The 72,089-nt window shown below is 42.8% G+C and overlaps 1 protein-coding gene across 1 annotated transcript; it reads left to right on the top strand.

The window, feature by feature from the left end:
• The first annotated feature begins 40,623 nt into the window (after nt 1-40,623).
• RGS18 (regulator of G protein signaling 18) lies at nt 40,624-57,175 on the top strand. The gene is made up of 5 exons (XM_037142893.2): nt 40,624-40,972; nt 41,436-41,537; nt 42,539-42,600; nt 52,692-52,858; nt 54,254-57,175. The coding sequence occupies exons 1-5, from the start codon at nt 40,854-40,856 to the stop codon at nt 54,509-54,511; spliced, it is 708 nt and encodes a 235-aa protein (XP_036998788.2). The 5' UTR covers nt 40,624-40,853; the 3' UTR covers nt 54,512-57,175.
• Nucleotides 57,176-72,089: the final 14,914 nt, after the last annotated feature.

The following is a 72,089-nucleotide window of genomic DNA, read 5'->3' as shown; positions in this document are numbered from 1 at the left end:
GAGAATAATGTTTTAACATAAGTATCAATGGAATGTCTCGTGGGTGTCCCAATGTCTTGGTTTAGGGGAGTCCCTTTCTCTGGGAAGTCCAGCATTTACTATACAATATCATTTCATAAAAACATCAACATGACTTGGTAGAATAAGGATTTTTATGAGATATTAGTAGGGCATATTGACACGGCAGAATAATATACGTCCCAATTTTCAGTAGCTTGTAACTTTGGCAGAACGTGTCACTTCAAATGGGACTTGGCGTGAGTTCACTCTCTGTCAGACTTCAGTCTCTGCCAAGTCTGACAGACATCCAGTTCAGCTGTTCTGGCTAATGTGAATGCCAAAGCAAAGGCTTTTTCCCCCACACTCAATTCAACAACATTTTTCATAATAAAGAGCAAAAATGAGAAAATGAGTGTTTATTGTCAGGCTCCTTAATTAACGTAAAACAATCCTCAGACAGAGCAGAAATGCAGAGTGATGCTGGAAGCGGATGACAGACTGGGACTCCGGAGAGGTAATTCCTGTTTGCGATCAATTCACTATAGAAACTTGGAAAAGGAACCGGTCCCTAGCAAAGTACATTAATACAAACCAGCATAATCATAATAAGGAAAATGACAGTAAAGCAGTTTCCAAATTTAACCATATAATGATTTTTCTCTTTTCAATATTCTTGCATCACAGAGGGTTTTTTTTTTTTTTGGTAAAGAAATATACATTTTGGCATGCAATAACACCTATCTAAAGTTGTATTAAAAGCCAGTCCACTAATGCATAAACTACCCTGGGGATTAGTGAAAATCTATGGGAAGCTATGTTTATTCTTTTGAATTATTGGGTATCATTTAGCAAATTAATGACTTGACTCACCATTTTGCAAATTACTGCTTCATTACATAAAACAACACCTTACTGCAGTCTACTCAAAACATGCCTAATGTTTTCATTAAAAGACAGTTTATGCACTGAACAACAGCAAAATCCCTCCTAGCTTAGCAGGTCAGTGAGAAGAATGTAGGCTCTCAATGTGCCACAAGTGAAATGGTCATCTTCTCAGTCACACCAAGGAGCAATTCACTCTTTAAAATGGCACAGCCTATGGAATGACGGTTTGAGTTTGCTCTGAGGACATCCCAAAATGCCAGAGTAACCTAATAATGTTAACTGCATCAACTTTAGCAATAGATAATACCCACCACATTCTGTGTTCACTATTTAGGGCCACCCACTGAAGGAGAAAAGAAAACATTAAATGACATTTAATTATCTAATGATCTACAAATGCCCAGGTACTCCTAAAGAGGGGTTTTTTCCCAGATGGTGGAGTAGGAGACCCCAGGTTCCACGCCCCATCCCCAAAGATCAATGACTGGGCAGCTACTCCTGAGCAGAAACAGCTGGGGGATAGCTCTGGAGTCCACTTAAGAAAGCTCCGCAGTTCAGTGGAACACGACACTTGAGAATAACTGTGCAGAAAGGGAAGGACCGAAAGCTTCATCTGAAGAAATGACTTGATATTTTAAAAGGCCACTTGAATTTAAATAACCAATACACAATGTCACTTGGTTATTTAGCAATGCCACTTAAAGTGCTCTATGTTTAATTATATTATGTAGTATCATGGTCACCCCCGACATTTAGGCACTAATGTCATATCTATTTGGTAGGCATTGATGGCCACCGATTTTTGTTAAAAACCTCTCTCCAAGTTAACTTGAGATGCCAGGTAATGCCTCTCCGTTGAGGGAAATAGTGTCCCACTGACACGATGCTTCAGCCAGTGGCTATACTCAGCTTCAGCCCTGGTGTTTTCAAAACCAAGTCCTTTTCACGTCGGCCAGCCAGCGCGGATGCACCAGAGGCCAGCACACTGCAGCTCCAACCCTGCACGTCTGCAGAGCGGCTCCAACACGCCCACGGATCGTTACTCCTTGAACTCACACCCCTTCCTCGTTCTCAACACCATCAGCAGCCCAGCCCGGCCCATCTAGCGCGTGCTGTGCACATCTGTGCTCTCGCGGCATCTTTTCTTTTTGGTTACAGTCACACTCAATACCATTTTGCATTGGTTTCAGGTGTTTTTGTTGCCACCCTGTCATTACATTGTTTAAGCATCCACTTAGATATAATTACTATTAGTATCCTGGGAGCGGTAACCCAGAACGAATCCAGAGTTCAGTACCCATGCGGCTGCAGGTATCTGGACAGATTATACTGTATGTATCGTTTCCTCGGAAGTTCATATTAAACCCCGCAATCTAAAAGTGTTTTGTTACGTCTGGCTTTCGGTTTCGTTTTTGTTTTGCAATGATGGAAACAGAAGAGTGCTGTGTTTTGCATAGAAGATAAAGCCAGCCCTAAATTTTTAACTAAGCCACCTGACTTTATAATGTGTAAGGAAATATACCACGAAAAGCATTAAAAATGTCTGACTATTAGGATAGTATTTCACCTACCTTTTCAAGGGAAATTCATTTGGGAATCAGGACAGGAACTAGTGTTTCTGGTTGTGTCCCTGGGACAGCAGACACCAGAAGAATAATCTGTAAACCAGTTGTGAAATATAGTCCCATAAAGGATCAGCTTTGCAGTCTTTGGCTTCTCCAGGGAAGCTGCCATTTTTCATTTTTCATAGTTTAACCTGTTGGCCTTTTTGGGGGGAAGGGTTCAAAAATGTATTCCGTGCTGAAGGAAAAGTTTTATCATAACCTACTTAAAAGAAATTTAATTCCTCTCTTAGAAAAAAATGACACTCTTCTAAATACTTCCATGCCAATCACTCCCTTCTCTAACCACAAGTTTAAGTTCTGCTGGCCCCCAGCCTGAGTACCTTGTCAAATACCTTCAGGGTGGAAATCAGATACACGCTTTACATTTTCTCCTCCCTGTTGTTGGAATAACTTGATCCGGGGAGTCCCGAGATCACTGACGCACAGCTTAGTGCGTCATGTGCTAAGGAAAGGTGACGTAAGGAAAGGTGACCTAACTCAGTAGGTTTCCATCACCGACCTCTCTCAGCAAATCTTGTCTCCCATTCCACTGTGTTTTCCTTCACATTTTCCTCATTCTCTTTGTGGCTCTTTTCCCTCTTGTACGAAAGTACTAGGAGATGTTTCATTGTTTTCCTCCCTATTGGCCAATTTCTTGATATCACCCTTCCGCAAACACACGTTAAGTATTTGTGAGTGGAAGACCAGGGGGTGACTCCGGAGCTACTCATACTCATCTAGGACTGAAAACAGTGTTTTTTACTTCACTTGTAGCCTCCAGCATTGAAAACAGTAAAGGACCCCTCAATTCTATCCAGAGATCTACGTAGCTTTCTATCAATTCTATCCATGATCTATGTAGCCTAACCAAACTTGCAATGAAAAAATTCATAAATAATGCAATGAGAGACCTTGCTAGTAAAGGAAGGAAGGAAGGAAGGAAGGAAGGCCTGTCAGAAATACTGAGCATGCCTCTCTTGTTTAGTATTTACAAAATTAAGAGATAGAATGAAATCAAAATGTATCATTGGCCACAAAATCAGAATAAATGGAGTTGGTGATGTGCAGTTCAAGTAGAAAGGACTATTATACCTTGTTGAGAGCCAGCAGCTATCTCGGCACAGAGAGTAGTGGTAAATTAAGGGTTTTTCACTCTAAAATGCCTCATTCTGCTTAACCTAAACATACTATCTCAGGAAGTTTGCCTCTGATAGTTTCTTGGAGTAATGGGATAATAACAGCACGGTAATAAGACAGAGATGTTCTAAGATCACCTGTGAAATCCAAATACATGTCTGAAACATGCATTTTTCTTTTCTTTTTCCTTTTTTTTTTTTTTTTTACCTAAAATGGCTTTCCTGAAAATGGAAACTAGTGTCTAGGCAAACAAATTAGTAACTTTGGAAACATACATTTAAAAGAAACAAAGCTAATGAAATTTACTTTATCGTTTCAACCTTAAATATTAGCCAGAGAGAAAGCATTGGTCTTGAGGATAAATGCAGAGATACAATTAAGCAGAGATACAATTTCTTTTCAAGCATGATAGTGGCTGCAAATGGTCCCGTAGAAAACATACCCACTTTAGGAATATTTCCATTATTAAAGTAATGGAGGAAACCTACTGAGCACAGCATAGACTGAAACTGAAAATGTAGCCCCATCAGTCAAAAACAAGCGAAACTTCCAGAGCTGCTAATCAAACAACAAAGCATGTTTGCATATCGTTATACTTCTTTGTATTCCAAGAACAGAGTCAGTACCCTAAAACCATTCAAAAATCTCTCAAACAAATCTTTTGGATTCTCAGCATTTAAACTTTGGACTCAGTGTCTTGCTACCAGGCTGTGCTGTTTATCCCTTAATCCTTTATTGTTCAATAATCTTTCTTCACAGATGGTGACATGCAAATTATATTTCCCAGAAGTCAATAGGGCTGAGGGTGTGCATTTGAACCTGAGTAAATCAGATCTGTCTGAGGTGGCCACGGAGTGAAGAGAGGGCCTCACAGAGATGCCAAGCCAACTTCATGGTTCACTCCACTCCTTACGGCCTTTCCATTTTTAAGCAGGTGGGATGTTGTCCAAACAGATTGCAACTCAGTATTAACTCAATCTGACCAACGGTTCACATTGAATTAGAAGGGAGGACTTGTCAATTCAAATGATTACTTTAAGGTGTCAATGAAGCACTACCATGTGTGGAAAGAAAGCTCTGAACTCAAAAGGCTGCATTCACCAAATTCCCTCTTTATGAACCATTGGCTCCTTTCCACTTCTAGGTAACACGGATGACCAACCCCCTCCCCACTGTGACCCGGAAGGCCTCCTCCTAACTGGTGGGACCGCCAAAGGAAGCCACTCTCATTTAATTGGGTGTCGTATCCAAATTATGCACATAGTGAAAGGCTAGAATGCTAAGAATCTATTTTAAAGACAAGAGCTAAGTGGAAGGTTTGGCAAACTTTTAGAACCAAATGCGGCCATTAAAACAAATAGAGCTCCTCAAAGCAGTTACTGTGTAAATATCCTAAACCGTGTCGAAGAAAAATACACTTGGCACTTCAACCCACATTTCCACTCAACGCACTCTTCCAAATATGGTTTTGGTTTAATGAATATTGGCAGGTGATTTTAAAGCTGATTTGGGTGGATGTTATGAGTGAGAAGCCAAAAACCACTTCTCTCCTTAATTTCCCAGACATATTTTCAGCATAATGACTGTGGTACTTTTTCTTCCCCTTATTTTTGGTGTTCAAGGAGCAGAGGGTAAATAGAGTCAGACAGAAGTCCAGATAAAATCTCTGACAGTGGTCTTCCAGACAGCATTACACTCAAAGGGCTTGCTTTTCATAGAATTGCCAGGTGTCAAACTAGAAAAACACAAGCAAATAGGGCCCCAGTGATTCCAGTTACCTGGGTGGAGGCAGGATAAAACCAGCAGGTGTGGGGACTCAAGAGCTAGCGATGGAGAAATGGGTTAGCATTGCTCAGCTTTGCAGGATCTACAGCCTAAACTGAGAATTATCACCAAACAGGCACAATGGCAGAAGAAAGAGAAACAAATTCATACACAGAGAACAGAGAGAAAAAAATAGGGGTTGGGGATTTGACGTTAGACCATCATTCAAAGCCAGGATGCTAAAATCTGTTTTCAGTTTTAATACATTTGGCAGAAGAGGGTGGTCGTTGGAAAGATAGTGATCCGAGGCCTCTCCACTGTACCACAGGTTTTGATGATTTGTTCTAGGGGAGTCTTGGATTTTGATCTTTTCAAGATCTCTGGGTAATTTTAAGCTGCAGCTGGAGTTAAGAAGCACTTGTCTAAAAGAAGATACATTATAAGCAAACCTGAATTGGAAAAGTAGCCAAAATTGTTTGCAGATTCGTTATGGCTTTTTGCATAAAAGGATGCTGACAGATCCTTACTGAGAAATTTAAGAACTTCCTTGGCAATCCAACTTGTTGGAGTCTCTGATACTATGATTTATAATAAGAAATATGTACAGGTGTATCTACACAATAAGTAATTACATATATATTTTTGATGTGATATACCAGCAGCTTATTCCTATTTAACACGAGAAAACTAAGGATCTGAGGAGTGAATCATTTTCAGATGGTAGCAAAGCCACAGTTTGATCCCTCTACCATAGTGAACCATGCATTTTCAGACAGCAGTGGCCAGCATGTCTGGAAACCATGTCCTCCCATCACCAAGCACACTCACCCATTGGACCAGGCACATAACCTTCAAGGCTCATTGCTAAATGGAATGAGGGGGCCCCATGTTCAAGAGTGAACAATTTCAACACAGAAATGGCAGAGCACTAGATGAAGTGCAGGGACCTCCCGAAAGGGGCCCCTCTGGACCTGCAGCTGGCCCTGTTCTCACATCGACCACCTGCAAAGCCATGCTGTTTCTACAATAGGTCAGCCATGCCCTGTGCACTTGTTGAACAACCTCTTCAGAAACTGCCCCTGCTTTCACATCAGTTCCTCCTGCTTTCCATACTAGGTTCAACACTGGGCTCCCGGGAATTGAACCATCAAACTCACGACCCCTTGCTCTGTGGGATGACACCTAACCAACGGAGCCACGCTGGTCAGGGCTCTCCCTTTCTTATAAAATAACCATATAGCTGGAGGCCCCCATCCCAGTACTTCAAGAGAACGAACGAATCAGCTTTGTTATGTTTCACATGAACAGGTAAAGTAGGTCTGTCCACCTCTGGAGCACAAATCTGGCTCCAGGTCCATGGATCCACATTAAACTGTGCATCAAAACGCAGATAGTGCTTTATCCCCAATGCCTGCTAATTCTGTAGAACGTAGCTCTCAATTACTTCACCATAAAGTCAATAGTAGCTTTATTGAAGGAAAAACACTTTATTTTTGGTCATCGATGATTGTATATTTTTATCATATGATTATATACCACGTTTTCCTTTTACCATCATGATGAAAATTTAAGCCTAAGACATTTGAACCTTTTCAAACCTAAGCACTCAGCTTGGTCGCTGTGGGCTCAGTGGTTTCACATGTGGAATTTAAAAAGCATCTTCTCATCAAGCACATGCATGGGATGGAATAGTTGTAGCTGCTTCAGGATGGACAATACAATTTGGGGGCATTAAAAATAAGAATAGGCTCCGGCTGGTGTGGCTCAGTGGATTAAGTGCCAGCCTGCAAACCAAAAGGTTGCCCGTTTGATTCCCAGTCAGGGCACATGCCTTGGTTATAAGCCAGGTCTCCAGTAGGGGGCGCCTGACAGGCAACCACACATTGATGTCTCTCTCCCTCTCTTTCTCCCTCCAACCTCTCTGAAAATAAAGAAAAATCTTTAAATAAAAAAATAAGAATAGGGTTTTACTTGTACTTCCTACTTGCTGAAATTTATAGTTGCATAGTTTTTGTTCATTAAATTACATTGTTTAAAACTTTAAAGAATCCCCAATAAATAGCATCCTTTTCCCTGCCTGCGTTTTGACACAATTGAGAATGAGAGAAAATATTTTTTAAATGAGACACAATAACCCTTTATAATGAAAAGGCCTAAGCTAGAACATACGACCTACAATTCTAAGCAAGCAGCAAAACTCCATGACATTCAGTTTACTTCTCACCCCACATTTAGATATTCCGTGTGGTCCAGTATAAGCCAGCGCACGTGCTGTGGTCGGATCACTGGCAAGACTGAGACACCTGGAGCGAGACGGTCTAAATGCGCATGTCCGTAAGCCTGAGCCCATCACCAGTCTAAATGCGCATGTCCGTAAGCCTGTTCCCATCATCAGAGTCCATGCTAATACTCAGCCCGTCCCAGGCCCAGCTGGAGACTGTCTCAGACTCCAGCTTGTCTCTGGCCTGGAGACTGAGAAAAGAAAATCCACACCTCAGACCTCTTTATAAGTCAGGGTCTAAAGTAGTTAGGACAATTAAAATGTCTTCCCCCCACAAATTAAATATCTAAACAAATTAAAGCCAAAAACACCCCCGTCTTGTTCATGCTTCGTTCAGTCTCAGCCAGAAGGTTCTTGTGGCTTGTGTAGACTCATGAAGCGCTCTCCCTGGAAGAAGATATGAAACTTTTATGGCCTCACAACTTGATTTAATTTCATGCCAAGCTTCTGACGTACCTCACTTTTAAAAAACCTTAAAGATGATAGCATATGAAAAATTAATACAGAATCAGTGCCACGCTCTCCAAATAAAAAAACATGACAACTCTTCCCAAAAGCAGCTCCTCAGGCAGAATTATGTTCCTATAATCTGGTACCTTGTGTTGCCAAAGACCGTGGCAGAAACTCAGTCATTTCTGAGAGAAAGAAGCTTGGGAGGATGAAATAGCAGCTCAGTCCTCTCCGGGATGTTTTCAGACCACAAGACTGCTGAACACAAATTCCACGGGGAGAAATCTCCTAGCAGAATTTTAATTCCTCCCGTGTGCAATAAATGTCTCTGGGATGAAAATCTAAGGTTGCCCTCTCTCTTCTAAGTGACCAAACACTGCTGACTACTTGCAAAGTTTTTAAAATACAGAGTAGCAGCAGTCCATACCATAAGGCCTTGGGTCAGATTCCTTAGGAGCAGAACCTGAGAAGTGGAGTCTTGCTTCAGAGATTTAGGGGCTGTGTTCTCTGGTGAGGGAGTGGGGGAAGCAGAACAAATCAAAGAGGGATCAAGGCACCACTGTGGGTTTAGGTGACGTCTAGACTTGGCCTGACCCAGTGGGGTGCATGGAATTTGCGGGCACAAAGGCTACCACAGGGAGCCCGAGCAGCAGATGAGCTCAGTAGCGAGAGAAATCTGCGGATGCAGCACCAGAGCATCAATGGCAAAAAGTAAATGCAGGTCAGGACCTGAGAGGACAGAGTTGCTGCCGTCAGTCACACCATGTTCCAGGAACGATTATCTGTCAAGTAAGTGATCATTTTGATTGTGCTAATCTGTGAAAAACTGTCACTGGACATATTAACAATTCGATACCCATTTTGAATTTTATTTTCTATCAAATGAAGACACATGAATAGAAAAATGAATGGATCCAGAATCCATTTCTTCTCACCTGAAGATAATTTAAATGTTACTATAACTTTAAGGGGCCTGTTACTGAGCTGTCGCCTGGTAACAGATTGGAGATCAATTTTTAAAGTATAGCATCGCTTACGCTTTTTGAATAAAATTTAGAATCAAGGTCCAAGCTGCTGGAATTGCTTTAAAACCTTTTCTTCCATTCCTATGAACGTACTTAATGCGAGACTGGTTTCCACACTATGTGGTTAAAGGCAAGACGGAGAAGGAAAATCAAAAAACAATCCGGAATCAGTGTAGACACCATTATCCCTTCTAGGTTGCGTTCATTCTGTCTGCGTTAGGGAACCGAGCGAACAAAACGGAGTTAATTTGTAACTATGAAACTCTGAAACATTGATAGACGTGGATTTGGTCCAAGAGTGATTTCAGGTGCTCATCACAAGAAATCCCTATTTCACCTATAAGTTTCATTAATTCATAATTCAGGAGCAACAAACTAAGAACTATAAAAGTGATTCTACATATTAATCATGTATACAAATATTTTCAATCAGCATTGCCTTCGAATTTGCAATTCCTTTTTGCTGTTTTATGTTTTTTATTAGATTAATTGGAACATTTTTATGTGGTGACTACAATGATTGAAAAAGTTGAGGCTTTTGCATGAATTTGTATTTAATTTTTAAAATAAATGTTTAAAATCATTAATTTGTATTGTCTGCAAAAGTTTTTAGTCCAAGATGACTTTGCAGTTAAAAAAATAACAAAAGCAAAAAGAAAGAAAAACACTCCCCCCAACACACACCACACTCTGTCACCAAAGGTAATTAATTAGGCGATTTCAGAAGCTCCACTTTCTGCATGGTGACAATTAGTGGCCTGGAAGTTGAAAAGCAGCCCTTTGCTTCAGCTTTGCCTGTGAAATTCGAAATTAAATCTCAGCAGTTTGTACTCTAAAACCTGCCCAAACTGGACAAAAAGACTGTGGTTTTGCCTAGGCCAGAGCTGGAGGCTAAGCACTTCCCCGCTGTGGTGAGGAGCCCACTGGGGGCCACCAACCATCACCGCTGACACCCCACTGCCCCCCATTCTCCTGCAACGTCTACAGACTGCAGGGCAGTGCGCAGAACAGGGGCACCGCCTCTGATTCCCTCTCATCTCGAACGCCCACGCTTCACCCTACATTCCTTTTTCTTAGGGGGGGAAAAAAGGAAGGAATTAGGAAAGAACGTCTTTATCTTCCCACCACAAATCCACTAACCCACCTTCTTTCTCTTCAGAAAGGATGGGCTCTGTCTAAAGCCAAGTCTCCTGGGATGGCGCAAAATTCCATCCCCTCTCTCCTGGGTCACGCTTTGTTCCAGAATCGCTCCTTCTTTCTCTCATCTGTTCAATTTCCTTCACTTTCACAGGATCCTTTACAAATAAGCTGTCATTCTTCCCTCCGAAATTTAGCTCATCTCTTCCCCTTCCCAGTTAATGCCCAAGGGCCCTGTTCCATGTTCTCCAAAGCCGAACTGGATCCAGCGCTAGGCCGCCACCCTCGTTCCAAAGTCGTTGCCCCCCACTGGGGTGACCAATGGCTTTCATCTTAAAAATTCAATGGTTCAGAAATATTGGGGGGGACACTATGGAAAGTCCATGATTGTCTAACCACCGCACTGTACACCTGAAACCAATACAAAATAATATTAGATGTGAGCTGGATTTGAAAAATAAAAATTAAAAATTAAAAATGCAAAATGAAAGAAAATGCTTCAATGATTTACTCTTGGCCTTCATCTTATCTGACCCAGAAGAGCGGGGGTTTTTCTTTTTCTTTCTTGAAACATTTTCTTTCCCCAGAATTCAGGACTCGCCTGCCAACCTCCCACTTTGCTTCCCGGTCACTGAAACTCCTTCTTAGGCTCCTTCACCAGAGTCTCCAGACCTCCTTCTCTCGTTGGGATGTCCAGAGTTCCACCTCGGGCCCCTCTCTCTCCCCTAGCCACAGAGGATGCCCGAGTGAGCTCATCCGGTCCTGAAACTTGAAGAACTCTCTCCTTCTTAGATCTCCTACTGAGTGCACATGACCAACCCTGGCACTCACGTACAATGATCTAACAAATGTCCTTGAGTGTCTTTTATGGATCTCATGCTTACCATGTGCGAACTGAGCATACGGGTCCTTATGCTCCGATCATACCTCATCTCCGCCAGTGCTCCCATTTCATTCGGTGGTGGCTCCGTGTGCCCTATGGCACAGGATAAAAACTTAGCAGTACACGTGACTACTGCCTTTCTCTCGTAACCCAGTGAAGTATGGGTAGAAGCCATGAGCATCAACCATGAGTTCTGGGTCATTAAAGACACTAGCAGAATTGTTTCCTCTCTCCTCTCTTTCCTTAGGGCAAAGCGTGAGGCAGCACATGCTGAAGCCTTTGAACATGGCAGAGATGACATCTGAAACTAAGCTCCAAGCTCCCTTCCTCATCTACAAGTGAACCTTCCCTGTGGGTCCCCCAATAACACAAACATCGGGCTCTTGTGGGAATGAGAAATAAACATTTGCTGCCTTAAACTACTGACATGTTGGAACTGTTCATTGTAGCAGAAGTCTGTTCTCTCTAATACAAAAGCTCCTACTTAGAAGGATGGCATCACTTTTTGACAAGAACTAAATTGATTATGGGCTATTGGTTTAGTGATTAGGCAACAAAAGACAAAGCCACTGACGGGGGAGGGGGGCTTGAAGGCTGTGAGCTGTATTATTTTGTTGCAAAACATTTAGTAAACATTTTCCCACAATAACTTGCAGTGAAGACGACATACTTCCTGAGCCTATCACTTTCAGGAGCCTTCTGTGACAGATGCCCAGTGGGTTCTAACACTTTCTAAGATGCAGTGGCTACTATGGATCTTCCATGCTGCCCTTTCTGGGCAAATTTGATTACACTTACCATGTGCTCACTTCATCATGATACACTGGACATGGAGATGCATGTGATTTTTGATCACATGTATTTTCAGTTCATACAACATACAGCAGATCAGACAGAAATAGTCCATGTGCCCCAGCGGATCCCGTGGGGCACATGAACTAGCAGTTGAAGGGAGTTCTTGGGTGGGTTCTAGGGTCCCCTCACTTTAGAAAGGAGGCAAAGTGTCCCATGAATGGAGGAGGCATGAAATGGGCATTTGGTGACTGAAGTGTCACATGGCGGCAGAGACTTGCTCAAGTTGAAATGTCTTACCTTTCTTCCCTGGGCACCTGCCCTGACTGTATCTCACGGTTTTGCTGGCCGATGCCATGAGATTGAGTTCTGGCCAACGGGATACAAGTAAAAGCTGGACACCCTCACAAAAACCCATGATATCCTGCAGTCCTTTCTTCCCAGGTCAGCAGCCATACGCGTGGGGTTCCCAGGTTCTCCGACAAGACCAAAGGCGGGAAGAACCTCAGACACTGTCTGCCAGACAGAAACTGGACTGAAAAGACGGTGCCTGGCCGGAGGCCTGTCCAGCCAGAACCTCACCTCTGGGGGGAGTAATGAGTCTGGTGTTACTACGTTTGCCGTTAACATGCCATATGGATCTGTCAGAGCAGTTATCTTCATCTGCCGATAGGATAGGTGTCACTTCTCTTATTATTATTATTTTATACTCTTTTTACTAGAGTTCCAACTGACACTCGAGTAGGAGTTACTCCAAGGCAAGACAGAGACTTAGTTCTTACTCTGGTCACTCACTGAACTGTTTTCCAAAACACGCTCCTTGGGACATAATCTACTAAAGTGATCACATTACTTTATAAAGTTATACATAACTTCATACCCCACTAAATGGGGGTGGTAAGTTCGGAGTCACTAAAAGATGAAAATCCGATACGAGAGAACACACATGGCTCTGCATAGCAGATTTCAGAATGGCGCTAAACGACTCCTCCCTGTACGATATTTGAGCAAAACTTACGAGCGTTGGGCGGTGAGGAGGGCTGGAAAGAAAACTCAAGATCGAAACAGTATCAGGTCAAGTGAAACAGAGAGAAAGCTGCCCTGGACTTCATTTAAGTGAAGTCATTCGCATAATTCTGATTTCACTGAGGAACAAAAACATGACATCCTGCTGATACATCCTGAAATTGGCTGCTAAGACAAAAAAAAAAAAATGACATTAAATCTCCAAATGATGTATTAGCTGCAGCAATCTTTAGTCCTTTTTAAAAATTTTATTTATTTATCTTTAGAGAGGAAGGGAAGGAGAGAGAGAGAGAAATATCAGTGTGTGGTTGCCTCTTGTGCATCCCCTGCCAGGAACTGGCCTGCAACCCAGGCATGTGCCCTGAATGGGAATCGAACCTCGATTCTCTGGTTCGCAGGCCCGTGCTCAATCCACTGAGCTACACCAGCCAAGCCCCTTCAGTCCTTTTAATGCCACCACACACCTGGCACATTCCTAGGCATCATGCCCATGAATATATGTCTGTTTAAATTATCTGAGTCCCATACAATAAGCCAAAGTATTACTTACCACTATTTAAACAGCTATTCTACTTTTTTCCAAAACAGCACACCCATTAAAATTTTGAATCGTTTTTAAAAATATCTTGTCATCTACAGAATTGGAGTTTTTTTTCTGTAAAAAATCTACAGGTTTGGTGACTCCTTTAACCACGTTACATGAAAGTGCAAATCTATTTCAAATGATTGACTGTTAATGACATATACCCACATGACTGAGAAATCTGCATGAAATATAATATCTTATTATAATGAAAATAGAAGCTTGAAAACAAATGGCAACTGAGTCAACTATTCTAAACGACCTCCTTTCTTCTCAGTGTGCTGTAATTCTCCACTGGAACCAGAAGCATAACATGAGATAATGTTCAAACTCTTTTGTATCACTGACGGCTTCCATGGGGACGAGTTTTGGGATATGGAGTATAGCCAATCTGTGGCTCTGAGTTCGGTGTGGAAAAGAAGTATCTGGAAATGCCATGGGCAGACACTGAAGTCATGGGTGGGGGCAGTCACTGTGGTCATGACACGGCTGACCAGTAAGAAGAAATGTCCACACGGGTCACTTGAGCTCATGGAACTTAGCTCCCTGTTACTGTATAAACCTCGCCAGACAGTGGGACCCCATCAGCTTCATTCCAAACACACTCTCTCTAGCATCTCCGAAACTCTCTGAAAATTACCTCAGAAGCCAATTGAACCCTTACGCTGAAAAGTAGGAATGTCAGTGACAAGAAAGTCACGTGGGAAGGTGGGTACAAACTTGCTGTCTGTTGACACAACCGAAAGAGTCAATGCATCACATCCATATCTACTCTTGAGGCTCTGAGTCACCATGAGGACTTCATTCTCCACTATTGGCAGAGAGACTCAACGCGAGCCTGGTTTTCATCACTGAGAAGTAAGAGTTCCATCTGTGGTTTGCTCTGGCCAGGCAGCGTGAAAAAGCGGTGCCCCGATTTCCCATCCGGACCGGACCCACACTCAGATTCGGTGGGTGGAGAAGGTGCCAAGCCTCCAACATGAGAGGAGAGCACTAGGCTGGGGTGTGGACTGGTGGCCAGGTCCAGCCCAGCTTCGTCTTCGTGTCCCCAGTGCTTTATACATTGAAAATACACCTGCAGGTGAATTAAGAAGCCAAAGTTGGGGTCCCTGGGGGATGAGGCACAGATGGGGCATTTGGGGGCAGGTTTCTTTGGAGATCTCGCTCTGGTGAGAAGTGCGCTTTGACCTCCCACAGAATCTCTCGTGAGAGCAGAATTTGGGTTTCAATGGAATAAAGTCTGTATTTCATTCTCAGAAACCCAGTATGTGTGTAGCATGGAAAAATAAATGTTCCAAGAATCAGAGAGGACCTGTATTCATCATTCATCAAAAAGATATGCCGCAGCATTCTTGAAACACAGATGAGACAAGGCCTGCCAGGTATTTACACAAGGGCGTCACAGGAAGAACACAGGGGGTGACCTTGGGTTTCCGCCTGTCCCACTCCTCCTGAGCTGTGTCTGTGCATAAATGACACCCCCTCCACCAGGGTGGGCTGAGCCAGCAAAGCAAACTGCATTCAATCAAGTACAAAACCACAATATGCCTATTCAGGAGAACATGTTTGGATTATTACCTGAAAGTTAATTTTCTTAAGAGAATCTACAAATAAATTATATTAATATTGAAGTTCATTAAAAGCATGTTTTTTGCTAGAATCCTTGAAAGATGTATCAGATAAAGAACAAGTAAGGGAGATGAATGTATTAAAATCTTATAAAAGTCACAAACAGGGGCTTATATTACAATAGTAGCAGAGAAAGATGCACAGACATTTCTAAATTCAGAGCTAACAAAATTAAATTTCAAGGATTAACTTGATATGGTCTAATCCTTGCATGTTTACCTAGAGAAAGAGAGTCCTCATCTTTTCTTTGGAAATGTACCTTTATGGTTTGTATAAATGTAGACAAAACATTTGGAAGAACAGCAAAATACAGTATGGCCAGTTATCCATTTATTCTGGTTACTCGTATAAATCATAACATAAACTGAAGTTCAGGTATATATATATATAAACCTTTAATATACACAGAGTTGGGCAAAAGTAGGTTTACAGTTGTCTGTATGGGCAATAATACAATAATTAATAAATACTATAAGAATATTCTGTTTCATGTATCCACAACTGCAAACCTACTTTTGCCCATTCCTGTATATATCTTTCAAAAGACTAAGGCAGATATGACATTCTAAGCAGCAAACATTTAACTTTAGATACCCAGAACTGCAAATTTCCAGATGGAATTCTCAGTTTCATCAAATATTTAGACATTAGTCAAACAGTATTAGTCCTGAAAACAGACAACAAGGTAACCCATAAAGTCTGAAAATTTTCTCCTGCTTGTTAGTGAAAAGTGCTTTACTAGAAAAGACACCTATAATTCTCTCCTGCTCTCTTTCCAAAACCATTCTGATTTGTCCCTGTGTTGGCTGTGTCGGGAACAGACTCCCTGGCCTCCTGGATGTCACTCACTCTTTTCCGTCTGCGGGCATCACTGTTTGTTTGTTCTCAGGCACACCTGTTGCCCGTCTTTCTCTGCTCACCTTGTCTAGCAGCTTGTGGAGGGTAAGGACCAGAGAGGCTACAGGCTAAGGGGCAGTCTTGGGCACAGGAAGCGACTCAGAGCTGGGACAACTCGGAAACCTTTCCCCAGGTATTCACGGCAGTCGACATGCTTCAACATTCGAAGAGCAGCATCCAATTCCAGTTGGTGCAAAATGCAACTGATGCTTAACCAAGGGCATGGCCGTAATTTTTGTTTGAAACTTTACCAACCCCTGGGGAGTAGCTTCTTTTATACCGTAAATGTCTGAAGCTGCCTTTGCTCTCTGCTTTTGCCCTGACCATCCCCCCCAACTAGGGACAGGCTTCTCGAGAGGCATTTACCACGTTCTCCCTTGATTAACCAGAGTGTCTCAATAAACACAGTTACCTAGTACTCCATGTCCAGGTCCATTCCCCATTATTGAAAATTAGGGTAAAATATGAAGGCCTGGAGGCAGGTGGACTGGTAACCCAGGACAGTTGAAAGCATATCATGGAAAAGCCTGGTCTGGTTCGAGCTCTTTCTGGGGTAAAACTCAGTTTCTTGAAAGGGAACTGGGATGTCTGTCTTAACCCTCTCGGGTAAACGCTCAGATTCTTACACCCGCGATCAGAGTGTTAAAAGACACACCAGAGTCAGGAATGGAAGAGAACGGCAGTTTTTACTACAAGAACATAGCCGTCTAGTTCACGGGCAACACAGGGAGACCATTAAGCTCAGTGGGATCAGGCCTAGAGTATGAAGCCATTTTCTTTGTTACTATAGAAACAGAAAAATGTCAACTATTTTTAGAGCTTCATTCCAAGATTCAAGCAACCACGCTAGTTATCGGTATGTTTAAGGATGAGAGAAATGTATGCTGAGTAACATAAAGCTGGAAGTTTACCTGTATATAAGGTCATTTATTTTTCCTCAGATGTTTTAATGATACGCATGTGCCCCCACCTTTAGTCATATCTGTGCAAATAGAAATCCACACATTATAAGAAATCATGTAAACGGTATTACTGTATATACACATTGTTAATAAAATCAGTTACTCCACATACGGTTTTTCAGGGGTGAGTATAACACATCGTTCACTCTAATGAACCCGGTGCTTAGATCCGATTGGTTGGCCTCTGTTATCCCTTAGCTAATTTCTCTCACCTTCAATAAACATTGACTGAAAGCCAGACGCCCCACTAGGTTCTGGAAATACAAGCATGACCAAGCGCGCTACTCTTGCCCAAGTGCATAGTTCTAAACAAGACTTTGACCTTAGGATGCATTACACTGTAAAGCCTGAAAAAAATTTTTTTAGGACAAACAAATGTTGACTAAGGAGCTTTTCTCCGAAAATAAAATGTCAGTTCTTAATTTTTGCAATGAAGCAAAAATGAAGAATGAATGCATTTTCATGCTGTTTTCTTTGTGTGTGATGCTTAATGACGCTCTTCTGGCAAACACAAATCTGAGACCCATCTGTGCAGAATACGTCACTTATTTGCGTATCATGGAAAATTAGTGACTTTTATGTTTTTATGGGCAAGATACAAGCCTTGCAATTAGGAAAAATGATTCGGCTGTGACAATTCTGAATTACCAAATGCACTGTTCACTCAGTACTACGTATGTCTGAGATGTTTGTCATGTATGACCTCCACCTTCCATTTTTATATTTTAACTTAAAATGTACGTTTTGGGGGCTCCCAGACTGATGTAATTATTAATAACTGTTTAGGAAACGATCTGGCAAATTATTCCCACACCGAGATTCCCTTTTGTGCATCACCACTGCCACCCCTGAATGCTACAGAAGACGTGGCTATTGACAAGGAACAGGCAGAAGAGCTTTGGAAGGAAAAGTATGTTCCTATTTGCAGTGACTTACACCACACTGTTGCATGATCCTGACTCACAAGTTACAGAGCAAGTCATTAAGCAAATGAAGCCAATTTAAATGGGTTAAAAATTAAAATCAGGATGGTAAATCACTGTATCGATTACTCTATTGGAACTGCTGTCCGTTGGTTAAGAGGTAATAGGCGTAGAATAGGAAAGATGGGGTAGGAGAGGCAGTGTGATTGAGTCAGGGCGAAAGAAAATATCCGTTATTTTGCAAGTTACGGTAATGACTTTGGGCTTTATGACACTGTCATGAAAAACAGAGATTTGAAAGTGACATGACAAGATTTTTTTTTTTAGAAAGCGCGCCCGGCATGTGCAGCGTGGGAAATATTGGAGCGGATGGATATTCAGTGTGCGGAGGCCTGCGCAGTGGAGAGGAAAGGCTGCGCCCGCTGCAGAGGCTAAACCGCAGAGAGACTGGAAACGCTGCCTGACCACACCGAACACCGAGAGGAGCCTGACATATTTGCATTGTCCCCAGGGGTCACACTAGAGGAGCAGGGCCAGGATTCGGGTCTCCAAAGCACTGGTGATTTGGGGATCCTCTTTAATAAAAGATGCATTACGAAAGTAAAGAATAAGTGCAGGTATTTGTGTAGACCATAACAGAGATACCAGTGAACTTGAGTGTACGCACAGATCAAGGCCCCTTAGCCAAGTCCCCCACTCCAGTGTCACCAGGGGAAGGGGCGGACGGGGAAATACACAGAGGTTCTGTGTGCTGTAGAAACATCTTATTTTGTGCACATGACCCTGTGAACACCTGGCTCGGGTTCTTCTAAAGGCAATGGGGAGAAGGGTGTTGGAGCTTGATCTCCAGTGAGATGCGCTACAAATCTGTTTCCAGTTACTAAGTGGGCCAGAAAAAAATCTCCCAGAAAAAGCTGAAAAATCCAATGTGGCCACAAACCTCTATATGTGAATCGATCTAGTATATCAAGAAGAGAATATAGTTATTCCATAGGAGCTTAGACACAGCCTTAGAATTCATGTAAGGATCTACTGAATGATTTACTCTGTGTACGTAATAGAATAATATTTTAAATGCCTGTATATGTCCATGGCCAATGCCATGGAATTGAAAAACATATTTTGTCCCAAGACTATCTGCCTTCTGAAAGAAATGAAAGTTCAGGTTCACTTAGCATAATCGATGTAACTCTGAGGTACTTTTAATTTTTAACGTTTAATAGCCTATGTCCACTTTGGGAAGTATTCTCCTTCACTGGCTGTGGAATACTCAACACGAGTGAGGGAGTCACCATCCAGTGGTCTAGTCACGCTTTCCCAAAGAAGAAGCATTCAGATTTATAAATAGTTACCCTAATGTGATAGCTGCTCTTTGAAAAAGGACTTTCTAAATAGACATATCAGGAATTATTGTTTTATAAGAATACTCAAAATAGACAACTTTTAAAAATAACTTCAAAGTGCATTTTCAATGAGTGGATGAGAAGTTCTTTGGGGGTCAAAAAAAAAAAAAGAGCCAAATTCCTCAAACTTTAAAATATGAGGCTCTAGTAAAATTTATAAAGGATTTCCTAAACTTGAAAAATAGATAGCTTCTGTATCACCTATGACATTTTACCCATCTAGTTACCAGAAAGTTTCTTTGCTATTTAATGCTAAGCAATATAATATCATCACTTGGCATCTATAGAATACCCTCATGTAGGGCATATCTTTTTATTTTTTGTGATTTGGGAGTGTTTGATGCTTATGAAAATGGTCAGGTTGAGGTCCCTAGATGCCCACATCTTCCATTCGTGCCTCACTGAAGCTGCCAGGAAGCAGAGCCTCACCATGCTCTGAGCCAACTTGGTTACAAGGGAGAAGCTGAAGTCACACCAGGGAGCTCCGGACTCAGCCCCTCGGCAGTACCTGTCATCCGATGCACCAATGAACTCCACTGAGGTTTTCATGATGTGTACCAATTCCCCTGGAAAGTGGACCCACAGCTGTGGGTTTTACAGGTACCTCAAGAAGCAAAGAGCAGAAACTAATCACAAAAGCTGTCACCACTGTCAGGGAGCCACAGAGTTGGAAATTTCAATGAGCAATCTCTCTCGCAGTTGGCTTTGTATCTAAAAATCACGATTTTTACCTAAATTATACGATGTGCCTTTGAGCCAAAGACGAAACAAGGAAAAATGGGTTAATAATTACATGGATGCAGACCTCCAGTGTTTTATTTATACGGTCATAAATTTCATTGTACAATCTCAACTATCTCCTCCTTCTCAGCTGTGATGCCTGTTACGTCCATTGCTAACACCGCTCGCCAATCCCCATTTGGCCTTCACAAAAAGGTGTTTTTCGAAGTGTGGTAACATACTCTGGGCAGGATCTGCTTCTATGACTTGCTGGTAATTCTTGAAAAGAATGGCTGTATGTACAGTCTAATATTTCATCAAATTTAATATGCTGGTCTGAAGTTCCCAGAAGTTTTAAGATTGGATTCTTTCCTTTTGTGAATATTTGTTTGAAATATCATAAGATTCATTAAAAAAAAAAAAGGAACAAATATATGGGCACTTGCCCTCACTTTGTTATGGAGACTGGCTCTCCCTGCGGATGCGTGAGACTGGTGTGAAAACTAGAGACCTCTCAGCAAACAGGAGAGATGTTACCGGAGGTGAACGTTGGGTGGACGGAAGGAGGCTTGGTGGACAGTTAGGAGCACAGCAGACTTCGTGCCGAGGGGACCTTGAGTGCCGTGTTCTCGCTTCCATAACGCCCAGGGTGGGACATGGTCAATGAAATGTACCTTGCATCTCAAAAAATGTGTTTTCATGTCCAGCATATTTGGTAAACAAAATTATAGGCATTGACTTGAGACCTAATTAACCATAGTTTCAACCTCTCCCAGGGGCGGTGGTCGTGGGGAAGGAGCAGCTTCAACAAGTTTGCCTGGAATCACCTGGGCAGCATGAGTAACATCATCTGTGTGACAGACGCCTGTCATTCCCTAAGGAAAGGCGACCCAGACACAGGCAATCCGGTCTTTGCCAGCTCTTTCCTCACCCGGCAGCCCCCTTTCTGTCTGCCTTCCATACTGGCCAGCTTTCCGGGGCTCCTTTTCATCTGCCAGATGGTATGCCGTTCCATTCATGAATTGCTGGACCAAATCGATACGATCTTTAAAACTTACTCAGTTGAATTTTGTTTCTTGACAATGGAATACCCAAAAGAAAAATCTCTAAAAATTCAACAAAGTTGCCCTGGCTGGTGTAGCTCAGTGGATTGAGCTTGGGCCTGCGAACCAAAGGATCACAGTTCGATTCCCAGTCAGGGCACATGCCTGGGCTGCAGGCCAATTCCCAGCAGGGGATGCACAGAGGCAACCACACATTGATGTTTCTCTCCCTCTCTCCTTCCCTTCCTCTCTAAAGATAAATAAATAAAATCTTTAAATAAATAAATACAAATTCAACAAGGTCAATAACTTAGAATTTACATTTGCTGTTGACAATATGATAAAAATGTAAATCATTAAATATGACTGGATAATTAAATTATAAATAAATTATGTAAAGTTAAAAATGTTTCTATGCATATAGGTATAGATTGCTATTAAGTACGCATTGTTTGTTATATAAATAAAATTGTAAACATTAAGAATACTTAGAACAAAATGAAAATGAGACCACTGCATTTCAAAAGTATAGTGAGATGATAAAAAAGAAATTAAAAGTTTATATATAGTTGACAAAAACAAATTATTTTAAAATATCAACATATCTAGTTTTAAAAGATTAAAATTGGTGAAAGATTAACAGAGCAAGCCCAAGGGAGAGAGAAGGAAGAAAATAATAACTATAAGAGTAGATAGAGCCCTGGCTGGTGTAGCTCAGTGGATTGAGCACGGGCCTGCGAACCAAAAGATTGCTGTTTCATTCCCAGTCAGGGCACATGCCCGGGTTGCAGGCCAGTTCCCAGCAGGGGATGCACCAGAAGCAACCATACATGGATATTTCTCTCCTTCTCTCCTTCCCTTCCCTTCTAAAGATAAATAAATAAAATTTTAAAAAAAGAGTAGATAGAGGTCAGTAATATAAATAATAATAAACAGAAAAAAATCAATAGATTAACAGAATTGGATAAGTAACAACTGTTTTAGGAAAGAACAATAATTTAGCCAAACCTCTGCCAGAAGGATAAAATAAGTGAGAATATGCAAATAAATTCTGAATGTAAAAGAGAAATAATTCCAAACACAACAAAAGATTAATGGCTTAATAAAAGAACGTAGTGAGCAAATATACACTAATAAATTTGAAAACTTATGGAACTTAAGAGTAAATAAATAGCCTTTTATAGTCTTGTATAGTTTATCCTTTCATTTGCTGCAAATGACTTTTCATTTATCTCGCGGCGCATAATTATAAGATCTGCTTTAAGTCTTATCTTTATCTGCTAATTTCAATGTCTGAAAGAGCTTGCAGCTGAAATCTTTTTATTGCCTTTTCTTGAGCATAAATCCCATTTTCCTGGTTCTTTCAATACTGAGTAATTTTGATTTTCCCCTTGTGCAGGCGTGAGGTGTGCTCTGGGTTCCGTCATAAATTGCTGTGAAACACTGGGTTTTGTTTTGGGGGACGGTCCATTGCGATCGTCTCATACCCCAAGTCCTATGTCACCTGCTGGGGCTGGCGCCCTTCTCAGCATCCTTCTCTGAGCCTCTGCTACACAGGGCTGGGTCTCCAGACGCACGAGCAGTCTGGAACTGTTGAAGGTTCATACACAGAATCAGGGGACCTCCTTAGCTGGTTCTCTCCCTCTACCCGGCCCCTATTTTCCAGCCACAGGGGCTCCCTTTCCTGCCATTTAGCTCATAGGATGACATGCTTCTGTCATAGTTTTATCTCCAAATGCTGTGGCAGCCTGACTGGGAGTGACCTGTGGAACAGGAGCTTGAAAGAAAGAAGGAAAAAAAAAAAGTTTAGCTTTCCTACACAAGATGCCTGCTTGTGTCCATGGTCCCCTCTGGAAGCTGCTTCTGCGTTTCATTGAGTTGAGAGTTGTAATCAGTGGGAGGGATGGGCTGAAGCCCCGCCCCCCACAGTTCACGCCCCCTCAGGTTTTGTGTTCGGATTTCTGGATCCTAAATAACTCAGTGGCACACTGCTCTCATCACTGTCTACTTGAAGATCTTGGAGATACTTCTGGTGTGTTACCGTTAAAATGGTGTGTTTTTACTGACAAATTAGCATACACTAATAAGACGGGGATGAAGACAAAGACCTTGGTCCCAAGAACTTGGAAAGTCAAGAATGATGACGGTTCAGTAAATAAAGAAGCGCAGTGTGATGAGGACAGCAGCGGAGACATTACAGGACTCCGTGAGCATTCAGACGGAGAGCCGGTGGTGGAGTCTGCCTCTTCCCGGACAGGCTCCTTCTAGCTGAACCCTGGAGGCTGCGTAGGAGCCACCCGGTGAAGGTGGGAGGGGTGGGGAAAGCCTTCCCGTAGAACAAACAAAAACCATGCTAAGTGATGTGGAGACCCAGTGAAAAAATTATTGAAAACACATAAATCAGTATCATGGGCCATAGGAGGTTTGCGGGATATTGATTAAGAGATCAATAAAGATTGTATAAAGGCGGAGAGAGAGACTGGCTCTTGGTGACATTGTGGGGACGGGGAAGGGACGTGGCATAGGGACAACGAGACGAACTAGGGGACTCCGATGCTAACCCCGAGGGGGGTGAGGGCGGGAAAGAGTGCCTGAACTCCAGCTGAGAAAGTGAGAATGGAAGGGAGTCACTGGGGTAGGTTTGAGAGACACTTGGTAACTGATGTGAGAGGGCTTGGTGATGGTATTGATGCTCCCAGCAAGAGACATAAAGTCCCAGATTTTCCTATTCTCGCTTATTTTACAAGGCAAGGGGTTCTATCAGGGATCCATTTAGGGGCTTTTGCTTGGGTTGGGAAAGAAAGAGGCTCTGTTTGGCTTAGACCTTGTTGCAAGTTGAGATGCCTGTACGTTTCTCAAGGAAAGATGTCAACTGGACATGCGGATAAGTGCAACTGACTGGGGAAGACACATTAAGGCTAATGCACAGCGTTAATAGGTCACAGCCCTGGAAATGCCAGAGGTGGAAGGGACACTGGACATCATTTACTTCATCCCTATCATTTCTTCAGAGTAACCTCGCCAAATGCAGAGCTCAAGTGACTTGTTCGGTGGATGATCCCGGGCAAGCCAATGTAGACACATCAGGTCTTATATGCTGAGGCATCTATACGGTGCTGCCCTGCACGCTGGCTCCAACGACTCAGAGTGATGCTGCTCCAAAGACTAAAAATCTTGTGCTCGGAGGCCAGAGAGGTGCATGGCTGGGTTGACTTCATCTTGTGAAATTTCAGAAGAGAAGCTTTCATTCTTGCTCACGATTTATGTTTAAATTTCTGGTGATAAAAGCAATGGACAGAACCGAAGAATGGGGGAGCCAGTAGAAAGGATGGAGGAGTGGATTTGCATTAGACTAAGCCTGACGGATTTGAAAAATAAGCACCTGAGCTAGCTAGCCATCTTTCAAGGAGGCGATATATATGTATAGAAAGTGCCTAGCAAAAAAGCTGGCATAATAACAAGCTCTCACTCAAGCAGTTGGAGCTTTATTAGCTTAAAAACACAGCCACCGAGGTTATTCCTACAGTGCTCGTTAGAACGTGGAAGACTATTCCGAGTCTCCTGCTCCTGACGAGCTAGCTAGCTGAGCACAGAGCTCTCCCAGCGAGACAAGAGTTACCCAGGTGCGCGGTCATCACCTGAGGATAACTTTCTTGTTCAACACAGTTCTTCTCACAAATGAAACAAAACATTACCATCGACGAAGTTACCATTCCATCCAGCGGCATGCGCGTCGGTCGTGCTTTGAGCTGGTGAGTGTCCCCCAGAACTGCCGGAAAGCCAGCATGCGGCTCCGAACCGGAGGTGTTTTCACTGGGATAGTCCAGCAGAGCATTTGAAGATGAAGAGAAGAGATTTATTCTCATTCAGTGATGCAATTAAATCTGTCTCTGTCCCCCAGACTGTGACGGCAATAAATGCCGGGGCTATTCCAGAGACTGAATCCGGCTTGTGTTGAGGGAGAGGAGTGGTCAAGTGGAACTCCCTTTGCTTGGTATTTCTGTACACGTCCCAAACCGCAGATGTGGGGAAAGTGGTGATGACTCGTGAGAGCACAATTAAGCCCCCAGAGTTGCTGCTCCACACTCAGGGGCCTGTTCAGTGGGACACTGTCCCCGACCGAGCTCGCACACCTGACAGCGCAGGCTCGGGTCTTTCTCCAGGTGTCTGTGCTGATTAAACCACAACAAACTGTGAGGTCCCTGTGAAGACACTGTCAGGTCCCAGGCCTGGCAATGACCAGTCTACCTCCATTCGGGGATGACGATGTGTCCTTAAGTTCCATGGATCAAGTAGGAGTTCTGATTCCACAGAAGGGTCGCTTCCACCCAAAGAACTGAGGATGCTACAACGTGTCTGACAACATGAGCAGGCTCCTCTTGGACCCTGCAGAAAACCCTCACCTCCCCCAGGGCTATTGTTAAAGTCTTTTCACCTGGTTCAGCAGAAGTACCTTCTCTCCAGACCTGGTAAGTGTGTACTCACCAAAGCAGAGTATTTTAACTTCTGACTGAGGACGCAGGAGTTCTGCCTGATGAACACTCCCCATGGGAACCTGTGGGTGTCACTGACACTTCAGGATCCCGGCTCTTGTCCTTTTCCAGTTCTGTAGCAGCAAACACAGTGCCACGTGTTATCAACTTTGTCACACATCATCACGTATCATCACGTATTAATCACAGTATAGTACTGAATCACAATCTACAAACACAAGCTCTGGCTGATTTAAGCAAGAACAAAAAGTGCTGATTGAGTGTTAAATAGATTACAGACTTTCTGGGGGAAAAATGGGAAGTTTGGGCCCCAAGAAAGGGAAGCTCTGCAGCCAGAACCCAAGCTGAAGTCACGCCCCAAAGTGTCGATTGTGGGTGGGCACCACTGCCTGCTGCGGCCACCAGGCACACTGATGCTGGCCCCAGGACACTTCCCTGTGACTGCTGGCCCCGCCCACCCACAGAAGTGGACGCTGCTGCTTCTCACTGTTTCTGGAAGCAATCCTTCACTCTATTCACTTGAATCTATTTCTCCAGACTCAATCTCAGGAGCTAGTTCTGACCGGCCACCTTCGGGTCATGTGCATACGCCACAGTCCCCAGGACAAGCTGCAAACATCGCAGTACAACTGAACCTCCTTCTGTGCCCAAACACATGGCCGGTTGCTCAGCATGTACAGCAATGTCTGATGCTGTGAAATGATACTCCAAGTCATAGTGAACACGTTCTTCAACAGACTCAATGCTTTGTCTCCCTCAAGGTCAAGTACCTGTGCTTCCTGTACATTCCCCTAATATCTACTCCACTGCTGATAGTATGAAGCTTTGAGCTCCCTGGTCAGGCGTCTGTAAAGTCCCTGGGGTGTAAGCCCCTCAGGAGGAAAGAGTCTCGATTCTATGGCCTGACAACCAGAACAGTGGCTGCAAGGCTGACTGCCTGCACTTGCTGGACAGCCGGGAGCCAGGATGCTTGGATGCACTAGTTACTGGGTGGGATATCATAACTGAAGAGAGGGCGGGACAGAGCCTTTCACGTTAATTGGCTGAACCTGAATGACATGATGGAATTCCTCAAATAGTAGAAGAGGGCAGCTCTCTCTTGTAAAATAAACATAGTATAGGTTTCTCTCTTTCCACCTGTGTGCAGCAGGGAAACAAAACAAGTCTTCCCCCACCCCCACCAAAAAAAAATCTAGGTGTTACATACATATAGTAGAGAAGACTACAGATGGCAAAGGGCAAAATCTTCCATCTTCCATTGGAACCACATCCACTTCACAACTTTGTCTATCACAAATGATTCCATCCAACAAAGGTTTCTAAAACTAAAAAGAAGGAAGGAAGGAAGGAAGGAAGGAAGGAAGGAAGGAAGGAAGGAAGGAAGGAAGGAAGGAAGGAAGGAAAGAAAGAAAGAAAGAAAGAAAGAGAGAAGAAGAAAGAAAGAAAGAAAAAAAGAAAGAAAAAGAAAGAAAGAAAAGTAAATTACCAAAATAGACATTTATAAATAACAGATGGGATAAATGGAGGATGAACTCCAGAATGCTCGTGAGGTCTGCATGATTTTGGAGAGGAAGCTTCTATGAGCAGAGTAAAGAATTAGTCCTTGAAATCCACAATAAATAATTAATGAAATGACAGGCTGCCGATTGTAAAGCAGCAGTAAAAGTCAAAGTGCAGAAGCAGATTAATGATGGTTCCAGGTCTGGTCTCTGGACCTTTCTTGCATATAATTAGTAGGCACAGGTGGGTGACGCCCACTCTATGTGTAAGAACCCACCTTCCTAGAAACCTGGTTGCCCTAGTTGTTCTAAAATGGGAGACAGACATCCCTGCCCTTGGTACCAGCAAGGCCAAAGGAAACATTTGTGCACAGAGAGAGGCTGTGGGAGCAGCACCAGAGTAACAGATTCTTATGCTCCAAGGAGAGTAACAGAAATATATAAAAGAGTCACATTTGGTGTGAAGGCATCAGTACCTCTTAAAAGTGAGAGCCACTGGTCATCTTGCCTCCCCCACCATCCCCCCCCCAAAAAAAAAGGCCAACCCAGTGATGATGCCAGGGTTTCTGAAATTGTTCTCCAGGAGAAGCAATAAAAATATTTTACAATCTAAAACCTTTCCTAGTTCAATACTGACTCCTTCGTTTATGATATTGTGTAAGGAACACAAAACAAGTCTGCAGTCCTACCTGTGGTCACTGGTGTGCCACCTCTGGTTGACAAAAGGCCTCGCTGCTGCCCTTGAGGACAAGAGAAACGTTCTGTGTTGTAGTTTTCATATACGGGTTTTAATTCATTATCAGCTCAGTGTTTCATACGGCACTGTTTCATGATGTTTCGGGGGCGGGGAGGTCCCACATGCATGGACCCCTCCTCTCTGACTGCTAGGTCCTTAGGGGGAGAGACAGGCTTATATTTCTCTGTGTTTTCTCCCAGAAGCGAAGGCATGGCGGACATCTACTCCCTCCCTGTTGGTGAAATGATACAATGAAGACCACGATCAGCCCAGCTCAGTAGGCTCTTCCAAGCCCTCTGAACGCATCACCCAACTGGCAAAGGTCATTCAGAAATCATTCTCCTGGATCCACTGCTTAGTCTATCATTTTACTCAAATCAAAAAGGGAAAAAACAGTAAACAAATACCCCTCTGGTTCCATTTCTATGTGTCCCATTGAAAAGTATGAACTGTGTTAAATGCAGGATTGCGCTTTGAAGTTCAATTTCATTTGTTCATCTGGTAGCTACTCACTGAATCCCTGGTGAGTGTCCGACAGTCTTCCTGGTGCTGTAGACGAAGCAGTTAAAAAAGCAAAGTTCCTGTCTCTATGGCTAACAAATTCTTGCAAGGGGTTTTGTCAATAATTTGGTTATAACAAGATCTGGCTGTCTTTTTTTGGTCTCTTATTTATTTTAATTTCAGAATATATCCAGTGTTGAAGATCTAATATTTTGATTTATGATCTATTCTTCCCTGAACATAAGAAGCCCTCTTACAAACTCTTAAGTAATTATACTCAATAATTAAATGATCAAGAAAGATCCATTCTATTTTGTTTAAAAGATTCAAAGGGAATTGGAAGTAATGGTCTAGCTGGCAGAGTTGTGTGTAATTATTTTCCATTAATATCTGCAACAGACCAGAACTCAGGCTTGGAAATAGACAGTGCTGTGGGGGGTGTTACAGAAGAGACTAGAAACTAACTAGGCTTGTATAATGTTGCACTCAGTAGCATTTAGTCGTTGTTATGTAAGAAAACAACACATTGCTGTTGCCATTACTGCAGCCAGCGTGAAGATTCAGACCTTCAGGAATAAACCCTGGTGGAGCAATGCTGGCTGATGTTGATATTTGGCTCTCAGCAACATATACTTGCAAACAACACAGCATATATTTCCTATGACCTTGGGGAAACAACAGTTTCCTCAAGATAAATTGACCAACGCATAGAAAAGGCATGTAATTCCAAAGTCATCAAACGTAAAGCAGCTTAAATAAGTGGCACTCAGGAAATGAGCATATGAAAATGGAGTGCAGAGTCATGCCCTGCTCTCAAATGCCTCGTACAGAGTGGTGAGTGTCAGAAGGGTGTCTATTGCTTGCACAAGCTCTCCGGTATTTTTTTGCCCAAGCTGTTTGAGGCCAGGAGGCTCCCTCACAAGCACAATGTCCAACCCATTCCTTCCAATCAGGCCCTTCACGTTGGCCTCTGGGTTACAACCTCACATATGAATGATGAGCAGATTTACTCGTGAGGGCAGGTCCTGGCAGCAGCATCAGACTCTGCAGTTGCTGGTTTAGTCCCTGTGTCTCCCGACTGTCCCTCATCCACTGGGACACTCCTCTTCCTTCTTAAGGGCACCGGGCAACACCTTCACAAACATGGTAGTGGTTAGTCACACTTAATGAAACAACTTTTCCCTGTGTGTTTTCCTTTCATTGCTAACTTCACACAAAGAAGTCTAAGGGTTCCTTAGTCTACGCTGAGTCAGATAGTTCTTGGAAAATGACGCAGGCTTCGAAATCAATTCGCTTAGGCTAGAACTTTTTAATCTCTAAAATTACAATGAAAATGAATGTGTGTGCTGAGAAATTTGGGGATGACTTCTTGTCTCTGGCAATTTATGGTCATCCCAAGGAACAGTTTCTTCCTCAGGCTCAGAAAACAATTTCTGAGTTTAACATGGTATAATGAATGCGGGGAAGAGCAGAACAGAAAGCAACAGAATTAAGTCCTTCTTCTGAGTGCACTGTGTGGGGGGGACAGTCACAGGCTCAGGAGAAGTCACGTCTGGGAAAGCACCGGAACTCGTGTATGTGAACATCCCGAATTTCCAACACAGAGTTTTTAGCCTTTTTGTGGAAAACTAATCGTGATGGGCTTGGACATGCCTGTATTTGTGGCCAGTTCTCTTCATCAGAAAATTCTATGCAAATCTGCCTCTTTGCAGACCCCCCCCCCCCCAGTGGATTAGAGTCCTGCCTTTTAGGGTTACAAGGAGAAGCAGGCTTTGTCTCCAAATATGGACAGATCAACATACATAGGAGTAAATTCCACATGGGGGGCATGCAGGAGAACACAGGGTGCAAAGTCAATGAGAAACGGATGCATAGGGACCTTGTATTTGGATGCACCGTGGGAGACATTGCCATAAATATTTGCTAAGCCGTGCATAAGGCAGGGCAGTGGAAAGGATTTCTAAAATAGAGTGTGGAAAAATATAACTCCCGAATGCCTATCTATGGCTGAAATGCATGAAATCCTCTTTTAAATGGCCCAGTTTTTGTGAACAGTACCTGCATTTATATTTCATTGTATTCTGAAACTGTATGATTGAGGTCGGTGGCCCGCAACGTCCCCGCCGGAGCCTCGCTGCCCGGCCTGGGTCCAGCTCTCCCAGGTGCTCACTGCTCACCTGCCTCCTCAGCCCCCGTCTGCACTTATTCACCTGTGTGCCTGACCCCTCTGTGCTGCTGCCTCCTTCCATCCCTCCGAGAGAGCTGTGGAAACTCCGCTTGCACAACCAATGCTCGCAAAGCTTTCCCCTGACTGGTTGGAGGAGAAATCTCACAGCGATGTGCTCCCTTATCAAGAAACACTGTTCTGTTTTCAAAGAAGGACATTAATGTCCATGCAACTTGTTCATATTGCATCATAACTTTCACCTCAACAAACGCCAATGCCAACTGATGCTGTCTTCTTCTGGAGAGAGGCACTGACTGGTTGTGCCCAGAGAACTGGATGCTCTGTCCTGTAAACAGCCTCCTAAAAGAAGCTCTGAGTGCTGCAGACCTTCTGTCTGTAAAAGGAGACCCATGGAGAAAAGGGTGGGAATGCATTTCACAAAGGATGAGCTGGGTGGGAGTGTGGACTGTGAAGGAGAGAGATATTCCATTATGGTGGTACACATAGCAGTGTGATGTCTGGCTAACACCAGAGAAATAGAAATGGAAGAACTCCTAGGACAGGCAATGTATTTCAAGTTCATTATGAAGGCTTTTTCTCTGAGGCTGTGTTGTTTTCCTTTTAAAGGTAAACGTACTTTTGTTCTTTCGTTAACAATCCATTACTCAGAGTAGCTGCCTCTTGAGGACTATATGGAACCAAAGAAGACACAAGTACCCTCTGTCATCATAATATTTTAAAATATTCAAGTTGACGAAAATATGTAAGTGATCTAAATACATGACAGATCGCGATGTCTATCATAAAATTATGCAGCAACACACATATGCACTACAGGGATTTGAGTTAAGTGACAGAATTTTCATAAGCAAGCGGCGAGCACTGAAAACAGATAGGACTTTTAAAATGGGTTATACAATCTCAGTTTCAAAGGTCAAGTTAAGAGATGATTAATTGAAGAAAATTCTTAAATGCTTTATAGAATTGATTTGAAATGAGAATGGCTTCTGAATCCATTTGGAAGGCATTGTCATGTGATACATGGGAAATGAAGGATATATCTAGGCCTATAAAATCTTTATGGCACAACTTTATTCCTTAGGAGTGAAACGCTGCTAGTTTAGTTCTTCACTTTGGGAGGATTTAAGTAGTTTGTGGAGAAAGCATCCAGAACAGGCTTCAAATGTGCTCCTTCCTTCTTGCCGCCCCGCCCACGGGCTCTGTCCTTACCTCGTTCCCTTCAGCAGAATCCTGATGCTTGTCCACTATTATTTCTAGGTTATCTGCCCCCCCCCAAGGCCTTTGACCTTCCCCCTCCAATGTGAACAATCCTCTTCATAGGTCAGATTAGAGAAAATCTCTCTTTGGCAGAGTGCTACTCCCTTTCTCGCAGATTTTCCACAGGGCAGTGAAACTTGAAAGACCCCTCTTCATTGACTTATCCACTCACTTCATCCACTACCTTCTTTAACCTGATGCGACAGTCGTGTGCGATGTTAAAGAAAACACCAGCAAGACATTTGTCAAAGTGGTCAGGTAGCCTCCACTCAGGACCGAAGCCAGGGTGTCTGTACTATTTTTTGCAACAGAGGAGCCAGAGGGCTGGGGCTCAGCCTCAAAGAGAAGGACAAGTGCACTGGGATCTGCAGGCGGGAAGGATGGGGGCAACCGAAGAGTGGAAAACCACCAGGGAGAGACATCGAGGGTAGGAGGGTTCTTGCCACAGTGGTTTAACAGGATTCTTGCTGAAGGCAGGCCAGAGTAAGCAAAAGGATGGGATGCAGAATTTAGCATATTTAAGGGTGCTCAGATGTCAGGAGCAGTGGAGATTCTTGCTAAACTGACGAATCAGTATTTGTGACAAAAATGGGGTATGGGCCAAGGACGAGGCCCCAGGACAAGGGCTGTCCCAGAACTGCAGGCAGAGGGATGGACAGGACTGATCAGGGAGATCAGCCTCGTCAGTACCCTCCAGCGAGTCTTCCTCTTCATAGGAAATGCTAGCTGCCTCTGTTATTGTAGGATACATTAAATAAATTTACCTTTTCTTTATCTATGGGCTAGTAAAAAGGGATTTTCTAGGTGAATTTCACTGCTTTCTCTGGGAACTGCCCTCAAACTGCTGCAAAATAAAACTGGGCACAGCGACTGCATGATGTGGTATCCAGGTTTCTTGGTGGAAGCGTCCCAACCTGACCTTCGCATATTCATCTCCCCAAGCTTGTTTCCCACTGTTAAAAATACACTCTTCTTTGTAAAATGTGTGTATACGTTTCTGGGCCTCAAAGTGCTATGCCTGCTCCCTCGCTGTTCTTGAATTTTCATTTGTCTCCCATTTTAAACACGCTCCTCTCTCTAACTGCCCGTCCAGAACCCTCCTCTCTGACACACGCATAGACCCCTGATCCACTCAGATGTGTCTGGACCCACTGCTGGCCCACTTGTGTCTCCCACCAGTGCCACACACACGCAGTGACGTGTCTCCGAGGGTGAGGACAGGCTTTTGGCCCCGGGCGCTGTAAGAAACAGTGTTGGCAGGCCCTCCACGTCTTCTCGGTATTTTAAGTTCTTTCCTCATTTCCCCGCTCCCAACCTGCGAATGGGATGTTAAGCATGCTACATACTGCCTTTTCTCCACACGTCTGCTTTTGGAAATGCAACGACGATTGTGAGAAAGACAATCCCGACCTGCAAAAATTTGAAAATGTATTCAAGGCTTCCTCCCTATTTTTATTTCTCCAAAGTTCAGCACAGAGTCTGGCCCTTGTTGAGGCCCCACGTGCTCAGAGAACCCTGACCTCTGACATTCCTGTAGCAGGAGGACCCGGTGAAATTGCTCTAAAGCGATGCTGACCAACGGCAGAGGCTACGGCTTGAGCGGCGCCCCCTTGCGACTGCAAATGCCATGGCAGCACGCCTTGTATCCCTGGGACAGTCATCTCATCTCCCTCTCACCCAGTGCTAAAATCAGCAGGGACCTTTTTTGCCCCCAAAAGCCCTAAAAGTCTTTGCTGATGAGCAGTGCCGTTAGGTGAAGATGCATTTCTATTCCTGTAGGGATGCATTGCCCGATCCGCCTCTGTCTGCCAACAAACATGCGTCTTCGGCCTCGCTGACTGACGTTCACCCACAAGAACCCCTGGCAGCTGCTGAGACACCATCACCTTCCATCTTAATCAGACGTCCAGGAAAGGGTGCTCTCTGTCCCTTTCCATCACTATGGCAACTAATTCCCGACCAATCATTCCAACGGAATCAACAAGAAATACTAAGTAAAACCTTAAATGCTTCCTATCAAATGTGCAGTCCAAAAGTTAAAAAAAAAAATTCCTGGAGACAAAACCTGCATGAAGACAAGAGCAGAGAGTGAAGCTGCTAAGTCAGCTTTCACCTCCTATGATCTTTCTTTCATAGAGTTTCAAACTTCTTGATGAGACAAACATTGGTTTTCTCTGATAAGAAATAAAATGACATGATGTTGAATCTCCATCACAATCATATCATCATAAAAGTGTTGGCACAATTAAGGTTTTTAGTACAAGTAAACGTACAATGAATATGCATGTGACTTTGATAAATTGCCGAAACATTTCTTAAATGTAGTCGGCTTAATTCATAGGTAAATTCATTCAAAACCTGTAATTTTAACTTTCAGCACTTCAACTTACAGTGCAGCTAAAATGGAGTATTTAAGCTAATCTATCTTAACATTATAAATAGAATCACTTACATCAACGAGCAGTTTCACTGTTAATTCCAGCTCTACCAACGTCCCAGTCATTTAAATGTAATAATATTTAAAAACTTGTACTGTAGAACTTCTTACAGGTTGATAACAATAATTTCTTATGAAAACAAATTTTAAATTAAATATCAGAATTCAGTTCTGAATATCAGATGTTGAAGGACTGGAGCTAGTGAGGATATTTCCTGATAAGACATGTCTGGGGAAGGAACAGACTTCCTTTTGGTGTGACTCAGGATTGGTAAAGTTCTGCTTTGGAAACAAGTAACCCCCAACTCTCAGTGACTGAAACCTAAGATGGCATCACTTTAGCTTGTACTATGTGACTTAGTTCATCACAGTCACCTTGGGTCCCATACCGGTAGAGCAGCCCCCGTCAAAACTGGTCCTAATACCTGGGAATGTTTCCTGCCTACTGCCCCCGCCCTCAATAATTTTTCCTTTTCTTTTTTCATTTTTGCAACTTTATTTTTTCTTCCTTGTCACCAGTCTCTCTCACTATTTCTGGCTCCACAATTCCATCATCCCCAGTTTAGAATTTGTTAGTTTATTGGTGTCCTCTCCTTTCAGAAGTTTGCAACTGCAATGGAGAATAAAAGGACACCATAGTTAAGTCTGAATCTGGGCTATTCAGAGAGTTCAGAATTGTGTTGCACCATCGGTTAAATGCTCAGACCTCACTCCGGCCACGGCCCATCGGCCACACTGGTTTGATGACTGCAGCCACCAACAGCGACCTCAGCAATGCAGTCCTGCTCTAGGCCTGGATGTGGAAACTATGACAGAGCTGTGTGGTAAACAGCACTAACACTAGACAGTCCATTCTCTAGGCACCTACATGGTTCATGTTCACTTCCAAGGCAAAAGGACGTAACTCCAAAGTCCCATGAAGTCAAGACCCAAAACTCAAAGTCCATGGTCTCTAAGTGACTTGTCACTACAGCAGATCTAGATATGAGCCTCCCTTGATCTATAAAAACATCAGGAAACTGTATGGCCCACCTCCCAGAAATTTACTGTGACCAAACAAAAATGGGACAAAGTAAGGTACTCCCATTCACAGATGGGAAGAGAGTGCACAAATGTCATTGGTGCCCCATCGATGACATGTGTTCTCAAGTCCCATGAGCAAAAGTGACAAGCAGACCCTACATGGGTGGTGGTAAAGGTATCTCAGTTAGGCCTTACTTCTGTTATCCTCAGTGATGGTCTTTGGCCTCTTTGATTCTTACCTCTGCCTTCGAAAAGGTCTCCTCTCTCCTGTTGTCCTGGTGCATCTGAAGTGGATATTGAGGGTTTTGACGTGCTCAGGCGCTGGTCAGTTTTCCCAACCTGCTTCCCACCTGTAGAAAGTTGGAGACCCAAGAGCTAAGTGTCAAATGGTCATACACTCTTCCAGCCCAGACCCATGGTTCCTACAGTGGTGTAACTCTCAAAAAGTCAGCTACAAATTTGTGCGATTCCAACCAGTGCCAGACACCACGAGCTCCATCCAGAGTGACTTGGTAAATGTGACTCTGTGACTTAACTATAGGTCCGAGAGCCTCTTGGGCTTAGTGGCAGAGTCATTTTGCCTTGTGCCATTTTGTCCAATCAAATGGATCTACCTTCTATCACCTTAGTCCGTCAGGAGGTTTTAACTGGATTTGACAGCCAAACCCTTGATTGCATTCTCCCTGCATGACTGGGTTTTAATCAACCTTTGTTGTTCAAGGAATTTCTCGGTATTATCTTTTACACGTCCGGGCTGAGAAGCAATTTCTTTTTCCAATCCTACAGTTCCTCACATTTTGGACTTTCTCTACGCTTTTTCGTTCCTGTTCTCACACTGCTCAATTATTTCCGAATCCACCTCTTCATGTTTGTACTTCCCAAACGCAGCCAACAGGAACCAATGTGCATTACTAACATCCTATTTTCCAAACATTTTCCCTAAACTAACAAGGTCAGAGACAGATTACCTGCATTGCACATGATCGCAGCTGACGTTTGATGATGTGTTTTCCACCATATACATGGACAAGTAGCATGTGAGTCGCTAATAACAGTTCCCTCACCACCCGAGCAAATGTCTCAAAGCAATATAAAATATGTCACTCTGCTAATTACAGCATTTGGCTTCCTGTGCCAAGTTTGCATCAGTTAGGATAGGCTAGTTGAGGTTGTAGATGAAAGAGAGAGGAAAGAAGGGAGGAAAGAGGGAAGGGAGGAAAAAAGGAAAGAGGAAAAGCTCCGAAATCTCAATACTTTAAGAAAACAGAATTTTAGTTTTTGTTCACCTTCAATCTACACCTAAGGGAATTAACCTGCCCTGGTAATCTCATAATGTTATTGCTCATCTATTTGCTTTCTATTTGTGAAGAATGACCACACAGTCAATGGCTTAAAAGAAGGCGCATTTATTAGCTCACGGTTGTTATGGGTCAGGGCCTGGGCACGACCTAGCTGGGTCCTCAGCTCAGGATGTCACAAGATGGCACGCACGGTGTTACCAGGCTACAGTGTTTACGAAACTCATGGTCCTCTTCCCAGGTCACACAGCAGCTGGCACTGTTCAGTCCCTTGTGGATGTGAGACAGCGGTCCCCTTTTGATTGTTGACTGCTAGCCAGGGCCTGACCTCAGGCCCTAGGTGGCCCTCTCCCAAATGACATGACAGCCCAGAGGGAGAATTGCCCCTCTAAGGAATCACCTGATTAAATCAAGTTTGTCCAGAATAATTTGGAGTAACTGAAAGTCAGATGATTAAGGACCTTAATGACACCTGCAGAATTCCTTCCAATTTGACTACAAGGTGACATATCTCAGCAGGGACAGGTATCCCATCATGCCCACAGTCTGGTCTACATCAGGGGAGAGAGAGCGTGTTATTTACGCAAGGACACTCAGGGCAGGGACCTTGAGCACCACGTTTGAGCATGAGAGTGACCAAGGGCCTTAGGAGGCCATTTAATGCCCAGCCCACGCAGACTTCCACTCACAACACATTGGAGAGGGTTGGTCCCGTGGTGCCTCTGAGCCTCAGGAAGCCATGAATGGCAATCCTACGGTACTTCTGAGACCATGAAGCTGTCGCATCAATGATCCCCACAGAGTCTGCAGCTAGAAAAAGTATGTAGAAGTCACTACCTACTAGAAAGAACCGCATCTTCAAAATGCCAGTACCTATAACACAGCTTCATAATCAGAGATGTGAGAAGGTGATGTTTTAGGCTTTTTTTATTGATCTTACATTTGAGTCTGGGCAGAGTGCTGACCGGGAGCATGGGAAAGAAGGAGACTCAGCCTCCGTGAGGTTGAAGAACCTGCCTTGGGTGCTAGCGGGTGTGAGCAGCGCAGCTTGGTCCTGGTGTGTGTGCACGCTTTCCACGGCACAAGCTGTCTCCTGCGAGGGTGGACTGGGGACGATCTCTGTTATGTGAATTGCCAAAGCGCTGAAAATTTTTCTTGGAAATTTTTTATGGTGATATGTAATAACCTTCTAGTTCTTTTTGATTCATTTATTTATCAAACAGGTATTGGTGCCCCAGCATATTTCAGTCCTTAGCTTTGAAGTAGAGATAACCCAGGATTAAGACACAAACCAATACTTTCGTCTCATTTCATTAAACTTAAAGAATGTGCAGCTCCTGAAGTTCCATAGTCGATAGAAAAGACAGGGAGACAAGGACTTGTTTTCACGTCCCGTGGGTCTGTTCCCTCCTCCTGTCTCAGTGTGAGAGCTCTTCTGTTCTAAAGCACAGGAACAAGACTACGTCGTGTCTCTTCTGGGAGGTGACAGGAAGCCCTGGGCTCTGGCTTCACAGCCAACTCTAACTCGGATACGTCTCCCCACCCATGCCCTTGTCATCATTCTTAGCGACTCCAGTTCCCAGGACCACGCTTTGCCCAGTATCCTGGCTTATCAATTTCTCAGCCTTATCAACCCCGAAGATCTGTGTTTCCTACCTGACCTCACCCAGTCGTCCAAATCCTTATCTGGATTCACAGCACCAGTTTATTTCGTAAGCTTCCCCCAATGCTGCCTCTCTGGGCCTCCCCGCTGATGACCACACATGCTTCCTGCGCCTTTGTACCTGTCGCCCCTCTGCCTGGGTTATTTTCTGCACATTTGTGTGTGCGCACCTCTTTCTTCTCAGACGAAGTATCTCCTTTTCAGAAAACTGTATTTTTACTTCTTTTAATTTTTCAATTAGTTAAAATACAGTATTATATTAACTTCAGGTGTACAACATAGTGATTACACATTTATGTAAGTAATAAAGTTACATAAGTGTTTTTTTTTTTTCTAGAAAAGCAGCAAATTCCTTGCCTGTTGGAGATAAAGTGCACCATTTCTCTTATTAAATTTCTTAACAATACTTTTCATTATCTAAAATTACTTATTGCTCTCCTACAAAGTAAGGAGGGGAGTTTTGGTGTATTCAACGTTTTTTCTGATTTTTTTGTCCGATTTTTTCACCACTATTTTTAATGTTGACACTAACACAGATGTCCCCATTTTTCCCCCTTTGTCCCCCTCCTCCCAGCCCCTGCACCCCCTTCCCTGTGTGGTGTGTCTCTATGGGTTATGCATACAGGATCTTTGACAAATCCCTTCCCCTTCTTTCAACCAGTCATTCCCCCCCCCCCCGCCTGTCCCCTCTGACAGCCGTCAGTCTGTCCCGTGAGTCCACACCTCTGTTTCTATTTTGTTCATCAGATTCCACACACGAGTGAGATCGTACAGTATTTAAAATGCAGTTGGGTCAAGTCAATCTTACTGCTCACGATTTATCTACAGCAGGATATCAAAGCTATGTGAACATTTATGATGAACTTCAAAGGTGTTTTGAAAACTGCTTCAATTATTTCCTGATGTAAGAGAACACTTTTGTGGAGGGTTTAGGCTAATAGAATCGGGAAATAAAGTGGAATTTCTAGAATTGGATGGGTTATTTGCGCAAGACTTTGCCATGTCAGGATATGGGGCCACCAGAAGCTGGTGATGACAGGCAGCCCAGGATCTCCAGCAGGTGGTAAGACGCCAGTGGACAGTTTCACCTGTATTCATTACACAGGGGATTTATCCAACTATTGCTCTTGCTCCCTCGGCAATTTTTAGAAAGCCTTTGGAAAGGCAGGATGGAAGCTGAGAATGGCAGTGTGGAAAGGGAGCTTTTTCTTCTTCTTTTAAATGTGAGGAGAAGGTAAGAGAGAAGACATTTTCTTTTCCTAATAAAAACAGAGCGAAGCTTGGCAACTATGATACCGTCTCACAGATCCATAAAGAACTGGAAGTTTATGCAATTTTAAAATACCTCAGGAAAATGTTCATGCATATCTTTTAATTCCGAGTCATTTCACTTGTATTTAAACATGCTGGCCTAGCAAAACCACATCGGTAATTTCATTGGTACAAATGAAATAGATCGGAATGGACTGGGGCTTGGGGAAAAAAAAGAAAGAAAATTAAAATGATTGCCCTCAGGAAAATAACACTTACAGGACATAAAAATTGTTTAATAACTTTACAAAAAAATGCAAAGTCTTTTTAAAGAGTTCGAATTTCAGCTCTTCTCACACCTCTCCTACGATTGTAGAGGAACTAAAGCCTTCGCTACTGGTGATCAGAGACCCTGAGAATTTTGTGTCTCCCACTGACCTCTGGGACCTTGTGAGAAGTCACTTAACGTCTCTCACCCTTAGTTTCCTCTTCTAAAAAAAAAACGAGTTACAGACTAGATCAGTATTTCCTAGCTATTTGGATCTCATGAAGCAGTTCCCGAGATGGAGGCTGAGAGGGTTTGGGGCTGCAGCTTCTTTTTTTCTTTTTTTTTAAATTATTTTTCAACTACAGTATTCTGTCTTTCACTCCCATCCCAGCTCACTCCCCTCTACCCCCCACCTCCCTCCCATTTCCACCCCCCTTAGTTGTTGTCCACGTGTCCTTTATACTAGTTCCTGTAAATCCTTTCCCTTTTTCCCCTGAAATTCCCTCTCCTCTCCCCTCCGGTCGCTGTCCCCCCTCCTTCTCCATTTCAGTGTTGTTGTTTTTATTTTGCTTGCTTGTTTGTTTTGTTGTTTAGCTTCCTGTTAGAGATGAGATCATATGGTATTTGTCTTGCAGTTTCTTTTTTAAAATAAGCACGTCGACTCAGCTAGCATGCACATGGCCGTCCAGAGGCTCGCTGGAACACACCCTGAGCACATCAAAGACCTTCCCAGAAGCTGGTGTGGGGCACGGCAGTGTCTCAGGGTCTGTTCGAGCGTCAGCTGGTTGCACAAACGGGAAAGAGAAGTGCTGTGGCAATGCTGGCCTTATCTCCTGGGTCAAGCGTGGCTGCGTGAGTCTGTGTCACTTCCCTAAACAACGCGGGGCCTGGTTGCACTTCAGTTCCCCACTTCCACATTCTTCTGTCTCTACAGGGGCAGAGACACAGCTCTTGGAACTCTTTCTTCCCTTTAAATTCTAAGTGTTGCTGGCAGGGTGGAGATAATCTTTCCTTCTACCATGGATAACAGTGGACTTGTAGCATTAACCAGTGAAGGACGTAATAGATTACACATCTCTGCTTTTTAGAGAGATCATGGGAACATCATTGATTTTTGTTTCTCAATTAAATATGTGTGAGTCAAGGGAAAAAGCTTTTTTCAAGTTAATACATGGTTCAGCAAAAGAAGAAGCAAGCAAAGAAGCCAAAATCAGGTAAAAATCATAATTTTAAAAATCTGCCTTACATTTAAAAAAAATATTAGTGATGAATATTTGTTAGCCCTTGTTTTTAAAATAGCCTGTTTAAAATATATTGATTGTATTGTTGCCAAGAAAAGGACGTTTTTATTGGAAGTAAACAACTGTTAAGACTAGTATTTTCATTTAAAAAAATGCAACCATTTTAACTACACAAACCAGTAACAATCTTTACAGAAATAGAATCTTAAATAATTTGCAGTCACTGAGGGGGAACAAAACCCCAAAAATTTCATATATGCTATCCTAATTCCTCTAGAAACATAGTGTCTAAGTGAAATTCTTTAAGGAAACCATTGTGAGTGTGGGTGGTGGACCAGAATGGCTGTCCAGGGAACTTATCAGTTCCCAACCTGAGAGTCACAGGGACGGAGTCTGTGGTTGAAGATGTCCTGAGGCTAATACCTTTTCGTCACAGAGCTAAGGAAAAGAGAAATCGGCTAAGTCTTCTCCTGCAGAAAGCTGAGCTCCATGAAGAGTCACACCCCAGCAGATCCGGGCCCTTGGCCAGAGATACCAGGTGAGGGTTTTTCACCATCTGACAGCAGGCAGTGGAGGGATTTTGCTGATGCTATTGTGAAAGATTTCAGGAAGAGAAAACCAGGGATTTCCATTTTATTGGAAGTTACAAGGCAATATAGGAAGATTAGAGGTCTCACTGCAAAAATATATAAATATTCGATGAAATTTAACTACTTTAATGTCTTGAATTATATAATCTCAAGAAATGTAAAGTTGCCCCTTTAAAAGTATAGACTTCCCAATTTTGAATGATAGATTTTTCCTTATAAATTGATGAAATGCTCATCAAGAGTTTTCACAATGTAATATTGTAAGAGAAGAGTTAGTCATATCCTCCCTTAATAGTTGGAAAGAATGTCCTAGATATAATAGTAAGTAAAGCACAAAAGAGGCTATTTTGTCATTTTTAGCCATTTCTTTAATTCAAACAGAAAACAGAATCACCTTTATAGGCTCATATAATATAAAATTTTCTAAATATGCAATATGACCAATAAAAGATTCAAGACAAATATATTCGATTCCCTAAACTATCAACATATCCAACTATCTGTTGTATTTCAAATGTTTTCTATTTCTTATCCCCTTAAAACTTCACCAGTCAAACTTCCTGTATCTACTAAAAAAAAAACAACTACTGCACACTGTGGTAAGAGTTTCAAGGAAATTGCAGTTAAAAAAAAACTGACTGAAAGATACTTGTCAGTTGAGGTTCTTCAATTTGCTGAATTAAGAAAGATAATTGACCTCATTTCTTTCTTGGTTTTTAACCTAACATATGATTAATTTTTCCTTTAGAAAATAATCACAGGCAACACTGAAAAGAAAGTTGACTGATGTTTTTGACGTTTCCAACGTGAACATAACTCCCATGATGTCATAGTCAAAAGGGAACCTGTTGGAATGGTCCGAAAAGAGAACACTTGTTGCACACGTTAGGCTGAGGCTTAGACAGACACTCTGCACGCTCCCTTCTAAAACCTGTTGTGTCTTGCACAGGGTCCGCCCCGAAGAAGCGGTAAGATGGGGTGAATCATTCGAAAAACTACTTTCCCATAAAGGTTAGTGCTATTTTTCCCAAATACTTGTTCCTGAATAGAAAATTATAAAAAGGATGCATGTAACTATACAACACAGGCTGTAATAAAGATGAAGTCTGGTTGATAATTCACAGCAATCTGAGTTTCGGATCAACAGAAATAACTAAATAGTATGAGTCCACTAACAGAACATATTTTTTTAATTAGTCTTATTTTATTACAAATTACTTTATTGTGGTTGAAATAGTATTTCTTTGTGCTGTGGTTAATAGTATCAAATTTTTTATATTTTTTATTTTTGAATGAGACCCTTGGTTTTATGAAATTCCATATATGTATGTGTGTGTGTGTATGTTTGTGTGTGTGTGTGTTATTTTTATTGTTAAGGGACTGAAATTTAAAATAATTCCTTTAGTGGACATTCAGGAAACCCTGGTGAAAAGAGTTTCTTTTAATTTTATAAACACTTTACTCTTCATATCTATCATCTGTGTTCAAAGCAGAACTTTGCAAAAGTGAAGAATCAGGTGGGTAAGTTAAGGTGGAGCTTGGCAGAGGAGATGGGAGGTTGGGACTAATACCAAGTCCCCTCTTGCCTGTCTCACACTGTGACACAGCACAGAGCACAGAGGACAGCCAAGGATGGGCTTTAGGGCCGGTTTACAAACCATAGCGGGTGAGTGAGCTCCCTCGGTCTCCACTCGGTCCTGGAGGTCTTCCAGGTAGCAGAACCACCTGTGCTACACTGAACTGCTAAGCAGCAATGGGGCTGGGTAACCACAGGGCTCACGGTTTGCTACACGGACCCATGGAGAGTCTGCCTCAGAAGCCACGCTTGATCATTGCCAAGGGTCCACACACTTCCTGGGGCCCACACACTTCCTGGGACCCACAGCCTTCACCGGTATCTCAGAGTTTTCCTGCTCTTACCTCTCACCCTTTGAAACCAAAACCCTACCCAGCAATTCCCCAGGTGAAGCTGACCAGGCTGCTCTAAGACTGTTCACAACTTTGGGGGTGGGGGTCGCATCCTAGGGTGTCAACTGGAAGAAGGGGTTCTTATTTGGGGCACAGCTGGGAGGGCCGTAATTCAGCCTCAACGACTGCATTCTACTTGGTGAAACCCCACCTTTCCTTGTCTCTCTTCATTTTCTGTGTTTCTTCTCCTCCTCAATTGTCTATCCCTGTATAAGGCCTTGGTGACAGGTTCAAGTTCCCTTGAACTGAGTGACCTAAAAATCCTATTTCTGCAGGCTATTCCAGAAAAATTTCCCTCTTCCAGTGGAAACAGATTCAGCCTGTGAATTGTAATATTGACTCAGAGAAAGAAAAATGTATAGAGAAACCAAGACTTAAATTTAGGCAAGAATATAATCAATGAAGATGAAGGGTAGTAATAGGAAGAAACATTCATGCTGAGAAAATATAGCTTGTTACTCTTTCCTTCTTATTTCCCTGTTACTTAATACTCGATTATTTAATACTCTATTGCTCCCTTTGGAGAAGAGTAAGGTAAACAGTCTTCCTCAATTACTCACTTTCCTTCATTCCCTATATCCAGTCATTTCTGAACTAGAGTCAAAATTCTGGCCAAACACATGTCAAACTTGGCCCATCCTCACTAGTTCTGCCTCCACTAAATTTAGCAGTTAAAGCTAATCACAGAAACCTGCTTCCATAAGTCGTGCCTGTCAGATTCCCTTTATTAAAACGTTTCCCAATTATCTCCAATATTTCAGCACCATCCCACCCTTTAGCAAGGGCAAAAAGTGCAGTGGAATCCAGTTATCTGGAGCTTGACTGTTTACTGTAAGGAAGATATCTTGTGAGCTGTGAATCACCTAACCCAGCCTGTCAACGGGTAAACATTAAGAAATATTAAGTGCTCAACTAACACAACCAACTTTGTCATGAGGAGAAGTTAGTCCAGGGTCCCTTTGAGTTCCGGTTCTCTCCTGAGACACAAGCGAGACTAATCTCATTAAGCTTCCTAACCACTCTGGCCTTCAGTGTCCTCTCTGGTAAAGGGGGACCACCAGATCTTTAGCTCCGATGGAAACAGATTTCTGTCAGGATTAATGAGATGGCCAATAAGATGTCAATGACCAATGACAGCTTGACACTGCACAAATGTAAATATTTACTGCTCTTAGGACAAACGGCAACAATTAACGTTAATTACTGCTCTCTGCCCCCCAGTCCACTTCTCACTGCATATACATCATGGACAGGGTTAAATTTCAGTTGCAATGAATACACAGGCTGGATCTGTTCCTTTAACTTGATGAACGGGTGCATAATCATTTCATTACACTCTCACAGCCCATTCGGGGAGAAGAAAGGTTAGCGATGGTACTTAGCCTTGTAGAAAACCCTCTTCTGGTAGTCGGGGATCGTTCTACTTTGCAAGTGGTCAAAACCAAACAGAAAAAAGGACATAATCTGTTCCTTTTCACCGGTGAACATCTAAAGAGCTCTGACAGAGCAGCATTTTGAATCGAGAGGGGGCAACACAGAGAATACAAAATCAGCGCTGACCCACTTGGAGGCTACTATCAGCACTGGTGATTGAAGTGCTAATTAAATTATATTGAATGCACCCAAAATTAAGGACTGGCATGCTTTTAATGAGTCCTCAAAAATCCAATGATTTCAACTTCAAAGCTTATTGTAATACTAAATTATCGAGCTTAAAATAATCAGCTAGAATAGTCTCTTGGTGGCAACGGTTAAATTCAGTTGTTTTCTACTGACTTGACTTTAGGCCAACGGGGAAAGATCTTATATTTGTGTACGTCCACACACACCCATATGCACACGTCTGGAAAGACCTTGCTCTATCAAGTTTTATAGAATTTCCCTTTGGTTAAGTAATTATCAAATTCTGTGTGTTGTATCTATAAAAAGCAAGTGGAAGTTGTATTACATTTAGTCAAATGGGACAGGAAATGATAAACGGAATAGAATTTGAGCATTCAGCTTGACAAAATGGCCGTTAAAACCCCTCGAGACTGATTATTTGCATCCTTAGAAAAGGAGCCACAGAAGAGATGGTTCTTACTCTAGATTTTAGGGGATTCATCAAAATTCACCATCTGGCCAAGGAGAAATAAGAGAACACCCAAGCAGAGGACCAGCGCAGACATGGGGAACTAACCAACACAATGGATTTAGGGAACTATTAGAAAGTGATCCTTTGCTGGGAAACAAAATTTGAAAAAGTGGCTTAAAAGTAAGAGACAATAGGCCAATGAGACTGACATGGGGGGAATGGTTTTGCTGTGAAACAAACAAAAAAATCCATGCAGTTTTTTTCCTTGGCATTTTCACTAATTTACTCAAATTTCAGTCTTAATGTGTCACTTAATTCTTTTAAATTTCAGAAAACACAGTAGGTGAAAATCCAAGGAAATCTAAAGAATGTATGGACTTTAATAACAATGTATCAGTATTTCATAATAGCAGGGAAATGAGTGTGGGGTATATGTCAATGGTACTATCTCATAACTTCTCTATAAATCTAAATCTGTTCTAAAATGAGTTTTTAAAGAATAATCTCAAACATATTACATAGGAAATTAATGGAACTCCTCAAAAATTTAACTGCTGCTCCCCATTTGTTCCTATGAAGATAGTAGAATCATTTTTTCTGCCATCCTTGTTTATTGGCAAATTAGTCTATAACTGCAAAATGGATTATAAAAATCGGTAATTTAGCTACATATTTAATTAATAATTTCTAAATGTTGTTTAGTAAAGACAAAAAGCATGAATAAATAAAAAACTAACATCAGACTGTATCTGCCTTTCACAGTTGGTTTCAAATGTAGTTAGTCATCAGTCTTCCCACGGACTGACTCTGAAAGTAAATGCTATCAATACAAAGTCGGTTAATTCTGAAAAAATTATTTACATACATTACACTTATACATACGTGTGTGTTATGTATGTATATGCATATGGTTCTGTGTGAATCATCTCTGAAAGTAAAATACTGCTGCTGAATGTATCTAATTTGGAAAACAACTGGCTAAATACAGGAAAATGCTAAAGAACTTGTGATGTGTGATGTGGGCTTTAGAAAACCATTGAAAGAGATTTTATATATATAGATGTGTGAGAGATTCCACCAGGCAGAAGAAAAGGGAATTGGTGAGCAGAGGAAAGGGTACAAAAAGGATTTGAAAAATACGAGATTTTGGTACAAGTTGAAAAAGCAAGCAGTTCCCTTTCCCTGAGGCAGAGAGTAGTCAACAAACAGGTCAAAGATCAAGTTGGCACCAACTTTGAAAGACTCGGTGTTAGGAAGATGCCTTACGGGTGGAGAGGTAGAATTCTGTATGTGTCATATGGATGACCTACAGAACTGTTAGAAACGTAAAAGCTAACCTCAAGGTCAGGGCTGTTTTGGAAAGAAAATGGATGAACTTGGCAACTGCATGTGTGTGTATGTTGGAAAGTGAGGTGAGGAAGAAAGAAGAGACGAAAAAACAAAGGATGAGGCAAAGATCCCCAGGTTTTATTCTATAGTAAAAGGAAGATGATGGTACCTTTTATAGATGAGAATTAAAGGCAAAACAATGTTTATGAGAAGATTAGTTGCCAGAAGCTTAATCAGAAGTTCTACAGGGTTTAGGAGGTACACACTCAACATGAAAGAGGGTTCGATTATGGATGGAGATTCTCTAACCATCTCACATAGCTCCTACCTGACATGAAAGAGAATTTCCTGTGAAGGAGTTCCCATCAACACAGCATCTTCCAACCAAGACAGAAACGCTTACTATCCCACATACTCTGTTTCCCATGCATGGCAAAGAATTCCCTTGTCTTAACATTTTCATTAATGACTATTTTGCTTGGACTTTTTGCACCCTGACTTATGGCTCTACCAAGCTTAATTTTGAGAATACTGTGCCATGGGTAAGATAAAAGTAAAATATGTATGTGTCATTTCATCCCCTTGACTTGAAAGTACAAACTAATTAGACTGTGGAAAGTACTTACGGCTGACATTGAGGAAAGCCTACGAGGAAATGCGCACTTCTGTTTTGAGGAAGGAAATGAGTACTTCTCCTTACGCAGTTCACCTAGTGGCTTTTAAAGTTGCTCTTCCCGATTTTCGGTTACCAATTTTCTGCAAGATAAGGGATTCTAGTGCTCTGGAAAAATAAATTTCTGAATCAAGCTAACCCATCATAAGTACCCAATTGTTTAATTATCTAAATGATAATAAGTAAAATCCATGTTAAGTTATAAATGAATTGCATACACAAATTATTATTGCAGAAATAACCACAATGTTCTGCAGCAGCTTAAGAGCTACGAAGCCCAACATACAAGGGGAAATAACTTGACCTAGAGCTGAGGGCATGAGACCATATGTGGGCGTCCAACTTCAGAGTCACACGACTTTTGTTTCATTTGGTTTCTCGGTATCAGAAAACTACTCCAGCAGTTGCCAGAGTTTCCACTTTGAAACACACAATTCCAAGCATTTCACTCTGACCTTGGGTTCTAATGGGAGGCTTTGGCAGCTGCATTTACCACTGCTGCCGTCTAAAGGCCTGCTCAGTAAGTGACAGCCTCCGTGTGACAGATGGCTCCGCTGTGACTTGACTTGACTTAACGCAGCTGCCCAAAGTGAGGAAGAGAAACAGGAAGTAGCTAATGCGCTTGGATTATCTTGCACAACACGGCGCGTCACTTTTGAAAAAGCAATTTACTTCAACTTTTAAACAGATGAACTCCTTCCTTATTCATCGTCAGTTGCTTTCTTGAGTCAGTATTTATTCTTCTCCATTGCAGTCCTATGATGCCAACAGACTCCATTCACTTTGAGCCCATCACTCAAAGTGACACTCTTAGCACCTGGCCCTTTTTCCAACACAGGTGCCGCAAGTTCCTTTTGAATGTCTGTATCGATCAAATTCAAGGCTAACCATGGTGGCAGAGGGCTTTGCATGATATTCCAGGCACACTGGCCAGCACACAGTCCACACTCATGCTCAGAGGATTAGCAAGGGACTATAAGTAGCATTTATGTTGTTTTCTGGAAGACTTCTATCTGCGTTCCATGCATGTTGATCTTTCTCTGCGGCTCCAAACAGAGTGTCACCCTGTGATAGTCCTTCATCACTCCTTGGTATATATACCTTGGTATATATATGCCTGTCTTGTCTAACCACCTGCATGTCCCCCATGGTTGGGACTTCATTGCTTTACAGTAGTTCATTGGTAAAGGTTCTATAATATTGTACGAAATAAACCTGGGTTCAAATATCAGGGCTATCTTTTACTAGTTGTAGAATTGCAGGCAACTTAACTCTCCGAACCTCAGTTTTTGCCCTCTGTATAATGGGTATAATTTGACCCACTCCACAGGGCTAGTGCGGAAAGTAAATAGAACTGCACCCATCACAGGCATGCCGCAAAGTGCCAAGACCTTGCAAACCCTCCAAATTCCTATGTAATGAATGAATGTTATTGTAATGAATATTGCATTTTCAGTATATAATACGGTCCTCAGGTTCATACTAGATATTTCATAAATTTTTAAAAGATAGATGAAAGAAGCTATTTTTAATAAATAAGGGCCAATTTCACTTGCCTTGCACATGGGTGATCCATTTTAGGTGTCAGTACAAAAAAATTTCATTAAAACTGAGATTTATGAGTAAAAAAAAGCAATGATCATATCCTTCTAAAATTGTGATCATTATTAGTAAACTCACTTTAGGAACAACTTGGTGTTTAAAAACTGATCAGTCGGTGCTGATACATAGAAAGAGAAGAAACTGAAATGCAAAAGTTTTTTTTCTTCACTGGGGTCTAAGTTTTTGTGTCCACACTGTGAGAGAGCAGGCATTTCATTTTGCCAATTTTGCTTCAATTTCCCTTTAAACAGTAACAGAGGAACAAGTAGGAACAAAGCCAAAGTGCCTTGGCTTGGCCCCCGCACCCTAGACAGACAGAACATGGCACCCCACCCCATGCATGGACGTCGGCAGAGGGCACATTTCCATGTGACGGCTTTCTGTTCCTTAATCAGGGTTCCCTGTTACCTGATTCTCAGCGTGGTGTTGTTGCTTTGCTTCCTATGGCTTCCTGATAACCCAGCCAAGGATGTCTTTCCAGAAATCCACATTGCAGTAGCCACCAAGCAAATACGAAATTTCAGGTTTCCATTGAAAAAAAATGCAAAGCAGCCATTGGTTCTGAACATCATTACTGGGGCCAAACCGAGAGTTATAGTTATTTTACAGAATGTAAGCCAGTATAAAGTGGATGTCGATTGGGAAGGAAAAGGACACAGTTTAGCAGTTTGAGAGTAAGGAAGTATGAGTGTTTCATTAGGCAGTGGTTTTTCATTACACTAAAAATTTACCCGGAGGAAACTTCTCAGGGATTTCTTTTTGTAAGTTCTGGTGGAGGCTGGGACATGACTGCAGAATGATTCAGACCAGTGGGTCTGCAGATCACTGTCAGATTGTTTTTTCAGACCCACCCACTGTCCACATTTCTAATTCTCCTTCAACGCTGAGCCAGGAGTTGAAAGGCTTGTTTCACCACAGCCTCCAGTTTCCTTCTGAATCATTATATAGAAAAAGAAGGAAGGCAATAAATACAAAGACGACAATAAAACCAGAGATTAGGCAACGAAGGCACCTTGCCAGTCACATAAATAGAAAAGGAAGACGTTCTGAAGCTGTTAGCAGCCAGCCTCAGAGTCCGGAACGTGTTGCGTTGAGTTTTCAGCCACTAAAGAAACATGATCTCAGTAATAAATGACTCAACCTGCTTTTGTGCAAGTCCAGGTACTGAAATACCCAGGGGGGAGGGAATTGTGGGGAACAAAATCGAACAGGAACACCCCCAAAACCAAGAACCCTGTGACTACTGCTGTGAGAACAGAACCTGGCAAATCCTACCCCCCTGACTTCCTCTGGTTCACTGTGGCAGCAAATCTGGTTTACAAATATGAACACCAGAAAAATTTTATTCTGAAGTGTATACATTCTTAGGTTCTTAGGGAAAATCTTCTCTATCAAAATTGTTCTAAGGAACATTATCCATTCATATTTCCCTGGGACCTCGTGAGAAAAAGCCCCTGACTCACCTTGAAACATTAATCTTGGAAGCAAAACCCTGAGCTGGGAAAGTGAGAAAAAACGTGGTTAAATCCCACGCACATTGATCCCATTGGCTGCCTCCCAGCGGTGAGGGCGTGGGGCTTATGCAGGAGCCACTCACTCAGCAACCCGGCCTCCTTCAGACCGTGGGGTTCCCGGGACTTACCTCCTGACACCCAGTGACTGACAAGTTCTGGTCGCAAGCCAGATGCATGGTACCTTCTCGAACTCTCGTTGAGCCTCTTGTTTGCTTATCCGCGCTTGTTTCTTCACTAGCACTGAACAACCAACAGCTGGTGCCCTGGGCCCATTTACTGGGGGGAAGACACGGCAGCATCCGCAGCACCTCCCGTCTGTCTGTCCGGGCAAAACGCCGACGGAGGGAGCCGTGCGCAGAAAGGGCCCACGTGCCGGTCATCACGCTGATGGCTGGAGCCCTCCTGTATCTGATGCTGGGGGAACAGCCCAGACTGTCACGCATTTCTGACTCCTGGTTTCTTTACCAAGTTCCTGAACCTCTGATATATTCAAAAAGATTGCTCACAACATTTTTAAAAAAGGGTGGGGTTCATGAAAAAGAGGACAAGTTCTATATGCAGGGCAAGGAAATGGTGGTATGTAAAGCATAATTTGAGGGTTGTATCTGTTTTCCGTGCCTGCTTTCACAATTTATAACAACTTCAGTGACTTAAAATGACCCAGATTTATTATCTTATCATTCTCAGGTCAGAAGGGCAAGACGGACTCACGGAGGGGGGGCAGGAAGGGCAGGAAACAAAACAAGGTGTCGTCCGTCTATTTTCCTTTCTGGAGGGTCTAGGGGAGAATTCCTGTCTGAGTCATTTGGGTTTGGGGCAGAATTCAGTTTTCTGAAGTTTTGGGCCAAGATCTCCCTTCCGCTGCTGGCTTTATACTGAGTGCCATTCCCACCTTCTAGAACCCACCGCGATCCCTGGCTCATCACCATCTTCTTCAACCGCCAAGAGCAGCAATAGCCCCCAGGTGGCGCCCCTCTGACCCACACCACGACTCTCCCTAGTAAACACTCAGGACTGGATTGGTTCCACCCGGACAGAAGAACCCTCCCTCTCAAGCGCCTCCTCCATAATAACTGTGGCAAAAGCCCCTTCTCTGCGGGAAGCCGGAGGGTCCCCAGGTTCTGGGGTCTGCGACCATGCCTTGCCCCAGCAAGGGCTGCTTCCAGAGCAAGACATGTTTCTAAAATGTCTTTGCTTGTTTCAAAAGTGAGGCCAGGAGCAGCCGAACTTATCGGAAACTCAGTTTCCTGGTCTATGAAAAGGCACATAGGGGGACATGTGCCAGGCATCGTGGCAAATACTAAACACAGTCAGGAGTATAAACAGCACTCAGCCCTCGAAACCTCTCAATGTGTTATAAATGCAGAGCCCCCTAGTCACTGCCGCGTGGCTGCTGGAGAGATCTCTTCTCACTTCATTCTCTGTTGAACTGTTTATCTGACAGCAATCACTGACCACAGGATAGCGTTCTCAAGGGCAGTGGAAATAGGAAGTGACTATAAGTGAAAAGGAGTTGAGTGGACGAAGCCTAGAAATGGGGTTTTAAACAGGGAGACCCCGAGTCCTGAGTACCAGAGTATAGTCTGGAAGCGGGGGTAGTTCTGGTGGAATGGCTTCTTGGCTTTCTAGAACAGCTCCTCTTTCCCTCCAGACAAACCCAGAGAGAGGTGTGGCTGAAGGATACCCAGAGCAAGGCCCAGAGTAGGGGTCACTCTTACTTGGGTCTCAGAATGTTACCAGCCTCATTTCAGCAGCCGAGCAGATCACAGCCGATCTCCATGAGGACCCTCGTGGTTACTGCTCAGGTGTGGGTAGTCACTCCGCCCTGGAGGGAAGACAGAGGCGCTCCGTCAGTATGTCCAGCTGGACTTCAATACCACGTACTACATCTCCTCGTCATCGATGTGTAAGAGTTAACCTCTGTCACTGCTTTTCTTGGTAGATGGGCTGGAGACTTTCACCAGGTTCCTTAAAACCGAATTCAGTGAGGAAAACATTGAGTTTTGGAAGGCCTGCGAAGACTTCAAGAGAAGCAAAGACCCTCAACAAATTCTCTTTAAAGCACAAGCAATACATGAGAAATTTATCCAGACGGATGCTCCACAAGAGGTAAAGATGACTGGGAAAATGTACGAGTGTTTGAACAATGTTTGAAAGAATCTACCTTCCTCAAATCGGTAACCCTATCCATCCCACAAGGAAGGCTAGGGTTTTGCTGAAGCAGACTGGGCGTTTACAGGTTTGCCCGCACAAGCAGAATGTGGTCTGAGATATGGCCACGGATAAAGGAATAATGAAGTCGCTCCTTGGGGCTGCTTTTGTTCTAGACTAAGAGTGAACGTGATCACTTGCTACATTTAGATTCAGTCCCTCATGTACATCAATTGTCTTTGCAGAGCAAACTCTCATAAAAGCTGGAGGTCTCAGTAAGTGCCCAAGGAAAGAGAACTCAAAGAGTTTGCCTCACGTACCCCTTCACCGTTAGCTCGTCTACCCAGACAAATGTTGGTTTGCCCTAACATGAGTACTCCTTAAGAGAGACTAAAAAAATGCAAATAGAGACATGCGGGAAACGTAATTTGGCAATGGTTCAAGTGCAAACACAAATGTGATTGTCTCTGACTGCGGGCTGTATGTGAGGTAATTGTGCGATACAATTGCTGAAATGGCTATAAAACAAGCAAATGTTACCTATCCTCAAATGGGAACTCAACAGAGTTTCTATATTTTTATTATGTGTTCAACAAATAGTGTTTCTTCAGTGGAGTGGTAGGCCTGGGAGTCTAGCTTGCTCAGAGTTCTGCTTGGTTCCATGTTCATATTGTCCACGAGGTACCATTGTCTGGGTGGATGTCAGTCCACACAAAACGATAATAGTTCCTGCTTCAGTGTGTTTTATTCCGTTCTGCGATTCAGTGTGTTATTCTGTTGTTCCCAATGCCAACCTTATACACAGACCAAAGAACAAGTCAGCTAATTGTATGGGGTTACCCAGGAGGGGAACAGAAAGACACCCTCCCAAACCTGAAAGGCCCCGCCATCAGGGCCAGATATATCAGCGGTGCTTGGATAAAAAGCATGAAAGGATATTACATCTTTAAAATGTATTCCTTTCAGCACAATTTTGCTCGCAGAAAAGTGTAACCTCACGAAAAAAGTGCAGGGATCCAACAACAGCCCCACACTCAAATCCCAAAAGGCCCCAACTCATTGTTTGCGGTCTCTGACCATTATTTTTTGAATGACTGGGAAGGAGTTGAGCCCGGTGATCTCTAAGACACTTGCCATTACAGCAGCCCATTGCTGTAAATTAGCAGAGGAGACAAGAGCCGCGTGGAATGCCAGCCCAGAGTCAATCATCTGACCCCTAGACCTGTGATGGGTGGATCACCCCGGTGCCCAAGTTCGGTGCCCACTCCAATGCTGAATAGTCTTGTACTGTTTCTCAACGGTGTTTACTTCAGTAGACTGACCATAATTACATTCTTTCTTGAAATGATCTAGGTTAACCTTGATTTTCACACCAAAGAACTCATTACCCAGAGCATCATGCAACCCACCCTCCACACTTTCGATGCTGCTCAGAGCAGAGTGTACCAGCTAATGGAACAAGACAGTTACAAACGTTTCCTGAAATCTGACATCTACTTAGACTTGATAGAAGGCAGGCCTCAGAGACCAAGCAATCTGAGGAGACGGTCCCGTTCCTTCACCTACAACGAGTTCCAGGATGTAAAGTCGGACGTTGCCATTTGGCTGTGAGGAATGCTAACTTTGCTCATTTGGTCTGCAAGCTTGTATATGTGCTTCTGAGACATGGCATGTGTTAACCAATGGGTCCATCATTTAAAATGAAATACAGCATGTAAAAGGATTTTAGGAGGGTCGATCAGAACTTTTCTTCTAACAATACAAACTTCACCAGCCAATATGCCCGGTAACGCCTTTCATTCAACCCCATTCCCTTCATAATCTGAAAAGTAGATGCTAACAGACACTGATGAATAAATATAAACAAAAAGGAATATATATGGTACCTTAATTTATGTAGTACATTCACTGAAAGATCAATACATAGATAAAAAATTTTATCTGTATTATCCTTAAGCCTATTATGAAATATAATAAATACATTCTCTAACAAAATCACATAATCCTGAAGAAAATGAGAACTTTGCGATTGAGTCTATTAATTTATTTTTTGCTAGCCAATTTAGGACATATTTCATTCTTTTCTATTCTTTGTTCATTTTCTTTTCCAAGTGAATATTTTGCAAAGAATTTTAAGTAACACAAATTTTCAAGATGTTATACTCACACATGGATATATTTATCAACAGTTTGATTTTTAAGAGATAAGTAATAATTCTAATTATTCTTCAGTTGACTAAATAAGTGTAATTTCTCTACCACACTACACTGTTTCTCTCTCATTAAGAAAAATCCTTAGGCAAATGTTGTAGGTACTATAAAAAGATAATATTTATACTTTACAGAAGATGTTGATTAGAAAATTAGCGTTACAAACAATAGGGAAAAAGTGACTGGAGACAAATAAAATCAATAAAATAACTAAACACTGTGTTTTAAAAATCATGTGAACAAAAGCATTTTTAATCCCTGAACACTGAAAATATTATTGATTGTGTTCATTCCAGCAACTATCAGAATCTGCCTAAAAGAGGAAAATATATCATTTAATCTTCACTTTCCCATTTTTCACACAGAATCTGTGAAGCTTTTAGAAACTCAGGCGTAACTTAAATTGGGCCTCTGTTTTCTTAAATACCCAAGTCAGAAAGTGCATCTGTAAAGGTAGAGTCACATAATTATCACAACAAAATAATGTATTAGTGTCTACTAAGTATTCGGATTCTCTCCTACTAAAACACAGCATCAGGTGAGTATATCAGATACACCAATCTCTCAAAGTCATCTTGTTGATTTTGCCAGAAATTAAACCTTCAATCAGAACTTAGTGTGAAAGTAGATTATGTCCTTCGAATTTATTTTTGCTGATATTATCAATATGTGTAGTGAACATACCCATGCATACACATAACTGTTGATAGAAATGCAAACTACATTTTAAAAACAATTGTTTTCGATTTTACTTTATTTGTAAAATGCTAAAGATACTATAATTTAATTGGTAATATTTGGAGCAATAAAAATCCAGATGACTTAATTTTGCAGAAACAATGAGCTGCATCTATTAGCATGGTGTCTGGACTTGTTACCCATAATTTTAGCCATAGGTACACATATAAATGTACACAGTTCCAGATTTCCAGATTTTTGGAAGGACTGAGATACTTAATCATTATTTTTATAGTAAAATTGCATATTTCATTCAATACATACTCAATATTTAAATATTAAGTTTAGAAAGTTTTGTCTGGCTTTTATACTGATGATATATATTACATATTAAATAAGTTAATCTCTTAAATATCTTTTTAAGTACAAGCTACCTTAATTTTTAGATATTTACTTGGATAATTTTTTAAAGATTTAATTGGCCCTGGCTGGTATAGCTCAGTGGATTGAGCGCAGGCCTGCGAACCAAAGGATTGCGGTTCGATTCCCAGTCAGGGCACATGCCTGGTTGTAAGCCAGTTCCCGGCAGGGGATACACGAGAGGCAACCATACATTGATATTTCTCCCCCTCCCTCCTTCCCTTCCCCTCTAAAGATAAATAAATAAAATCTTAAAAAAAAAGATTTAATTGGAGCTGTTGATTTATTCCTTGGTTTTATAAAAGCCCTCACTGCTTCTTTTTAATACTCTCTAATTGCTTCCAAGGTTTTAGTCCATCTATAAAATAAATGCAGGAATGACTAACACTGGTTAAAACTGATAGGACAAGAAGCAAACATCACAATTGATCACAGAGGTCAGCTTTCGTCTTCCACGCTTTAAGGCTTAGTCTAGCAAAAGTATCAGTGGGGTTATTTGCTCAGCTCTCTTCTAAGGATAAGTGATGGTTCAGACCAGACTTGACCAAGAAAAAAAAAGAATGAACGTATCAACTGTAACACCACAATTACAAATCAGCACATTTTTGATGCACGTACCCTTTTAAAAATCTCTAATTGTGCTGCACAAAATAAAAGAGCACTAAAGATCATGCCAGAGTAAACGGATCACACAGAGAGAAATGTAGCCTTTCACAGAAGTGGGGGTGGGGTGGGGGGTAAAATCAGAGCATTAATCTCTACGGAAACTTCCTCTAATAAGAAAGAAGTTTGTACATATACTAATATGTTCCTTGTAACTGAATTATAGACTTCATTAAACCATATCGACTCTGTTTATAGTTTTTATTTTACAAGCCCTGCAGTCAAGAGGCTTGACAAATTTACTACTTCGTATGTTATTCTTCTTTTTTCTACTTATTTTAAAATTAAAATTCCTGAAAAATCCTTTGAGTCTCATGTGATTTTACAGACAGGATTATTTTCTCTCTCGGGGTCTGGCTTCCTAAACTACATAACAGTTTATTGAGATTATTCTATAAATTTTCTCTTTAAACCTGGCTTACATACCAAGCTATTCCTGAGTGCAAAAATAAACACCAATGCTTCCATTTTTTTATTTCCTGCATGCCATCCCACGCAAAAACACCTTAATATGAAAATCGAATCAGGAAGGTTTACAAAAAAGAAGTAAAATCCCTGTAATGTGATTTCACAGTGTTGAAAGGAAGATGCCATGTTAATTAAAAATAAACAGTGCATGGGAAGTCCCAAGCTCCCTTCTCTGGCAGGCAGGACCTCATTGCCACGCACTTGGCATTGTGAGGCCCCAGGAACTTCGGGAAGCAGCTGAGATCTTGCGAACAGAAAATACACAACCTGTAGTTCCGTTTTCCTGAGAAATCACCGAAGATTTAGAACCACTCTAACACGCTCTCAGATAAAACAAAAACATAGTTTACTATTTGTAACTACAGTTAAAAAGTATCTTCTTTGTTTCTAAGTATTTAAGATTTTTGTTTGTTTGTTTCTCAGGATGCAAGTGTGTCATTGGAAGCCCAAACTGAGGATACTCGGTTATTTACAGAATCAGGTCTCTTTTTCGCAGTCTGTGTTACACCAATTTCAAGCAGCCTAGAGAAAATGTCGACTATGCCAGTATTTGGTATAAAAAGCACCGTCAAATCCTGATAATATTAGAGCTAATTGTTGTGGGTACTTTCTTCTGCTGTATGCCAATATTTTAAAACAGAGCCATTTCCTTTTCGTCTTGAGCAAACAAACTATTTTAACATTGTGACTTTTTTTTTTACTAATTACCTAGATGTTTTATTTCATTACGTAATAGGGATTGATGACTCGAAATGCCAATGTCTCCTCTGATACCTGAACCATGTGGAAGAGACATTTTCTGAAAAGAGACATTCCCTCAGCAGGTTCGTCCCACAATTTAATTTCTTTCCATGAGGTAACGGTCATGGTGAAGCTATAAGAAAGTTAATTTGCATGAGGAGCACACGTGGAATACGAAAATAATGTAGCATAAAATATTCATAATTCAAGCTTTTAAAACCAGCCCCAGGGATAAGAAAGCCATTATAGGAAATGGTTCGACAATTACAGCAAACTTTTCTCGATGATGCCAACTCACATACTCCCACTCTGAGGGACAGTTCTGAGGAGTTAACGGGGTGCAGGGCTGTGCTGTCCTGTGTCACACCTCCTTCCTGAGCACATGGTGTTGCAACACGTTTCTCGGTACCCCATCCATCAGCCATGGCTGTGGGCGCGGTCCTGCCAACCCCATCCTGCGGCTCACGCCCGTGTCAGATTTGGGCTGGTTATCTCCTTGCGTCTCAGTGTTTTTTAATGATGACGTCTGACACTCAGGGTGTGCTGGCCATGTCCCGTGTTTACTTACTTGAACAGGACCAGAGTTGCGTTCTCATTCACAACAGTGCGACAGACACCTGTTGATCTGCTTCTCTGAAAACCGACTTATTTCAGTAAGAGTGACGTGGAACCACAGTCGCTCAGGGTCAGTCAAGCCTGGTTCCCTTCAAGTAAGAGGAACAATTCTCCATGTGTCTTGATTGCAAAGTCTGATTTTCTGCAACCCTACGGTGCACGCACAAGCCTTTCCTGGCATTTTATGAAGGATCCTCTATAAAGTATTCATTCGGAGACAGGATCCTGTTTCTCGGCTGATCTGAACCGTGGCGACGCCTTAAAGAAGCACACACATGGCTCACGTGTGCCCCTCTGAGTTCCTCTGTGTGGCGTTTGGCTCCCAGTGTTGGAGCTCACAAGGCCTGTTTGCCTCCCTCTCTCCTTCCACGGCTGCCTCCACGCACCGGAGCTGCCCTGATGCGGAGTCCGGATCCCCAGCCACTTACTGGGCTTTGTGGTCTCCGCTGAGATGAAAACAAGTGTGTTGGGGAGGGGGGCAGTCTGTACTTGGGGCCGGGGGACACGGTGCTAGGAGACTGGAAGCAGGCACAATCCTATGACCGGAGAGGACAGACAGGGCCCATGTTCCCTTTGGAAGAGCCAAAAATCAGGCTTGGAGAGAAGAAAAGCACCTTCTGCACGATTTGCATTAGCTTCTTTGCCATGGGCTCCGAGTCAGATTATGACACTGAAAACTTGGGCTGAAGGCTTCTCATCCCTGCCCGTCTTTCCTAAACGCTGAATGCTGCAGCCCTCACCCAGTGTGGTTTGCTTCTGTGTCAGCAGTCTGGGTTATTCTCAGATTTTATCCTTCCCCTCCCTGAGTTTGCTTAGTCAATATACAGAGAAACATGATCCAGCATTACCAAGGAGCACTGCCGCATAGAAGTCACCCTGAACCAGAAGTTCTCTCCCAGGTTGGTTTTGCCCTCCCCCAGGAAGACGCCAACTGAGGCAGCAACAGAGCATTGAAGCAAATGTACGTATTTACATCCTTTCAGTTCTATGTTCCATTGTCTTGTCTGATAATACTCATTAGCAATCGACTGAATGACTACATTTACTGAGGGTATGATACATGTGAAGCTTAATATTCTACATTGCCACTTAACCAGTGTTTTGACACTGGCAATTTAACCTTTCTGTACCTCTTTTTCAACTATAAAAATGATATCAATAGTGGTACCCCCTTACCCAACTTCTGGAGGAATGAATGAATGAACGAGCGTATCCGAAGAACATAGGTGAATACCTGGCAACAATGCATGCACTGAATACACACTAGCCATTATTGCAGGAAACACGTCAATGTCCAAGCTGAACCACATGCAAATAAAAAAATGTGGATCCTCTTTTCCTGTCCCTGCTCCTAAAAGAAGAGAACAGTGAAGAAAGAGTAACAATAGTTAAATGAGGGTGTCCCTTGCCTTGGCCTGTGCGTGTGCTTGTGCGTGGACACACACTTGTTCGTGGTGGGTGGCAGAATTCTAAGATGGCCACTCAAGTTTTTGCAGGATTCTCACTGCCTGGTGCACAGGCCTTGCATGGTCACCCAGCCTTGAATGGGGGCGTAACCTGTGCATTCGATGACATAGCCACTCTCCTGGCTGCACAGCCCTAGCCGACGCTTTGATTTCAGCCCAGTGAGACCCTACCCAGATTCCTGACCCACTGATACATTTGCGGGAGTTTGTCATGCCACAGTAAAAATTTCTTTCAATCTCCCAACCCTTTATGTGGCATTTATATAGCCACCATCTGATATTATTTCAGGTATTAAATATTTATTGAGCAACCATTATATTTCATGAACATGTAAGACGTGCTGGGGATACTTGAAATGATAAATTAAACATGATCGACTCTTCCTTTTTAAATGTTACCCCTGAAATTAATCAAATACAGCAGATGATTGCAGACCCGTGCAAAGTTCAATGGGACCATTGACCTGACTGCACACTTTGAGGCACACAAAAGTAGCATCAGATCTGGGGGAGCTATTTATTCAATGTCAGATCATTTATCCCCACAGAGAAAATTCTGCAGTGACTGTTGAGAAGGGAGATCTTTCATTTTTCACAGTCAGTGTGAAGCAGTACAAAGATAATTTTAAAAAGCGCTTTAAGCCTCTTGAAGAAAGCACACTTTGCAAATACAAAAGAAGATTAGTATTAACAAAAGACGTTTTAATGTTCCTATTTATAGACTCACCCTTATCCAAATTACTGCCATAGCATCCTATTTAAGAACAGACCTAATTTGTAGTGACTTCATCAGATCAAATATCTCTCTGCGTCTATTAAAGTGTGAGGCAGTGATCAGCACTAGAAATGAACATTAACTGACATTGTGTAGGCATCGTTTTCAAATTCATTTCAACAGGCTTCAGACTCACAGTTGATTATGGTTTCATCATTTCAAGTAAGATAGTAAACTAAAGTACAACCTAACATATTTTTTTAATCTTGTGACCAAATTTTGGTCTGGCCACTAGGAGACACAGGACACTATGTTAGTCCCCCTGTGGTATTGTTTTCCACAGTTTGTTACCTGCAGGCAACTGCAGTCTGAAAGTTTAAACATATACAGTATCTTTATTTTTTTTAATGTGGTGGAGGTAGGGAGTTCAGGATAGAGTATGTTGGTTTATATTTCAGTATTTCACCTGTAAGCTGAGCATTCAGAACTAAGATTTCCCCAGGCACAGAATTCACTGAGTAGCCCATTTAACATAAAACACGCATGCTTCTATTTAATATACAATATATCTGAGCTATGTCAGCAGAACTACATACATGTTGGACTGGGTTATTGGTAACTGAATTTAAATTAATGACATCTGTGTAGAGGGGGCAGGGGTTAAATGGGGGCAGGGGTTGCATTCACTTTAACGTAGCCTTTGTTGTCTTTTCAAAGTCATGAGTCAGAATAGATGAATAGGTTTGCATCAGGTAGATTCTAACAGATTAGTTAAGGGAAGCCTGAATTACCCAGGTAAGGAGGGCTCTTTTCAGAATAATGATTCAAACTTTGATTTCTATGCAAATTAATTCACGTAAGGGAGACGGTGTGAACATCGGTTGTAACAACCGCGACTGTTGGAAGCCCCTGTTGAGCTCACCACCCCCACCGCCGAGTGCGGCTGTAATTATCAGGTGAGCGGTCAGCCTCAGGTTAGTCAGATGACCTTCTCTGCATTTGGCCACTCTTGTAGTGGACCTGACACTGGCGTTGATACGTCATTTTTCTCTGCTTTATACGGCAGTGCAGCTTCGAGCCTGACATGTTATGGAACTGGAGTTTCTCCTGGTCTACAAAGGAATGTGTCATCATCATAAGTATACAAACTACAATATCATAAAGCTGAGTTTACATCTCTGTCCTAAGACTTCATTGTTGTATGGGTGTGTCCAAGGGGCTAACTGCTGTTTACTCATAAGTGTTCGCATCCATAAAATAAAATTAAAAAATCACTCTTTATTTAAATATCTGAAGAGTTAAAGGAGATAAAACATTTACCCAGTTGATACTTAACATCCACTTTGTTCAGGGCTCACAGCACTTAGCACAGGGAGACTTTTATTTTGTCATCAAGAATTTTACTTTGAGTGTCTGGCCTTCCTGACGGCTCTAGACTTCGTGTTTGCAACATGTTGGTGTAACTCTCATATCCTTCCCCCACTGTTCTCAAACCTGCTCCCTCACTTTGGACTGAAAACCAAGCTGTGCTCTGTCTGTCCAGTCTGTTCCCCAAGTCTTGGCTCGTGTCGTTCTGTGAAACTTCCTGTCTCTTTTGTAGAAATAACAGACATTTCTCAAGCTAAGTACAGGGTTCTGCCCCTTTCTGCGCTTCAACTCCTGACTTTTGGAAATGCTCTCAATTCTAAAAACGCATCGATCACATTCTGATGCAATTACTTCTTTACAAAGTTTCCCTTTGTGGTTGTTGCTGTTATTTGACCTCCTGTCACCCTTGCTAGATAAACGGCTCTTTGAAGAGTCTCACTACAGTTTATTCCTGTTGGTCTCCAACATGGGGTCTCCTTCAGAGCAGAAATTGAAAATGTTTCAATGAATGAGTAAATGTCTGAAATGGAAAGCAGAAATTGACTTTTTCAGGCTGACAGCTCCGGGGGAGGGGGTGGACGGGGTGGGGAAATCCAGTAAAAAAAAGAAAATAGAGGCCCTGGCTGGTGTAGCTCAGTGGTTTGGGCACAGGCCTGCGAACCAAAATGTCACTGGTTCAATTCCCAGTCAGGGCACATGTCTGTCTCTCTTTCTCCTTTCCTTCTCCTGTGTCTAAAAATAAATAAATAAAATTTTTTTTAAAAAAAGTAAAGAAAATGGAGTTGTGGACACGATGACAGTGTGGTGATGTGGGGGGAGGGGTGGGTGGAGGTGGAAGAGATGATGGGGGATACTTGGTAATAGAAATAAAATAAAAAACGAACTATTAAAATATTCCTAATAACTTCAAATCTTATAGTAAATATCACAATTTTGATTTAATTAAATATTATCTTAAAAACATAATAAAAAAAGACTTTATACTGAAAACTATTTTAAATACCCACCCCCGTTTTAACTACTTGAAGGTGATAGTGGATGCTATGTGATTAGAAGTCAGGTCCAAATTCAAATACCAAGTTGTTCCCATTAGAATGTCCCCTGCTCACTACTTTCCTGATCAAAAATGACCGATGAGAAGTACCCCAGTTTGAAACATTTCAAACTACAACTATTTCGAATTTTAAATTCAAACTTTCAATTTTACCTAAAATAGCCTTATATTAACATGAATCTACAGAAGAAATGTAACCAGAACTTGAAAAGGAAAAACAGGAGGCGAGAGCAGGCATCAGTAATCTCACCCGCGTCGACTTCGAACAGACCCAACACACGTTGTTGTCGAAGCCTGTGTACGCGGAGGCGTCTGACGTGCGCGTTCGTGTTCTGCCCGAGCAGCTGCCATCCCCCACCTGCTGTGTGAAGCCCACCCATCCTTTTAAAAGCTTTTAGAATTCTATTAAAAAAAAAAAAGCTCCTTCCAAATCAGTTAACCGTACTTCAAATGTCACCCACACCTTTCCTTGGCAGTCAATAATAAGTATTAAAGCGAGAAGGTAAATAACGCTAAGATTTCCTTCTGACTCCCATCCAAACCCATAAATCTTTTACATGCTCACATAGTGTATTTTGAATTATGCTAAAGAGTTAGAGTCGGAAACGGGCCCCGAAGGAAAACGCAGACGAGAAGCCACGTGGACTTCACTAGAAGTGTATGTGTGGACCTGGAAGCCAGCCCGGGGGGCGGGGGATGCGAGGAAGACTGTGGTTTTAGGGCTGCCCCCCCACTCTGAAGGGGAGACCCTGGTCCCATCGGCTTCACGACGCTGTGCTGTGGAAGCCAACATGCTGACAACACACGTGAGCGCCCGGACACGTGCACAGCACTGCCCCCCCCCCCGGGGGGACAGCCCCCAGGGCCCGCACTGACTTCCCGAGGCTGGGCTTGGTGAGGGCTGGGCTCAGCGTGGCTACCCGCCCCCCACGGGAACCGGGTGCATCTGCTCCCACACAGAGAGGGGTTCCTTTCTCCTCCTTAGCTTTGACCCTGGAACTTCACGTGTCTTGGGGGGAGACAAGGGGGACCACAGGCGGCCGGGTCAAGAAGGTTCGGTGTGTGAGTCACAGTGGCAATGTCACAACCACAAAAGAGCAGCTACACCAACCTGAGATTTCTGTAAGGACAAGCGTTATACCCACCAGCCCCCAGCAGGGGAGGGAATGGCCCGGCACACGGCAGCTGCCCTAACCCAGCTTTCCTGCGTGTGAACAAGGAATGTGATTTAAAGAGAGATTTTTCACAAAAGGTCAGTTTTCAGAAATGTATGTATCTGTCCCTATAACTTCTCAAGTTCTACTTGGGCAAACACAGCGCATCCCACCGTGGAATTTCTATGTTGTTGCCAAAGGCCCTGGCAGGGCATTAAACCAGTTACGTCCTGCCAGGGGGAAAAATAATAATCACAAAGCGAGTTAATTCTGAAAAGTAATTTCTAAGCAAATCATCTAATTACCTTTTACAATATCAAAGAAAGGAGCATACGCTGTTCTTTCATTTCAAATATGCTAATAGACACAAACGACTGACAAAATTAGGATTTAATCCTCTTTCAATCAAAGAAGAACGATTTATTTTTAATCGAAGGGGAAGTTATTTTAGCCATAAACTATGATGAGGGTGACTAAACAAAGAATGAATAAAACAAAGGCAGTGTGGGAGGCTGTGGTCTTTAGGAAAATTCCCGAAACACGTTCAGCAGACCTGGCAAAGGCTGGACTCCACCCGCCCTCGGAATCAGGAGGGGCCGCCTCTTGCTTCGCTCCTGCCTTCTCCTGCCAATGAACTGTTTTGTATCCTTCTCTGTGTTTCCTGACGCATATGTGCACTGAGGACAATTACATCTTTCTATGCCATAAAGTGTTAGTGTTCAAAAATGAAGGGGAAAGTACAAAAATCATTTACAGTTGTTCCTATGGAAAACAATACAAGTTTTAATGGATAATAATAGGAGAGTGAGCTCTGTGTTTTGTGTGCTCAGAACTGTAAACTCACTTTTGAGTCACTCTGTACAATAAACTCGCCGAGAGGACAGTAACATGCATGACATAGGAGAGTCCCGGGAAAAACTGATCTACCTTTTCTTTGTATATGGTCATCACAGATGTAAGGCTTTGTGACAACAACAAACACTGAAGGTCCCAGTTATTATTGGGCCCAGTTAGGTCATTTAAGTTGCCTTCTGTAGTCTGGGTTCCCGGCACCTGCCCTACGCATCTCTGACCACAGCTAAACCCTGACACACTGACATGAAAATCCTCTGTGAGACGCCTGTGCAAAGTGGTACGTCTCCTCTGTCTTGAACAGCCACCGGCTATGACAACACAGACATGGACGTCATCACTGCTCAACTCCTGGAGGCAGAGGAAACCTTCAAGGCCATTTCAAAGGCAGGGCGGCACTGAGACGCACACAACGTGCAGATGAGAGATGGCAAAGGGGCATTTCTGACCTGCGCGGGGAGAAGACCCAACGCGTACACACTCGGCGCTTGTTTTATTCCAAGAACAAATCTTTTAAATACTAGTGAATGTTTGGGGGCATCTCTTAGGTATTAGGTATTGTTCCAGATGCTCAGATTCAACAGTAAAAAAAAAAAAAATGTCAAAATGCTTCACAGAACCAGAGTGTGGCCTGGAGTGAGACCACTAATTAGAATGCATTTTAATAAATATATAAAGACACCTAATATTGTGTCAGAAACAAATTCCTGAGGAAATAACATTTAAACTAAGCATTGAAGGATGAATCGTGGCCCTCTGAAAAGAAAAAAGGAATTAGTATAAATGGAGATTGTATTCCAGGGAAGGAAAAAGAAAGAAACTTTTGCAAAAACAAAAAATAGTGTGTTGGTAAGGATGCGGAGAAACTGGAGCCCTTACCCGTGGCTAGTATTAACATAAGACAGTACGGCAACTTTCGAAAAGTGCCTGGCAGCTTCTTAAAAGGTGAACTATCGAGTTTCCATGGGACCCAGCAGTTCCACCGAAAAATATACATCCAAGACAATGGGACACTATGTCCATGCAAAAACATAGGCACGATGTTCAGGGCAGCACTGTTCAGGCGTACATAATAGCTAAGACTTGGAAACAACCCAAACACCTTTCAATTGACAAACAGGTAAATAAAATGCTGTCATATTCACGCAATGGGATATTATTTAGCAACAGAAAGCAATGAAGTACTTATTCACGCTGCAACATAAGTGACGCCGTTATGTAAAGGGAAGAACATGGAAACAAATCGTAGTTTCATGATACCATGGATGACATTATGGTATAAAAAGTGTGGGCTGCCTTCACTCAATGGGCAGAAGAGTACTGGTCTCTTCTAAGAAAGAACTTTTAAACAAAGTTCTTGAGAGCGTGGCCACTAGGTTTCAGAGTGTACTTTGCAACTTGGATGAGTATTTCAGACGTCACACTACCTCCTAGTCAGGTGAACATAAACCTGATGTAGACAAAGTTCTATCTACATCAGTTCCTTTTACCTGAGACATTGTGGGTGGTTTCAGCAGAGTGGTGAGGTATGCTAAAAGACCACCACCAACAACAACAACCATGATTTGATGAGATAAATCAACCATCACAACAAGACTCATAAATAGCAGAAATGTCAGAATTATCAAACCAGCAATTTAAAAGAAACTGATTAATAGGCTAAGGATTGCAATGGAAACAGCAGACAAAATGTAAAAACAGATGGGTCATAGAAACAAAGACATGGAAATGTCAAGAAATAATCAAAATGAAAGGTGAGAAAGAAAAAATTCTAACAGAAGTAAAAAATACAGTTGATGAGCTTATCAGCAGGGGGGACATAGCCAGGAAATTAGCCAATGAGCTTTTAGATTTGGCAGTAGAAACTCCCCAAACTGCAACTTAAAGAGAAAAAAGAATGAAAAGGATGTACTAGCATTCCCAAAAACCAGAATGGAAATACTGGGAGAAGAAATTAAGAAAGGAACAGGAGAAATATTTTTAAAAAATGACTAAAACATTTCTAAAAATAATAACAGAGAAAACCAAGCATCATAAGAACCAAAACGTCTATACCTCATCATCTCATATTCAAACTGCAGGTTTCTGGTCTATGTAAGACAAAAAGAGTTATTAACAAAATCCAATAAGCTGGCCTCTTTTGATTTTTAGTCATTTGTGGTGTTTCCTATGAATCCCTCACAAAATACTACATACATTTCATGAAACTGTCACGGTGAAATAACTTAGTGGTGAGAAGTATTTGATAAACAATTATAAAAATTAAGAACGTCCATGACCTAAATTAAATGCACACTAGTGACGTACTGAGCTAGGAATTAGGGCTAGTAATTAGCTTTATACTGCTTCCAAAATTACCTATTCCTCACTCCCACAGGTGCACTTTAGCACAAGCACGCGACCTACACATCCACACAAAAACATCACAGGACTTCAACATTCTGGCTTTTCAATGATTTTGTGTCATGTTTGGCCTGACACTTGATCAGTTTTTATAAAGCAACATCTGCTTTCTATGTTTGAAATGGTTTAAAAGTTAGAATCTCCTTACCAAAGTTGCACATAGTAAAACGTTGTTTCCTTGTGGAACTCTTACAGGAAGCATGGTCCCTGGAACTGTTGGGGACAGGCGGAGGAGATAGCTGAAATGCCTGTCACTGAGGAAGCTCTGCAGGAACCTGCGCCCTGAGCCCCAACCTCCCACGTGGAACGTGGGAGCGAGGGTACTAGAGGGAGGGAAGGCGCAGGAGGAAGGTCCCCTGACTGCCATTCAACTTGCCCGACATGGGCAGAGGGAGCGTCCTCCAGGGCAGCGCTGGCTGTCCCCCTGCTGCTCCTGCGAGACGGCCCGGCCCTTCCGCTCGGCAGAGGAATGGCTGCAGGGATGACAGCCTCCATTAAATGTTTTAAACACTTTCAAAACAGCCACATTCTTGTCTTCTTACAAAAATCTTTTTAGAAATAAAATTTAGTTTGTTAATGTGAGTTCTCTGGAAAATTGAACAGTGTATTTTAATGTGCCCCCAAAACAAGACTTTTCAGTTCTGTGCATGTCTTCAAAGAAGAAAAAAAGAGGATTAACATCCCTGATGGGTGAGAAAAATTAGCTAAAGAATATTATTCTCTTCTTCTAGAGCATAATTTCCTAGGCTGATAATCACATCTTCTTAGCAGTTCAAAGCATTGTGAATTTAAAGGTTTGTGTCCAAAAAAATTAAAGGTACTTGAGACTCAAAATGATCCAGTTTTCTCTCATCCAAAGTACGAGTAGGCCATAAATAACAAATATCATTACCTTAGTTATGGAACAGAAGTAGTCTGCAAAAACGAGTATGTAAAATATACTTAAAATATTCTCTCATATAATTGTCATGCTTCCTTTGTTATGAATATAGGAAACATGTACAGTTTCTCTTGGTTACCAAGTATTCTACAAAGTCTCATTCACAATTACTTTGGTCTCCGATAACAGGCACGTACTTTGGGCTAGCAAAGCAAAGAGGTACTATATTATTATTGAATATATCGAAATATCATTCAGGTCCTAACTGAAGTTAGTCAGGCCTTTGGGTTCTAAATGAAATTGTCCCGAGTGTCCGATGCCACATTCTGTAGGCGATTCAACACCCTTTTCGCTAGGCGAGAAGTCCTGGGACTTACGAGGGCTCCAAGCGCTTGCACCCAGTGAATTCTCGACTTCCCTTAGCCTCTCTCTCTCCCCCCATCTTTCCTCTGGTTCCCTCCCAGAGGTTTAACTCCACCCCTTCCATTTTCTTCAAACAACCACCAGCCTTTGTGGAAGGCATTCGGGGTCACACCAGCCTTTACAGGGGTTCGGGCCCCACTGAAGATTCGCTCACAGCAGCACCGGCAGACGTCCTTCTGTCCCACACGCAGGAAGCTCCCCTTCTCTCCCCCGCCAGTTCCTCGCCTTCCCTTCGTCAGGCAGAATGCTCAATCAACCTCAGCAGCTTCTGCCCAGCAATCAGGCCTGCCTTTGCGTCAACGCGCCCTGATGAAGCACCCGCACCCCTGCCTCCCTCCCTTCCACCTCCGCCTCTTTCCTGCACGCGAGTGACCTCTTTACTTACTCCTCTCGCTCTCTGCGGGCCTCATTACGCAGTGGTCACTGACGCTGGGCCGCACTGACGTCCGCCTGTCCTCCCGCCTGGGTGCACGGTGCAGGGCCATCGTGCTTCCTGTCCCTCCGTCATTATTGGGAACTACGTGGCTGGTTCTGAACCCTGAGGAGTGGGCCCGGGGGGTCACTCTGAGCAGGAGCACTTCAGAGCCGGTGTGAGGCCCCTTTGGTCCTGCTGGCTGGCCCCCTGCCAGCTGTGCCCGTGCCGGCTGCAGCAGTCTGCCCGAGTGACCACCGGGAAGAAGGCCTGGGCTCCCCCGGGGTGGACCTGTTGCCTAAGTGAGAAACAAACCATTCTGCTTGTACTGTTCGTTCTTGTAGCCAGCGGAACCTCTCCTGACTTCACTCACCACTGCTGTGCAGGTGGCCAAAGAAATACACGGAGTGCCCCTGGTATTTATCATGGACTTGACCTTCCTCAAGGCCCCCACAGTGCCAGGAAGCAAAAGAAAAAAACTAAGCCTTTCTACTACTGATATCTAATCCTTTGTAATATATATATTTCTGTTTCAACAGTTTCTTTCAGGTAGATTCGCAGGCTGGGGAAGTTTCTCCAGCTCCAGGTGATGAGGGGTTATTGGCCCCAAACCCATTCCCAGTGGCTGGTGGAGGGCACCACCGGACGGAGGAGCAGGCTCTCCGGAGCACCCAACCTCAAGAGCTCCGCCCCTCCCCCTCGGGCCCTCCCCCTCGGGCCCTCCCCCTCGGGCCCTCCCCCTCGGGCCCTCTCTGCTGTTCGCCTGAGGTCTGGGCGTGATTCCTATTCTGTTCTTGCCCAGTGGGTTTCACCCAGTTGGAGAATCATTGGCCCCTTACAAGGGCGACCACATTCCTTTCCTGAACTTGACAGCACCGTTGACCTTGCTATATTTCACAAGGTTGGGGGTATGGAAGATTCCGGGATTCCTCTATAGAAGCATTCCGCGCCACTGTTTTCTCCCGGATGCCACCCACCACCGTGAGGCAGGGTCACTCTGTGAGGGCGTCTCCTCCATGTGAGTGGGGCAGAAGGCTCCTTGCTTTTGGTTTTACATTCAGCATAACGTGACATGTGTCAGATGTCTGGACATAATTAGGGAGACAGAAGTGAAGACAGAGGGGCCCGAGGCTTCCCCCCACTTCCAGACTCTCTCCCACGGTCAGGGAGAGTATCACTGCCCTCTGCCTCTCGTCCGACCTTCCAATAGATGGCGCTGTTCCTTTTCTTTAGGGCTGAGTGGTGGGAAGTTGATTCATTTGTCATCATGTGTATGAAGACAGAGAGCATCCAATTATCTATGCACAATATTATCCCTATTACATAAATCATCTAATTATACTATTGAGGCCAAAGAAAAAGAGTTACTTGGTTTTCTAAATAACACATTTGAATATTTCACGGGAACCGGGAGCAGAACCCAGCTTCCGAGGACTTGGAGCCCAAACTGCAAATCCAGTGAAAATCCTGTTTGTTTCTTACTCAGTTTGACCCTACCTCTCCGTTTCTGCAGACACACTCCACTTTAACTTCATTTTGTTTTCCTTATGCAAACTTGACGTTAAGTCTTGGTCACACACACAGTTTTACAAAGCCCCTCCCCAAAGGGACAACGGAAATTCCCAAGTTGATATTAAGGAAAGTCAAAGAACCAATCCAGACTGACTCAAATTCAGAACCACAGCTTCAAATTCCAGGAGCAGAATTCTCCTGGCTGAGGCCCTTGCAAGTCTGAGACATCGGGGTGGAGGGGGACAGAGTACCCACTGAGCATAACCATGACTGCTTCAACTCAGTCATAAGTGAGAGAAAACTCTCAAACTTGGGAATGTGCCATCCAGAGACCTGATCAGAGCCCAAAGAATTAGTAATATAACAACAACAACATCCGTGCAGCAGTGACCATGAAATGCCTGTATTCTTCTCCTAAATGCAATTGTGGTCAAATGACTTGGGTACCAACACACCATCTTAGAGTGTCATCACCACAAACACTAGGGAGAAATGATTGGACACCACTGAGCAGGAAGTGAAAGGCCACCGGGACTGATTAAAATCACTGCTCCAGGACAAAGACTCTGAGGCCAGCGGCTCAGAGAGCCGTTTTGTGCTTCTCCCACTTTCCATCACCATCCCGACTTGTCTGTCACCAGTGTCTGTACAAAGGTCCCCTAAGGTGCCAATGACCCTGCATGCATCTAGTTACTGACCAAGTCACATACATAACACTCAAGTTCAGTTCCATTTCTGGGTTATGTGTCAAAATGTCATCATCCTCTTCATATCTTTAACGAGTTATTGAGATAGCTGATTTATTCATGGAATTTTTCTATTTTTCACACGATTATAATTCCTTTTATTTGATTTATTCTACTCTTTCATTGCTATGTCAGACAAAAATAATTGGGGAGACAGAAACATTTTCAGCTCAAATTATCATGTTTTTGCTACTTGAACACAAATGAAACGGGCATCTCCTAAGCGGCAGGCCCTTTTCTAGGATTGGTGGGAGAAATGATTCCTCACGAATAAACACCCTACCTACTGGTTTTAGTATCAGAGTTTTCTTCCCAGGGGGTCCAGCCCGTAACCAGGTATGGAGTCACTGAGAATGGCCAGGCAAGCTGAATTTGCTCTGATGTCTGCAAAGGTTTATGCCAAACCCA

The sequence above is a fragment of the Artibeus jamaicensis genome, unplaced genomic scaffold (genome assembly GCF_021234435.1).
Source record: "Artibeus jamaicensis isolate MK-2021 breed Jamaican fruit bat unplaced genomic scaffold, CSHL_Jam_final contig_467, whole genome shotgun sequence".
NCBI lineage: Eukaryota > Metazoa > Chordata > Mammalia > Chiroptera > Phyllostomidae > Artibeus > Artibeus jamaicensis.
Note: the sequence above shows the minus strand (reverse complement) of the source record. Positions and strands in the feature narration are given on the sequence as shown.

Excerpts from the sequence above, each read along its gene's own strand:
- RGS18 (XM_037142893.2), top strand. The coding sequence starts at position 40,854 with ATGGGAACATCATTGATTTTTGTTTCTCAATTAAATATGTGTGAGTCA. Across the intron at positions 41,538-42,538 it reads CCCTTGGCCAGAGATACCAG|GGTCCGCCCCGAAGAAGCGG; the intron begins GTGAGGGTTTTT and ends TGTCTTGCACAG. Across the intron at positions 42,601-52,691 it reads AAAACTACTTTCCCATAAAG|ATGGGCTGGAGACTTTCACC; the intron begins GTTAGTGCTATT and ends TTTTCTTGGTAG.